We start from the raw sequence: 62,301 nt of genomic DNA, 5'->3' as shown, positions 1-62,301 counted from the left end.
GTCGCAGGCAAGCTGGAGCCTATCCCAGCTGACTACAGGTGAAAGGCGGGGTACACCCTGGACAAGTCGCCAGGTCATCACAGGGCTGACACATAGACACAGACAACCATTCACACTCACATTCACACCTACGGTCAATTTGAGTCACCAGTTAACCTAACCTGCATGTCTTTGGACTGTGGGGGAAACCGGAGCACCCGGAGGAAACCCACGCGGACACGGGGAGAACATGCAAACTCCACACAGAAAGGCCCCCGCCGGCCACGGGCCTCAAACCCTGACCTTCTTGCTGTGAGGCGACAGCGCTAACCACTACACCACCGTGCTGCCCTGAAGAGAGTGTATAATAATAATCTCATCTCATCTCATTATCTGTAGCCGCTTTATCCTGTTCTACAGGGTCGCAGGCAAGCTGGAGCCTATCCCAGCTGACTACGGGCGAAAGGCGGGTTACACCCTGGACAAGTCGCCAGGTCATCACAGGGCTTATATATTGTGTGTGTGTGTGCGTGCTGAAAATAACTTTCTTGATGAGGGATTTGTTTTTCACTGAATTAAATGTATTTCAACATCTGGGGACATTGTCTTTTTCTCATTTTTTATTTACAATACAAAAGATGTATTTTTCAAACCCTTTTTACAAATCTTTACAAAGGGTGCCAATAATCCCAATCATCACAGACGACATTGTGTGTGATTTATATATATATATATATATATATATATATATATATATATATATATATATATATATATATATGTATATATACGTATATATAATTTGAAAATAATCTTTTCTCCTCTATGGAAGTGTATTGCTGCTACACCAGAGAAAGGAAAATGGATCAGTATCATATTATAACAAGAAAGGTTTATTGTTACTTATGTCTTTGTGTGTAAAACAAGAATCTCACCATGTCTCAGCCCAAGCATGAAGCAAAACTAAATTAAATCGTGTAAATGAACCATATTTCTTGGTTTATCTGTTCTCCGCAGAGTTTCCTCATTTAAACACATGATTTTCACGTTATAGTCGAACAATATAAATGATCTTGTTATGAAAAATGGATCAATATTGTGCTATAATGTGAAACGCTTTATTTTATAACAATAGTTTATCACCTTATAACAAGATACAGTATATAGTATGTTACTATAACAAGAATAGATTGTACAGTATATCACAATCCTGCACAGAATAATCGGCTACAGATAATGGATGGATGGATGGATCACAATAATGTGAAAATATCTTCTTAAAATGTGGAAACCATCTGGATCTGTTTATAGTAATAATGATAATATTTTCTAATAAACTCTTATGTAGGCGGCACGGTGGTGTAGTGGTTAGCACTGTCACCTCAGAGCAAGAAGGTTCTGGGTTCGAGCCCCGTGGCCGGTGAGGGCCTTTCTGTGCGGAGTTTGCATGTTCTCCCCGTGTCTGCGTGGGTTTCCTCCGGGTGCTCCGGTTTCCCCCACAGTCCAAAGACATGCAGGTTAGGTTAACTGGTGACTCTAAATTGACCGTAGGTGTGAATGTGAGTGTGAATGGTTGTCTGTGTCTATGTGTCAGCCCTGTGATGACCCGGCGACTTGTCCAGGGTGTACCCCGCCTTTCGCCCGTAGTCAGCTGGGATAGGCTCCAGCTTGCCTGCGACCCTGTAGAACAGGATAATTATGTACCACTGGTGTGTGTGTGTGTGTGTTGGGGGGGGGGGGGGGTTCCTTTCTTTCTTTCTTTCTTTCTTTCTTTTTTTTTGTAGTTGTAGAGTACCTGACCCTCACAACAGGCATTATGCACATGACAAACACACTTGAAACTTGAAAGTGATAATATTGAGAAATTATCTTATTATTATATTACGTCATAATTATGACAAGCGTTCTCATGAATATGGCGTGGGAAAAAGCCCAGCCCAGTGTGCGCAGGAGGTTGGTTCTATGCCCTGAGTGAACACACCCTCATCTGACGTACTTTTCTCCACAGCAGAAGGAAGCTGTTGGGTTCTCTCCCCTCCCACTGAGCCTTCCTGCTTCTTCCTGATCCGAAAATTCTCCACAAGTGCTCTGTTTAAAGCTTTACCACCTCTACAGGCTGTGTAAGTAAAAACTTACTGGTCAGTATTAGCCAGCTGGTTTGTTTTGCTTTAGCTGTATTTCCAGTTCTTGTCAGTGTTTATGGTGAGAGCAGTAAACAGGCGGTCAGTGTTTACCCTCGGCTCTTTTACTGGCGGATTTTGAAGTGTTAATGTAAATGCACTGTAAACTGTGAGGGTCCATCTTTTAATTACCCCGAGTTGGACTGGGCTGTGTGACAGGAGTTACAGTGGGGGTCCAGTTCTGTTTACATGTTTATTTATCGCGTGTCCAGTTTGATTTAGGCCCGTGATTACGTCATGTCGAAGTGGGTGTGGCCGAAGCCTGGATGATCCACACTGCAGTGTTTAATATCACCGCCTTCAGCAGCTGCTTCACTCACTTCTGTCAGATTACAGCAGAGCTTCTGCTATCCATTTGACCATCTGGTATTCTTATGTTCATCTGAATTGAGCAAAGGACTAAGAAAGACAGAAGCACAACTTTTATTCTTCACACGGGACTCCCTAAAGTGAATGACGCATGAAATGGAATGACGAATGACAGCTAGTGATTTGAACAATAAATGGTCCCTTGTCATTCAGATTCTTATAAATGGAATAACGATTGAAATGTAGGTGGAATGACATGCTTTCAGCTCATGAAATGGAATGACATTGTTTCTAAGTGGAATGACATACTTTTAGGTTATGTTATCAGTGATGTCCCCTTTTACAAATGGAATGACAGTGTTTTTAGGTGGAATGACATACTTTGAGGCAATGTTATCAGTGATATCACCTATAACTTAACCCTAACCCTAGAAACAATGTCATTCCATTTGTTAATTTTGATAACATTGCCTCAAAGTATGTCATTCCACCTAGAAACCTTATCATTCCATTTGTAAAAGCTGATATCCCACCAAGCACCCACTTATCTTATCCTAGGGAGGTCTAAAACTAAAGATTTCAATCATTATTCCATTTGTAAGAATCTGAATGACAAGGGACCATTTCTCATCTCATCTCATTATCTCTAGCCGCTTTATCCTTCTACAGGGTCGCAGGCAAGCTGGAGCCTATCCCAGCTGACTACGGGCGAAAGGCGGGGTACACCCTGGACAAGTCGCCAGGTCATCACAGGGCTGACACATAGACACAGACAACCATTCACACTCACATTCACACCTACGGTCAATTTAGAGTCACCAGTTAACCTAACCTGCATGTCTTTGGACTGTGGGGGAAACCGGAGCACCCGGAGGAAACCCACGCGGACACGGGGAGAACATGCAAACTCCACACAGAAAGGCCCTCGCCGGCCCCGGGGCTCGAACCCAGGACCTTCTTGCTGTGAGGCGACAGCGCTAACCACTACACCACCGTGCCGCCCAAGGGACCATTTATTGTTCAAAATTGTTCATGCGTCATTCACTTTAGGGAGTCCTCATCACGGGGACTCCCTAAAGTGAATGACACATGAAATGGAATGACGAATGACAGCTAGTGATTTGAACAATAAATGGTCCCTTGTCATTCTTTAGGGAGTCCTCATCACACACTTGTGAAATTTCCTCTCTGCATTTAACCCATCTGAAGCAGTGAACACGCACACATACCCAGAGCAGTGGGCAGCCATCATGCTAACAGCGCCCGGGGAGCAGTTGGGAGTTAGGGGCCTCGCTCAAGGGCACCTCAGCCCAAGGCTGTCCCATATTAACCTATGGGTTGTTTTACAATCAGGGTACGCAAGCTAAAAATCACATTTAACACTTACTATCTTCAATATCAAAAGGCTTGAGAGCAATTCCAGCGTTATGGACGTGACACTTGAACTCAAAATGGCAACAAATGACCCAGTGCATGTTTTATTGTCTCCCAGTATTTAAACAGGTGTTGCATATTTTAAGGCTGTACCATACTGGAGAAGTGATAGAACAAGAACAGTTCCCATAGTACATCTAGGGCATGCCAGGAAATGCCAATAAAAGATGCGTTATGGATGTGACAGAAAAAGTATCACTTTTCTTGGGTGACTGTACATTTTTATTAAACTCTGTGAAATTGTAAACCTAATGTCGAAATGGAGATATCCATTTGATAGAGGGGTCCAAGGTGAATATTAAAAAATCTTTGTTTAAAATATTTTGTATTTCATGCAGAGTTTCGGAAGGAAAAGTCAGCGTTATGGATGTGACGAAATTCCGTTATGGATGTGACGCGTCTGAAATAGACATGGCATATGCTTAGAAAATCAGAAAATATAATTATTTTAATATATCAACTCAAAATGAATTAGTTTTGCGCAAAGTGTGTGTTCTGTGTTGCATTTCATACAGATGTATAATAAGAACTTTTTTAAAAAAAATGTTACGGACGTGACAGCACCTGTCCTGTAAATCGGTGTCGCATCAACACGGCTCCACGGTGACAATGAAATGCGAAATCATATACCTCATTTACAGTTTGCTTCAATAACCCTATTGCGTCCTGAAAGGATGCTGAACATTGTTGTGGGCGAATATATGTATCATATTTTGGTTGTTGAAAAAAGTACTCAATTGTGCATTGAAATCACCAAATTCTTGATTGTCATTAGCTAAACTAGTGAAGGTGAAGGGAACAATTCTTGTGACAAATTGGTTCAACTTATTCACATCTGTAAAATACAGGCCTAGGTGATATCTCTGGGAGTGGTTTTGATGTTGCTTTATTTTTGCATGGTGAGGTTGACATTTACATGGAATTGCCCTTGACTAAATAAACTTGGTTGTTTATTGTAGCCCTGTGATAGCTCTATTTACCATGCAAAAAAAATTTGGTGATAATGTTATTTTTGGTGAATGTATGGCAATATATGTCATATTTAGCAAAATTTACTCGTGTCATTTAGAAAAAGTGCTTTTTTTGGACCACAGGTAGCTCCAAAACGGATGCACTTAAATCATTCTTTATACCATAAAACAAATATCTGGTTCCATATCATTGGAAACATAGTTAAGTTTTAATGTTGAATGCCAGTAAGTTTTCAGACTATTTTGATCAAATTAGTATGTTGTTGTGTCAAAAAAATGTCCTCTCCGAGACAGCTAATTTTTCAATATAAGATAACATATCTAAAATGATTATTTTCATCCTAAAATGTGGTCAAGATATTGGGACATAAATATTAGAGACAACTAACGCACAGCTTACAGCCTTATATTTAAAAGCACTATGGAAGTAGTGGATTCTGAATTGTCCAAAAAAAATGTCCTCTCCGAGAATCACTTCATTTGTTTCTCCCATCTTATAGCAGATTACACAAAACTACCATACACACACGTCAAAAAATTACCTGAAATCTGTTCTTTAACTTGTCCTTCACTTAAAAACTGGTACAAGAACCAGTTTGAATCAATTTGAATTTTGGACTCCTGTGACACAAACTTTGTACCCTGATTGTAAAACAACCCCTAACCGCATGTCTTTGGACTGTGGGGGAAACCGGAGCACATGCAGACATGGGGAGAACACGCAAACTCCACACAGAAAGGCCCTCGTCAGCTGCTGGGCTCGAACCCAGAACCTTCTTGCTGTGAGGCGAACATGCTAACCACTTACACCACCGTGCTGCCCAAACTCATTTATTCTATCCACATTCACTGGATATGAGCAGTCGCATGCTCTGATTGGCTACTCTACTACTAGGCTATCAGCTCATATACCGTTAGTAGAGAAAAACAAAATGGCAGAGCATTTTGCTGAACCAACTGAGGACGAAATACAAACTACTTAAATTAAAAAAAAGCAACAAAATATGGAATGAAAGTATTTGACAGTAAGAACGTGTGCGTGTGTATAATATAAAAATTTACCAGCGGGGAGGTCCGTATCGTGAAATACCGTGACCGAGGTCTCTGGGACATTGAGGTCATAGGTCATCTTTTTTGTTGTATTTTCTGCCCTTTGCTCCTCAATAAACTGCTGGATTCTTTTATTTTGTCTTCATCAGGGTAGTAAAACTCGCTTTCGCTGTGAACACTGTCATTACCGCTATCCATGCTGTAAAATTAATGCTGTTATACTGAGAAATGCAAAAATAAATCTTGACAAAAAATTGCTACTATGTTTGTTGTTGCTGTGAACGAGCTAGTCACCAAAGGTCCGTAACCGGGGTCCAGATCGTAGGATTCCAGACCGCTCATGAGCCAGTCAGAGCGCACGATTTGATGGAAACCGGACCGCGAAAAAAATACCTTTTTTTATTTTTCAAGAATTATTATTAGCACATTTTTCACAAATTGCTACTCTCATTTTGCCGGTTTGTTTACATTTGAAGCGGAAATTATTTTGTCAGATGCTTTGTATAAAGTTTTTATTTATCGGATTTGCAAAAAAAATAATAAAAATGCTCTGTTTCTCAAAATCCAGTGAATGTGGATAGAATAAAACAGTTATTCCACTCAATATCGTCGTATATGGCTTATAGCCAGTTCGGCGCTACGTGCCTCGTTGGCTGTCAGCTCATGTACGACTCGATTTCATGGAATAACTGTTAAATATATAGGGCTAAATAAATGACTATTATATTTCTAAATTCTGGTTTTCTGTTGTGTTTCTGTTTGCAAAGTTGACCTATTCATCTGAATGTTTGCTCACCTTCAGCCTGATTCTACATGTTTATGACAGACTGAAAACCGTCTGTCAGTATACAATGGTTATTTTTGGTTGGTGAAAGGAAGACTGTTAATAACAGTACTGGGTGTATGAATACCATCAAAGGTTTCCATGGCTATAAAATGCAATGTAACCAGTTACATATGGAAATTTAAAATGCCACAGTCTTGATAACGCATATACAAATGGCCATAAATGACAGTCGAACACTGTACATGGATAATGTGATGTGTTCACAAAAGGTTGGGATTATTTGTTTTCATAATTATTTCAGAATGTTAAATTAACCTTACACGTGCTACAAAGTAGTGATGTTCCAGAACCTTATTGGTGGTTTTTGCTATTTGTGTTACACTTCAAGTGAAGTGATAAGTAATTAATAGGAACAAAACACACATACACACACCAAATCCCTGCATTGCTGTAGGTCCAAAGGCTCTTGTTTATGTCTAGTAACCTTCATGTCTGTTACAAATAGTCATCATTTTTAGCGTTTGTTTGTTTTAGAGCATTGCACTAGAACAGGGGTTGTTTGATTGTATATGAACTCTGGTAAGGACTTATGGTAGATTCAGTTCCCTTTCAGTGCATTAAATGATTAATGAACCATTGTGAAATCACCGGGGTTTGAGTTGAGTTATACAACCCCAAATCAGAAAAAGTTGGGAAAGTGTGTTGAAATTAAAACTGAAAACACTGATTTTCTAAATAATGTTTGACTTCTAGTGCACTCAAAACTACGGAAGCTGAGAGAGGCCCTTCATATAATCCTTTTTTTTATTCACCGAGATAACGACATAATTAATTCAGGATCTCGAGAAAACAACACAATTCGAGATCTCGAGAAAACAAAACCGTTATTTCGAGGTCTCGAGAAAACAAAACCGTTATTTCGAGATCTCAAGAAAACAGCTGAGAAATGGTTAATTCAGGTACATGTCCGCCAATTTCTAAGTCTTTGTTGTCTGACCCACAGGGGGGCGCAGCGCTGCTAGAAATCTCAGCTGTTTTCTCGAGATCATGAAATAATTTTGTTTTTCCGAGATCACGGAATAATTGTCTTGTTTTCTCGAGATCACGGAATAATTGTTTTGTTTTCTTGAGATCTCGAATTAATGTTGTTTTCTCGAGATCCTGAATTAATTATGTCGTTATCTCGGGATAACAAGGTGAATAAAAAAAGATTATATGAAGGGCCTCTTGCGGCTTCCGTACAAAACAATACAACTGCACATTATTTGATGTTTTACCTTATGACATTTTTGTTTTTTTTTCTTCTTAAACACTTGTTTCAATTTTGATTCTTGCAACACATTAAAAGTTTTGATGGGCTTGTCTTAAAGTGAGACGGCCTTTCGAGTTCATAAAATCGGTGAAATTTAGTTCCCTCTGAAATTTGGTCACTGTGATACATGTTTATTTCCGTAATATCTCACAAAATATCAGGCCGTTCTGTGGCTGGGAAGTTATTTAATTTGAGGGGATTCCCAAGCAAATAATGTGCATGAAATCACTTGCTTCATGCAGTTAAGCAAACAGAGGAAGTCTGTGTGTACATGAGCAGGTTAACCTTTGACTGTGCACTGACACAGTTACATAATTTTGTCGCTAAACGAACAGCTGATCACACGAGGTGCTCGCTGACCGTCAGTATTTATTAGTTTGGTCCTGCGTTTCTTTTCCTTCGCAACATGATGTCTTTTCTTCTCACGTTCTGTTACTGTAGTCAGTCTTTCACGTTTCATTCACACATTCGCGTCCTCAATTTTTCTCTCCTGTCTCAAATTTGTATCCCACAATGCCTTGCGTGAACGGGGAAAGCCCACCAGGTGATGCATGATGTAGTATCTTGAATTGGGTCATGGTGAAGCAGGAAAAAATAGCAGAGAATTTAGGGCCACATGGCCCTAAATTCATTACTTGTTCTATTAAAAAAGCCTAATAAAATTGAAAGTCTGTGATTCGAATTCAGTAGCTTTCAGTCCACTAAATAAAAATAACTGGGTGTCAGGGAAAAAAAAATTTTTATGACCTAAACTTGAAAATCTGAAAGGCAGTCTACCTTTAATTAAATATCCCTGGAAAAGATGTAGTCTTGAAGGCAGGATATGTTGCTCCAAAATATCAATATACTTTTCTGCATTAATTCTGCCATCACAGATGTGCAGTTTACCTTTTGCCAAGGGCTCTGACACAACCCCATACCATGACAGACCCTGGCTTTTGTTGCTGCTAACGGTCTGGATGGTCCTTTTCATATTTGGTCCGGAGCACACGGCATCCATTTCTTACAAAAAAGACCTGGAATACTGATTCATCTGAACACTATACACCTTTCTACTGTGTGATGGTCCATCCCAGATGCCTCAGAACCCAGAGAAGTCAATGGTACTTCTGGGCACAGTTAATATAAGACCTTCCTTTTTGCCTTAGTCCTCAACTGGTATTTGTGGATGTATCGCCATATTGTAGTGCTTGATAAAGGTTTGCCAAAGTAATCCTGAGCTCATGTGGTTATATCCGCTATAGACGAATGATGGTTCTTGATGCTGTCTGAGAGCTCGGAGATCACGGGTGTTCAGGCTTGCATCGTTGACCTTTACACGCTGAAATTCCTCCAGGTTCCTTGAATTGTTTAATGATATTGTGCCCTGTAGAGGGTTAAATATCCAAATCCCTTTGTATCTTTCTTTGAGGAACATTGTTTTTAAAGGGATCCTCCAGCGGATTTATTCTCAAACTTATTTTAAGTAAAAGTCGTTGCAGATTTGAAAAAAAATCAAACTTTCATTTCTGGAAACCAAATAGTGTTGGAGAAAGATGAGTTTTCTTTAAAATGCCATTTGGGCTTCCTGCAGTGGTGATGTGTCTGATGACGTCAGGTAGCGGTCGCTTGGAGCAACTCAGCTGTTTATATTCTCTGTTTACACTGTAGTTTTGCTAGTTTTACAAGTATTTTACTGGATTTATCAGTTTTTAAATAAGTATGCCTCATTGTGTAGTGTATATAAATTCCACAATGATGCTAAAAAGAAAGCACGAGCTGGAACTAGACTGCATTTCCGCAGAGAAAATGCAAAGTGTGTTCACTCAGCTGGAACAGGGTGTCGCCAACAGAAACTGGATCAGACATGAGACCTCGCACTGCAGAATCCTTTTTTTTTTTTAAACATGATCTACATGGTGCTGGTTCTGGGTAGATTAAGTGTGTGTGTAGTGTGTGTGTGTGCCTGCGTACTCTAAAATCTCAGTTTAAATTGGCTCAACTCGCAGTGTGACATGATACTTTGCGCTCTAAAATCTTTTTTTTTTTTTTTTACATGAGCTAGTTCTGGGTAAATTAAGAGATTGTGGCATGATTGAAAACAGGGATTTTAGAACACAAAGCGCAAAGGTGTGTTTTTTTTTTTTTTGGTCCCTCCCAAAACTCCATTCATTTGAATGGGGGGAAAAATGAATGGGGGGAGGTTTCAGTGAAAAGAAAGGAAAAGATGAGTGTGGGTTAGAACCGATTGCATGTACATGTCGGGGGAGTTGGCCTGAGGTATCATATGAAGTTGGTGGGTCTTTGATGAAACGTGTCTGAGCGGGAGGGTTTGATTCGTGAGCCCTATTCATTCTCTATGGGGGGGAAAAAGACAAGAAAATGACAAGAATGAGAGAATGGATGTGTCTATCTAAAAGCTGTATACAAGCACACTACACTGGTTCAGGCTGGACGTGTCAGAGTTGGAACAGTGTCTGTCATTTTTATTTTTTTAAGATAAAGACTTTTCATTGTTCAGGTCTCTGTGCCATGCAGCTAACAGACAATTCACGTAGTGGACTCATGGTTGCTTGGGGAAAACAATAAGGAGAGTTCTTAGTGTGCTTGCTAAGCACAAAGCAGCGTGACGCACACTATTGTTCTTCTTAAGTGTACTTTAGTATTTATTCACCCATTATTCATGCATTTGTGTACCAGCAACTCTACCATCAACAAACTTGCGTGAACATGTGGGATTGGGGGACAGAATCCAAACGTCCCAGTTTACCAAAACACTCTATGCCCATGAACCTTCCAGATCTGCACCTTTACCTAAGAACTTAGGTGGTGTCTACATTAAACCCTATCCGTATCGTTTTCGTTGCAGATGCACTGTCCATGCACATTAAAGGAACAGTCCTCCGTATTTCCATAATGAAATATGCTCTTACCTGAATTGAGACGAGCTGCTCCGTACCTCTCCGAGCTTTGCGCGACCTCCCAGTCAGTCAGACGCAGTCAGACGCGCTGTCACTCCTGTTAGCAATGTAGCTAGGCTCAGCATGGCCAATGGTATTTTTTGGGGCTGTAGTTAGATGCGACCAAACTCTTCCGCGTTTTTCCTGTTTACATAGGTTTATATGACCAGTGATATGAAACATGTTCAGTTAAAAAAATTGAAACGTAGCGATTTTCTATGCTATGGAAAGTCCGCACTATAATGACAGGCGTACTAACACCTTCTGCGCGCTTCGGCAGCGCATTGATATGGAGCTCAGATATCAATGCGCTGCCGAAGCGCGCAGAAGGTGTTAGTACGCCTGTCATTATAGTGCAGACTTTCCATAGCATAGAAAATCGCTACGTTTCAATTTGTGTAACTGAACTTGTTTCATGTCACTGGTCATATAAACCTATGTAAACAGGAAAAACGCGGAAGAGTTTGGTCACATCTAACTACAGCCCCAAAAAATACCGTTGGCCATACTGAGCCTAGCTACATTGCTAACAGGAGTGACAGCGCATCTGACTGCGTCTGACTGACTGGGAGGTCGCGCAAAGCTCGGATAGGTACGGAGCAGCTCGTCTCAATTCAGGTAAGAGCATATTTCATTATGGAAATACGGTGGACTGTTCCTTTAAAACGCCGGAAAATGACTCCACAGGCGGAACAGTTTGAATCCACCAGGGCCCACGTATTCAACCCAGTACGTATCTGATCCGGTGCTGTGTAAACATTGAGGAACGAGGATACGCAGTGCTGAGCTCTAGCTGACGTCGTCATTGGACAACGTCACTGTGACATCCACCTTCCTGATTCGCTGGCGTTGGTCATGCCACGTTGGTCATGTGAATGAGCAATACAGGAAGTGTGTTGAGGAAGTCATTAAGTGAATGAGCAATACAGGAAGTGTGTTGGTTACCGTAGCACTAAATAGTCTTGTTGTAATCGCAAAAAATGGCCGTTCTGCGAGGTGAAGAGTGTACCGAACACTGTTAGATCCTTCTAGCATAAACACGAAGGCCATACACGGTGTAAAAAAAAGCGTCATTGTAGTACTAGTACCGCCGATAACAGACTGGCATACTTCATTTTTTACAACGACATCCTTCCACTTGCAAGTGGTGAGTGACGTGCGCATGCCCGATATGCACTGGGATCATGTGATGTGCCGTCTAATTAGTCATGTGATTAGCGTATCCGTGTATTGGCGTTGCTGTGTGCACGGGGAACGGTTTTGTTGCGGGCACAGAAATTTTGTGTGTGTACGCGAATCGTTTTAAAAACGTTAATCTGATGATCCGCTGATTCGAAATAATGTAAACAGGGCCTTAAAGACTGAAACTGTGTCTGAGTCCCAAACACTAATTGGAAGGCTGTTCCATAATTGTGAGGCTTTGTAAGAGAAAGCTGTGCCCCCTGCTGTTGCCTTCATTACTATAGGTACCAACAAAAGGCCTGCACCTTTTGATCAAAGTCGGTGTGACGAGTTGTAAAAGGCTAAAAGTTTGCTCAGGTATTGTGATGTGAGACTATTCTGTGCATTATAGGACCGTAATAATAATTTATAATCAATGTAAAATTTAACTGGGGGCCAGTGCAGTGTGGATAAGGTAGTGGTGATGTGGTTATATCGTCTAAGAACGATACATTTTTCTTCTGCTGCTTTTCTTTCAACTTTAGTTCCTACCTACGTTGTTAGTTTTTAGAGCAACTCCAGCAACATATTTTGCTGTTGTCACGCCCATGTGTTTTAAACACCTTCTGCAACAGCAGCTGATGCGGAACGCCTACTTATCACTGGGGAGGTGAGATCACCGGTGTGAAAACACAATAGCGCATTGATCTGTCATTAAAAGTATTTATAGAGGTGTGTATTTCGGTCACTTTTAGAGTCCAACTCAACTTTTTTCTCACACCTTTGTTTTCTCACATCTTTGTTTTCTGCATGTGTTTAAATGTGAGGAGGGAAGTAGTACAGTAAGTTAAAAGCTCACTGAAGCATTCTAACTAGCATAATGTTAATAAGTGATCGATTTAATCCTCAATATTTGTACAAAATGTGCCAGAAATGTAACATTACTTTTGTTTAAATTCAGAAAACATAAAAATAAGACATAATACAGTATAATATATTTTTAATTTTTCAAGAAATTTGTTGGTTAGCTCTTTTCACCTACATGGTTATTTCTATTTACCAAATGCCAGGGCTTATATCATAGTAATAAGCGTGTAACATTTTATTCTGTCTTCATTTCAGAATAAAAGATGAGTTATCCTGGTTACCCTCCTCAGGCCGGTGGTTATCCTCCTCAGGCCGGTGGCTACCCTCCACAGGATGGTGGATATCCTTCCCAGCCAGGAATGTATCCTCCTCAAGCAGGAGGTTATCCTCCTCAAGCAGGAGGTTATCCTCCTCAAGCAGGAGGATACCCTCCTCAAGCAGGAGGATACCCGCCCCAGCCTGGTGCTTACCCAGGCCAACCAGGAGTTTTTCCTCCCCTCCCCTCAGGTACGTCATTCTCAGAGTAACATGGCATGTAATAAATAGCGCTAAACCAGTGGAAACCTCTGCTAGTAAGTGACGCACTCGCTGTGCTAGTTTCTAATTTAGCATGTGGCTGACTGCCAGATTTGTGTTTGTGTGGCCAGGCACCATATGGATTATATTAAGCAGTTGTGTATTGCAAAACATGCGTCTGCTGAGAAGAATGAACATTGTTGCTTATGGTGTGTCATAGATTCCTAATAGGTGCATCAACTTTTGAACTTGTGTGACAGGTTTATGTTCAGAGCTTTTCTGACAGAAATAAACGGTTGTATTCTTTATAAACCATACTCGTAAGATTTATGAGCCATTCCACCGAATCGGTGCCATTTCCGTCCCTAGAAAATTATATGTATAAATGCGCATAAAAATGTACTTTAAAATACATTTCTTTATTCCACAGAATGTCCTGCACATTGATCTGATTTCAAATTTAAGATATATAATTGTAAGGATTAATAAAAACTACCTAAAACACTGAAAAATAGCATGTGTTACCTGTCCCCGCACTCTATACTTAACTATGAAATATTATGATTAAAATCCTTCAGAAACAGTATTTCTTTTGCACTGTTGTGTGACTCCATATCCTATCCATAGTTTAAATATATTTTTTTCATAAGAAATCCACAATATCTTAGTTAAAATACACATTTTAGTCATGTCCCTGGGTTTTCACTCAGCCCTGTTACCCAAACATATTACCCCATCTGACAAATTTGGCACATTCCATAAATCACATGCTCAACAGGAAGTTACATCAGTTGTGTCTTCTGAAGGCCATGGGAAGACTAAAAGTTAGTTCTCTCATTTACTTTTCTGTATATTTGATGATTTTTTAACTTTGACTGATAAGGTCAATGTCAACATACTGTCCTGTTACTTAAATTATTTCTTAGATGATATTTGTTGATTTTAAAAATACAGATTTTTGGTAAATCACTAGAATGTGCTAAGTGTGGTCATGCTATTAGCAATGACGCCATGTGGCTTAATTCCGTGTATTAGCTAATCCTAGGCTAAAAACTCAGTCCTGTTACTTTCAGAGTTTTGGTAACAGGACTGAAAAAAATGCAGCCATCTTTGACTTCCAAACCTTGTAACGTAGCCTGAGGTTGACCAATACACATTTTGAATAGTTAAATATGTGTGTTATTATAATCAGTGTTGAAAAGATATAACAAATTAAGTTTAATTTGGGAATGGTACAAGAAGCAAATGGCACCCATTCGGTGGAATGTCCCTTATATATCACAATTAGTTTTATTCATGATTTTATTATAATATATTTCGTTTTTATTACATTTCTATTTGCTACTTTTTGATCTTACAATTTTTGATGTATGTGTTTTGTGTTAAAGTGCATATCACGGGTAAATTCAGGAGCAAGATCAATGTAATTCTCCTATTTTATATTAAACTTTGGTCAAATATCTGTCACATTTTGCATTTTGTGCAATTTTTTTACCTTGCGCAATACCAGAAACATTCAGTTGAAATCAAGCCACTTGAGATGAATTGGTCCACCTCTGAAAAAACTTGGCATTTGGATTTCCCCGGAAACGTTGATTTTTGTGACATCGCGTGCGGAACACCTCCTTCTGAATCCTACGTCAGCGCTGGTTTGTTTATGAGAAAACAACCTGGTGGTTTTCTACAAATTTCTTCAATGTTATCACGTAATTATTAAAATGGTTAACAGATGTATTGTAGGAGGGTGTAGCAACACCAATCTTGATGGGATTAGTACTCATCGTTTCCTAAAAGACCGGACAATGAGAGAGAAATGGGAGCGCTTGGTCTACACAGGCTGTGCACTGAAACCGTGCAAAGCTCTCGCAGCCTGCTGGCGCTTCCGCAGGTAACGTCACGAATCTGGCTCCAGACTCCCTTGGGATTTTTCCAGAAGTGTTTTGTTATTTTATTTTTTTCTGCTGTAGACAGATGGCCTTGTGCAAAATTACCCTTCTGGATGAGTGTGTAAAGGGACATACTTTCATATTAAAAAAAAAAAAAACACGAAATTGGTCCAGAATATGCCCTTTAAGTTTAAAATCTAGCTTAGCTGTAATGCTAAAGGTTTTTAATTTCTTTGGTATCTGGTTTTTGTTTTCATGAGGGGTTGATAATGACTTCCTGATGTCAGTGAAGCTGAAAACCTCTCGTAGTTCTGGTTTTGAGATGGAGGAGGTGAATAGCCATCTTTAGACATCAGACGGTTTCATCAGATGCAGTTTGTTTTCTGTCCTTGACTGCTCGATCTTATAAAAGACCAGTACAGGAACTGTTACTTGAACAGAGGCATCAAGTGGTAAACTGATAGTGATGGACAACAAAAACTCTATCTATCTATCTATCTATCTATCTATCTATCTATCTATCTATCTATCTATCTATCTATCTATCTATCTATCTATCTATCTATCTATCTATCTATCTATCTATCTATCTATCTATCTATCTATCTATCTATCTATCTATCTATCTATCACTTATTTAGCTTAACTATACCTATACTGATAGAGCTTTGCCTCCTTGCATGGAAGTTTTAAAACTTTAAAATTTTTGATATTTTGCTGTGTATTTGCAGGTGGATGGGGAGCTCCTGGTGCTCCAGGAATGCCTGGATTTAATCCAGGCAACCTGCCTGCAATGGTACGTTTCATCACTGTGATAAAATGTTCTGAAATCCAGTACAGATACTGCAATAGAAAATCATGCTCTCTATTTTTCTGCTCTGTCTCATTGTATTTTGTGTGGATTATGTAAGGAATAGCACACAACAAACTGTGCTGTTATATGGGGAAAAAAATCTGTCGGAGTAGTGTGATAGGCTCAGTGCAAAGCAGATTGTTTTTGTATAGCAGCATGGTATAGCCTAGTGTGTTATTCAACTTGTACTACAGCGTTTTGCTAAAGATTACTATTTGTAGTTCATTAATGAGTGACTTATTGCCCTTTTTAACTGTTTATATTTACATTTAATTGTATGGTATGTCCACAAGACAAAATAGTCCCTGTCATCGCTTACATAATAATAATAATAATAATAATAATATATCTTTATTCACGAGATAAAAAATACATACCAAGTGTAACAATATGACAATATAAATGACAGAAATGCATAAATGTAAACCTAATCAAAAACCTACAGTACATCAACTTGTACTTAAAAATTAATCTATTAAAAAAAAAACATTCCTAAAACGCTCTGTGTTTATTCTAGGCATAACGCTGGATCTGTTGCTTAGGTGCGCAGAAGATTCCTTTACCTTAGGCAACAAGCTGAATAGTGGATGATCTGTGACATTAAACTTAAACAGTCAGTGGTCACATTTTTCAGGAAGACTAAAAATATCAAAATGAGTTGAAGTGTAATGTCGTTTAAAACATCTAGTTAAAAATTGTTGTATAATAGTAAGATCAGACTGACTAGCAGCAATCACCGGTAAACCGTAAAGCAATTTAGAAAGAACAATGGAATTAAAAAGGTGATCTGTTTCCAATTGCGAGTATCCTTCCTTACGAAGGCTTCTAATCATAGACGTTTATTATTGAATATTATATATTACAGAAATTATGACTCTCTCACCAGCCTCTCCTCTATTCTGTCTTTTGAAGTTTAAAAAAAAATGCAGCTTGTCATTTTACCAAGAAATCAGAATGCATTATTGCTCTTAGTTTATGGAGAGCATCCACTGTACAAGTCCCTGTGTATGAGCTGTTATAATAGAAACAATAACATATTAGAACAAGCACATTTAATATAAATGTATTGTTCATGTTACACCTGGAACGACTATGCTGTTTTAAAAAATGAATCCACACCTTCTGATTTGAGAATTCAACTGCACTGTAGTATAATTGGAATTAATGCATTTTTTTTTCCCATAAATATGTTCCATACTGATGTAATGGTATAGACAAAATCTGTAATTTATGAAAAATTACAAATAGTACACTGGATCAATTGTTGTACCACTCATTACGAAGCATAGACTCCCTAATGCTTATTGAATTTCATATTTTACCTTTTTGTGATCTAGTTAATGTCCTTTAAAAAAAAAGAGAGAGAATTCTGGGAAGTTTAAAAAGAAGTCTGATCTGGAATTGTTTTTATGAGTAAAGCCAAGAGCTCAGTAGAAGGCAGTACATTGTGTGTTAATTTACTTCTAGAGCTTTTTTTTTTTTTTTTTGCATACTTGCATTTCCAAGTTAATTGCTTAATTTTGGATTAGGTTCATGTAAGACAGGAATTTTAAACATTTAATGAAATTACTAAAAAGGGCATTATTCACAGGTGTTGATTTAATATATACAAATGCTAAGTGGTATGATTTATTTAACAGCCAGTCTGAAAACCAGCTGTCAACCGCAGACCTTTTCACATTTCCCCTTCAAACCACGTCTTCATCCTTTCTTGATAACTGCAGGCTGACCTCTAATCTTTGCTTTGAATTTGAAAACACTACAGAGTGGTTATGATACAACTGCAGACCTTTCTGTCCAAGCATAATCTCTGTGCTCCCTCCTAAAAAGGTTACTGCATGCTTTTGCACCTTCATCAGACGATAGTCATCCGTCAACTTCCTGCTGATGCACTTACTATTTTCCATCTCCTTCACTGTGATGCTGCTTTTGAGATTATAAATCAGAACATATGTCTGTTTCTTCCTTCTTTAGTCGATATTGTATGTAGAACCCTTACTTAATTTCAAATATATTCATATATCTGATGGAATTTCACAATGTATAGAAAAGCATACTCCTCTGCACCTCTTAAATCCAGGGGTTGGATATGGGTGATGTAATATGTATATTCTGTACTTTGATTTTCTAGCCATTGTATACAGGGTGTTTCCAAAAAAAATTATTATTCGAGATGTAAATATCCCAGAAACTACATAGTCTAGGCAAATGAAACTGAACAGGCTTAATGTTGAGCAATATAAGATTTATTCCTCAAAATTTGAAAGAGAAATTCAGAGGTATGTGGATTCCATGAACGATTTCACAAATTTTCAATATGTGCGCTGCCTGAGACACAGACAGCGTTCCTCTTTGAGCTTTTTGTGCCGTGTCTTAATATGCATTGCAGTTGGTGCATTTTTAGAGAATTCTCTCATAAATGCACGCTGCACAGTCTTGTTCGAGTGTACTCTAACACACACAAGGCCTTTTCTTTTCCAGTGAATGGCATTTCTATACCTAAAGAGAGAAAACCATTAAACATAAAATTTTGACCTGTTTCCACACACGCTGTTAAAAATTTGAGGTCAATTGAACGAGAATTGGCAAAGTTATTAGATTGTGAAATATCAGATTTTTTTGGAAACACCCTGTACAAAACCAAAACAACAAATTGATATATACAGTCTGTATATTAATCTCTTAAACCTGAGGTTTAAATTCAAGTCCCACTGAAACCGAAAATTATGCGTAGATGTCAGTGTTTTGCTGGACGCAAAACACGAAACTATAGGAGTAGAATTGTTCCTCATCATGCTTCCACAATCTTTTCAAAATGCATGTCTCTCCATGTGATCATTTCAAAGCTGTGTGTATGTTTAATCATCCACTGCACATCCTCCTGTGAATTGTCCAGCTTGCACTTTGCTCTGTGCTTTTTTTTATTGCCTTTAAATCCTTTCATCCCAGGCAAATGCAATCTCTGCTGCTTTGAGCGGGTTTAATCCAAATCCATCCGTGTTCCCTCAAGTACCTACTGGGGGTCCTATGCCCTACCCTAACCAACAGCCCTTTGGCCTGTCCCCTCAGCCAGGAGGAGCCATGCCACAGGCACCAGGCATGGGCTATCCAGGAGGGCCAGCTCCAGGCCAGTCCATGCCAGGCTACCCACAAGCCCCATCACCTAATCCGTCCATGCCAGGCTACCCACAAGCCCCATCACCTAATCCATCCATGCCAGGCTACCCACAAGCCCCGTCAGCCAATCCGTCCATGCCTGGTTACCCACAAGGTCCATCACTGAATCCGTCCGTACCTAACTACCCAAATGTGCCTGGAACCAATCCATCCATGCCCGTATATGGAGGAGGAGCACCCGTGGTTCCTGGTTTGAATGTAAGAATATGCATTTGTAAAAAATTTTTTTTTGTATAATTTCCTATTGAACCAGTAATTTTGTATAATCTTGTCATTTTGTTTTGCTCTATTCCTTTTCGTTATTGTTTTTGTGTTTAGCGGGGATTCAGAGGAACCATCACAGATTTTCCTGGAGCAGACCCATTAAAAGATGTAGAGGTTCTCAGGAAGGCCATGAAGGGCTTTGGTGAATATCTTATATACACTTCTTTTTAACGTACATTCTTCTGCACAACCTGTTCTGTCATCACACACGCCACTGCATTAGCACTGGACATTTTGATTTTGGGGAATTTTACTACAAGAATTATACACTCTATAACTATCTATTAGTGATAAATAAAGAACTTGAACTTCATAAGAGGTCCAAGTAAGTGGTTTCTGTACATTTTGTACAGGTTGTTTTTTTGCTAATTTGTTCGTGCAGTTTCCACAGACAACAGAAGATCCCTGAATTCTGAATTTGACATGTTTCAACAGGCACTGATGAGCAGGCTATAATTAATCTTCTTGGAAGTCGTTCCAACAGGCAGCGTGTTCCTCTTCTGGTTACATACAAGACTGCCTATGGGAAGGTAATTCTCAAATTTCTTGTAAGAATCTTCTGAATGCTTATTGCATTTATTACTGCTCTTTAATTAATGCTTAAATACCCTTTCATTTCATACACTGAAAATTTTAATAGTTTAATCTGAAGACAGAGAACTGCAATGTGGCAGGTAGTGTTGAACCTCTATCCCCTTCTCCCCATAGTTTCCAGCATGCAGTCATTTAACTGCTCAAATGTACAGAAAGATTACAGCTGTAGTTGATCATCCGCATACTGCTTGTTTTTTCAGGACTTGGTGAAGGATTTGAAGTCCGAGCTTTCTGGGAACTTTGAGAAATTGGTTTTGGCCATGCTGAAGACTCCTGCTCAGTTTGCTGCACAGGAGCTCAAAGATGCCATCAAGGTTTGTATATGATTTCACAATTAAAATATTTTGGGGGAAAAAATTGACTTGTGCATAAAGTTCACTTTATACCACAGCGCTTCTTAATTCTGATTGGTCAGAATGTTGATTAATGTTGTATGACAGCAGCTCTGATGCTCATTTTATTACATTCTAGTTTCTATACTAACAGCTCCTACACAGGGACTTGTATAATCTAAACCAAATAATACAACCCCGATTCCAAAAAAGTTGGGACAAAGTACAAATTGTAAATAAAAACGGAATGCAATAATTTACAAATCTCAAAAACTGATATTGTATTCACAGTAGAACATAGACAACATATCAAATGCAGAAAGTGAGACATTTTGAAATTTCATGCCAAATATTGGCTCATTTGAAATTTCATGACCGCAACACATCTCAAAAAAGTTGGGACAGGGGCAATAAGAGGCTGGAAAAGTTAAAGGTACAAAAAAGAAACAGCTGGAGGACCAAATTGCAACTCATTAGGTCAATTGGCAATAGGTCATTAACATGACTGGGGTATAAAAACAGCATCTTGGAGTGGCAGCAGCTCTCAGAAGTAAAGATGGGAAGAGGATCACCAATCCCCCTAATTCTGCACTGACAAATAGTGGAGCAATATCAGAAAGGAGTTCAACAGTGTAAAATTGCAAAGAGTTTGAACATATCATCTACAGTGCATAATATCATCAAAAGATTCAGAGAATCTGGAAGAATCTCTGTGCGTAAGGGTCAAGGCCAGAAAACCATACTGGGTGCCCGTGATCTTCGGGCCCTTAGACGGCACTGCATCACATACAGGCATGCTTCTGTATTGGAAATCACAAAATGGGCTCAGGAATATTTCCAGAGAACATTATCTGTGAACACAATTCACCATGCCATCCGCCGTTGCCAGCTAAAACTCTATAGTTCAAAGAAGAAGCCGTATCTAAACATGATCCAGAAGCGCAGACGTCTTCTCTGGGCCAAGGCTCATTTAAAATGGACTGTGGCAAAGTGGAAAACTGTTCTGTGGTCAGACGAATCAAAATTTGAAGTTCTTTATGGAAATCAGGGACGCCGTGTCATTCGGACGAAAGAGGAGAAGGATGACCCAAGTTGTTATCAGTGCTCAGTTCAGAAGTCTGCATCTCTGATGGTATGGGGTTGCATTAGTGCGTGTGGCATGGGCAGCTTACACATCTGGAAAGACACCATCAATGCTGAAAGGTATATCCAGGTTCTAGAGCAACATATGCTCCCATCCAGATGACGTCTCTTTCAGGGAAGACCTTGCATTTTCCAACATGACAATGCCAAACCACATACTGCATCAATTACAGCATCATGGCTGCGTAGAAGAAGGGTCCGGGTACTGAACTGGCCAGCCTGCAGTCCAGATCTTTCACCTATAGAAAACATTTGGCGCATCATAAAATGGAAGATACGACAAAAAAGACCTAAGACAGTTGAGCAGCTAGAATCCTACGTTAGACAAGAATGGGTTAACATTCCTATCCCTAAACTTGAGCAACTTGTCTCCTCAGTCCCCAGACGTTTACAGACTGTTGTAAAGAGAAAAGGGGATGTCTCACAGGGATGTCCCAACTTTTTTGAGATGTGTTGTTGTCATGAAATTTAAAATCACCTAATTTTTCTCTTTAAATGATACATTTTCTCAGTTTAAACATTTGATATGTCATCTATGTTCTATTCTGAATAAAATACGGAATTTTGAAACTTCCACATCATTGCATTCCGTTTTTATTTACAATTTGTACTTTGTCCCAACTTTTTGGGAATCGGGGTTGTAAACAGTTTAAACATATTTGAAAAGAAAACCTTCTAATTGCTGATATGGTGACATTTTCTGTAAGGAGATTTTTAACGTTTTTGGAGAGGGCCTCCACTGTTTTGCGTCATGGGAAAGTCTTCAGGACTTTGTATTTTCCCTTTTATTTGTTAACATGACAAGTTTTGTTGTTAAAAAGAGAGATTAGTAAGGGACTGACTGTTTATAGCTGCTATAATGTATGTGATCGCAGGATCGACCCTATTTCACAGTTGCCTACATTATTAAATCTACCAATAAATGTTAATTCCTTAATAAATTTATGATTGTAATCATAGCTGTGGTATAAGTGGAATAAAACAGTTTCGGAATGTGCTGTTGTTGGATATTAAGCAGCTTCAGGGGGGCATTCCATCACCCTGGGCTTGATTATTTTCCTATCAGCACACCCTGTCATGTTTTATTTCTTATATATTTGTTTTACAATGAGGTTGTGTAGTCGTGTTCAGAGAAAGAGGGGGGAAAAAGTGCTGCACTGTGTACAAAGTTTCAATTTTTGAGGATCCTTACATTTGAAATCAAGGGTGTAGATGTATACATGTGGAAAATATTTCTACCACAAATTTTATGTTAATTTATATTCATTTTGAATGCCCTCATGAGGAGGCGATTTGTTATGGCAGCTGACATTCGGTTACAGCTACGTATATGTGCACTGTAGATGTGTTCTGTAACTAAGCATAGTACACAATAAAAGGTATGTGATGATGAATAATTATTTTTTTAAAATACTTTTTGTATGTCACGTAGTTCCATGTGTGTTCTGGATGTTGTTTCAAAGTTTTGGTGTCTTCAGTATTGTTCTGCAGTGTAGAAAATGGTAATACCAAAAAAAAAAACCCTGATACAAGTCACTGATACTGTATAAATCACTTAAGGATTTAATTTGCACTTTTGAAAATCTACCTCTTCCCTTGGTTCATTGCACATCTTGTGTTCATTGTTTTTGTGCACTACTGTATTTGTCTATTGTCTTTTGTGTTGGTATAATTTTAAAAAAATGAATAATTTTATCATTTAACCTTTGATTATGGGATTGGACAGGGAGCAGGGACTGATGAGGCCTGTCTGATTGAGATCCTGTCGTCTCGTACCAACGCAGAGATCAGAGAAATCAATCAAGTCTACAAAGCTGGTTTGTTCCTATGCAACATTACACCCAAAAAATGCTAGATGTGAACGTCTCCTCATGCCACTGACATGTCTGAAACTGAGCCAGTTAATGAACTTCTTCAAATGTGTTACAGAATACAAGAAATCACTGGAGGATGCAATTAGTGGAGATACATCAGGACATTTTCGCAGACTGCTCATCTCTCTTGCTCAGGTACGCTAGGGGCTGTTTTTCAGTGGCAACTCCAAAGGAAAGGAAATCTTTCTAACCCTTTAGCAGTTCCTTATAGAGGTTTTGTGTTGTAACATTAACATGATACAATTCATTCATAACATTTAAAATATTACTCGTATCATCTTTTAAAATGTCTCAGTATTTTTTTTTTTTTTAAACACACATCTCATAGGGCAATCGTGATGAGAGAGAGACTGTGGATATATCATTAGCCAAACAAGATGCTCAGGTAATGACTGACTTTTTTTTTTTTAACGATAATTTTTTTTTTTATTCTGAAGGATCACACCCTGTACACACTGTACTCTTCTTCTTTAGACTCTCTATCAGGCTGGGGAAAATAAACTGGGCACAGACGAGTCCAAGTTTAACGCCATACTGTGTGCCCGAAGCAAATCTCACCTTCGAGCAGGTAACTGAGTCATTTTTGTAACATCCTGACAGTAAGTGAGAATTATTCCATATTGTTATGAAAATAAATTCAAAGGTAATACAGGTTTTTGGATGGGGACTGAGCACAGTTGACTTTGAACAGTTTGACTTGTCACTATCATAAAATCAAGCTTTCTCCATGATGTGGTGAAAGTTCACAGCAGTTGAGTCTTTACTAGAGAAACCACAATCAGTTTCACACCTGTCCTGGTGAGTGTTCTGGGTAAAACCTCTGTACCAGTGGAAAATTTATGGTTTATTTGGTTTAAAGCATATCTAGTTGTTTGTGGCAATATACAAAATAACCTGCTTATTGTCACGCTAATTTCTGATGTCAAAGCAGTGATTTGCATCCCCAAATTCTCTAAAAGATTGTGGCCTTTGGGCACATTTAACTGTCTAAAAATTTGGCTAGATTTCTCCATACAAAAACACCAACAAAGTCAAAGAATAGTTGAATGTAATTTGTTTTTAAATATTACTAAGTAAAATGAGTAAAAATTTACTTAAATTCCTCACTTTTTAAGAGAAGAGTTACAAAGCCTTTATTGTCATTATAGCGATACACGTCACTGATGTTCATATCGTCATATCTCCTAGTTTGGAAGGAAGCTCAGGTTACCATGGTATGGTATTCCTATAGGGTTTTGGGTTGATGCCCAACTGTAGCACCTTAGCATTGCTGGGATTTCAGTAGCCTTAATGGCTGAACCACTGCCGCCCAAAACATGCAGCTTTGTTTCCATGTTTACAGAACTCACAGTTTACAGATTTATACATGAATGAAGATAAAGCTGTGCACTTTATTGGAATTTGCTGCCTTGCATCATTTATGATAATGAGTTTAGAAATTTTTTATTTTTTATATATGCTATCCAAAATCACTGGATACGCGTAATTGTGTGCTCTGATTGATTGGCTATACTACTGCTAGGATATCAGCTCATATACTGTGAGTAGAGAAAAACAAAATGGCAGAGCGTGTTGCTGAATCAGCTGAGGATGAAATAAAAACTCCACTCAAAAACAAAACCCCCCAAAATTATCGTCTTTAAAAGAAACAGAAATGGCTAAAGTCACTCCACAAAACTGAGCCGTACATGAGCCGATCGCCGACGAGGCACGTAGCACCGGGTTGGCTATAAGCCATGTAGGACGAGATTGAGTGGAATAATGGTTTTATTATATCCACATTCACTGGATTTTTAAGAAACCCAGCACGTTTTTGGTTTTTTTTTTGTTTGTTTTTGTTTTGTTTGTTTTTCCTCAATATCGCCTGTTCCACACTCCAGCCCAGTCGGTGGCGGTAATGCACCTTTAAAAAATCCTAAAGAAGAAGAACCCCCCCCCCCCCCCCCCCCCCAAAAAAAGCAACAAAATATGGAATAAAGGTATTTGTTGGTTAGAACATATATATTTCCCCCCCACCCAAGAATTATCTCATTTTTCACAAATTGCTACTGTCATTTCACCGGTTTCTTTACATTCTAAGTGGAAAGGATTTTGTCGGACGTTTTGTATAAAGTTTTTTTTTTTTTAAGTTTTTTTTTTTTTTAAGTTTTTTTTGGGGGCGGCACGGTGGTGTAGTGGTTAGCGCTGTCGCCTCACAGCAAGAAGGTCCTGGGTTCGAGCCCCGTGGCCGGCGAGGGCCTTTCTGTGTGGAGTTTGCATGTTCTCCCCGTGTCCGCGTGGGTTTCCTCCGGGTGCTCCGGTTTCCCCCACAGTCCAAAGACATGCAGGTTAGGTTAACTGGTGACTCTAAATTGACCGTAGGTGTGAATGGTTGTCTGTGTCTATGTGTCAGCCCTGTGATGACCTGGCGACTTGTCCAGGGTGTACCCCGCCTTTCGCCCGTAGTCAGCTGGGATAGGCTCCAGCTTGCCTGCGACCCTGTAGAAGGATAAAGCGGCTAGAGATAATGAGATGAGATGAGGGTTTTTTTGGGCTTTTTCCACCTTTATTGGATAGGACAGCGTAGAGACAGGAAATGAGCAGGAGAGAGACGGGGAGGGATTGGGAAATGACCTCAGGTCGGAATCGAACCCGGGTCCCCGGATTTATGGTATGGCGCCTTATCCACCTGAGCCACGACGCCCCGTATAAAGTTTTTTTGTTCATCAAGTTTGCAAAAAATAAAAGTGCTCTGTTTCTCAAAATCCAGTGACTGTGGATATAATAAAACCGTTATTCCACTCAATCTCGTCCTACATGGCTTATAGCCAACTCAGTGCTACACGCCTTGCCGGCTATCAGCTCATGTATGGCTCAGTTTTGTGGAATGACTGTTAAATAAATATATACCATCTAATTATTAGTGGCCATGGGACAAATTTAGGGTGGCACGGTGGTGCAGTGGTGAGCACCATCCCCTCACAGCAAGAAGGTTCTGAGTTTGAACCTCGTGGCCAACTGAGGCCTTTCTGTGTGGAGTTTGCATAGTTTCTTCCCACAGTGCAAAGACATGAGGATGTCCTAGCTATTCTAACTTGCCCATACGTGTGAGTGTGAATGGTGGTTTGTCTCTGTGTTAGCCCTGTGATTAGATGAGTGACCTGCCCAGGGTGTACTCCGCCTCTTGTCCGAAGTCGGCTGGGATCGGCTCCAGCTTCCCCCGCAACCCTGACAGGCAAGCGATAGAGATAATGGCTGGATGGAACAGATTTACTTCAAAAATGTATAGTTTTGAACAAAATTAGTCTTTGTTCTAATTACAAGTTATTTAGTAGATTAGTCATTTATTCATAAATTATATAAAGTAAGCAACAATAAAAATGCATTCATACATATCACTACTGATTTTGAGCTTTCTTTTATAAACGTTACCAATAACTACACACACATACATAACAGGTGGTACTTGCTGTGTTGACCATGTTTGCATGGTTTTATTGTTTCCATGCCTGGAAATCTAGTCCCAATCATAGCACTGTTGCCAAAACAGTTTATTAATTATCCAAGGACCAGCATAATGTCAGAGTTTCCAAACAAATAGATAAATTATGGGCTTGTTAGACGAGTTTGTTGGTATAAACAAGGACCTGAAGTTTTGCTCTTCTTTTGGTCATCAGCTGTTGTGTCTTTTGCTAATATAATAATTTCACCAAAAGATGCCACAGTATTAAAGTGTTTCAAAGTATTAATAGTATGAAGTCGCTGCCATTCTTGCTCAATGCCATAATTGAAGCAAAATCTTTTGTTTTTTATTTATATTGGGGCAGACATGCAGCATGAATGAGTGTTTTTCGACACGACTAAAGTTTTAAGAACTGCGTGTGTGTTTGCGCAGTGTTCCAGGAATACCAAAGCATGTGTGGCCGAGACATTGAGAAGAGTATCGAGAGGGAGATGTCTGGAGATCTGGAGAGTGGCATGCTGGCTGTTGGTAAGACGTTTTAACTTTGCTCACCCGGTTTCTCTCACCATGGCTGGATAATGAAACTATACAATATAATAAATATAAATTTGAAATGTAAATTTCATATACTTTTTGTATCTGCCTAACTTGCACACATTCACGAGTGTATTTTGTGTGTATACAGTTCAGGGCTTTCCCCAAAGCACGGACACGCGGCGCTCCGCCACACTGTGCAGCATCAATGCCACGCTGTCACTTGCACACCAAAAAAAATCGATACCATGAATTGAACAATGCCGAGTACTTTCCGCACCTAAATATCTCCTATTCCCCTCTGAAAATGAGTAATAACTATAGAAACAGGAACATATTGTAATCTATAGATCTAGACTATCCTGGTACTCAACCCAGAAGTGAAAATAAAGGGTTTCACTGCATGCACTGACTGCCATTCGCAACCATACATAAAAACGTTCTAGGCGCTGGCCACGAGAGGGCACAGTTGTGAATTTACCTCGATTCTGTTCCTGGCATCCTGGAACCGGACAATGAAGAGGCGTGCTACAAAGTGTTTTCATTTCAAATCTAATTTTGCCCCTTGCATATTTGACAAGGTAAAAAACAGTAAATTTAATAATGTTGAATTGTCCCTAAATCAGCCCTAGACGCCACCAGAATGCACCATTTGAAGTCTCTAATTTCAAAATTTTCCGGGGCAGCATGCCCCTGGACCCCCACTAGCAGCCTTCAGGGCCCTCTAGGCCGGGCCACATCAGTAGCACCGCTCTGAGATTTTTTTTTTTTTTCTGAGGAAAGCCCTGCAGTTACTGACAGTTTGTCAGATGCTAGCGTTTTTAAACACTTTGCGCTGACTGGCAACTTTCTTGGTCCACCCTGTAGTACAGAGCCGGCCCGTGGCATAGGCAATATAGGCAAATGCTAAGGGCGCTGCGTCCATCCAGGGGCGCAGAAACGGGGGGAGAAAAATGATGACTTCCACTATTCTGAAAACGAGTCAGCATTATAATGTCTTAGTCTAATTTAATTGTACAGCAAAGCATGTAGTCAGGGTGCGATTTGTCAAAAAAAGCGGGGTGGGGTGGGGTGGTGGTTGTTAATCATGAAACAATAAGCGCTCAACAGTGGTTCGCCCTGTCTATAGTGTGTCTTCGGGCGCGCAAGTGCGCGTCCGCGGCTATTCTCTGTTTTGGCCATGTAATAGCCTAAGTGTTGTTGGCTAAAGAGTGTTTTTGCATAACGTTGATAACTGACATAGATCTGTTGCTTGTTTTGAATATGGCTGCACTTGGAGCAGTCTGTCGGTGTCGTTGAGCAGTCTGGGCTGAAGTAAAGGTCTTTTATGCACCGAACACGTTTCGCAGCGAGATATTCCAATGGTGCCTGGCACGTTTTTTTTTTAAATAAAACAAAGTTGCTTTGTTGATCTGTGTTCTCATTAAAATGACAGTTTAGCAGCTCATTCAAGCAACCATGTTGCGAAGAGCTTCCTGGAGGAAAATATAATAAACGCGTTTAAAACAAGAAACAATCTCAGTGCGTCAAGACTGCAGGGAAACGAAACAAGCACTCAGATGTGTTCTCTTTACAAATAGCATAAATGGCACAGTTTCTCTCCTGTAAAGGAAGAAGACACAAAAGCAACTCACCGAGTGGGTGGTGAAGAATTCAGTAAATAATAATAATTATTATTATCATTAATAGACCTGTTACTTTCCCAAGGCGCCCCCTCTCGTCCGACCAGGCTTTACATATGCTAGACTACTACTTGGGGAGGATGGTCGTGCTTTAATGCAAGCTGAAAAAATGTCAAAATGCCTTATTTATATTGCATTTACGAATTACAATACTTGTTTACATTTTTTATTTTGGGAGTACTGTAAATGTAATACTTTATGTAAGCCATTTATATTATGTTTCATATATTCAGTTCATATTTTGCATTTGTTTCTTTTTTAATTCAGTATTAAATATTTTGAATGTGCAATTTCTTTATTTAATGCCTTTAATTAAGTATTTTGAACGTGCAATTTTTTTGTTTAAATAAAAGAATGTTTTAAGACAAAGCTATTCAATTTCTTGTTAGTATAGATACACTATCAGTGGCTTTAACTGGTGTTGGGGAGGGGGCGCCACCTAAAATCTTGCCTAGGGTGTCAAATTGGTAAGGGCCGGGCCTGCTGTAGTATAGTTAAAAAATACAGTGCCTGTTTTCCAAAGCAGAATTTGTTTTATTCAACTCTCTATCTGTGTCAATTTCTGACCACAGTGCCACTGTTGGCAAGATATTTTTGGTTAACGTCCTGTTCTCGAACTGTAGACAACATGTAAACTGTATACAAAGTGTACCTGTGGTTGGTTTATTGCTTAAATAGCCAGTGAGTGTAATTATCAGCTAGGTGTACCTAATAAACCGCCACATAAGAGTATGTCACGAAATAGATTATACAGCACATATGTCATGGTGAAGTGAAGTACTGTATAGTTATCATGACATCAGAATATTTTGATATGATCATACCTTCGTATGTAACCTTGTAGAACACAAAAATGAGTCCCTTTAGAGAAATAATCTCACATTATTATTTTTTTTTGTGATTAATGTATTTGCTTTAACTATTTTGTGTTTCTCAAATTGTCCTCTACCCTGCTGTCCACCCTCAGGCTAAGGGTAATTTGCTAAGCCACACACTGAGTTCATCACCGCTATGATTGATATTCTCCTTGTCACACGTTGCTGTGTTCTGCCTTTTTCCTGAGTGTGCAATGCATGGATTGTGTGTTTCTGTATGTTTCTCATTGAACCCCTCTCATATTTGAAGTGTATGCTTTTTTTGTGTGTTTCTGTACATCTCTCCTGGCTGAGTTTTGGTTAGTTTTAATGTTAACTGCTGTTTTATAAACCACTCCGATGTTTCTTTCTTCATCCAGTCAGTCGTCATTGTACAGTTTTAGTATTTCTGATTGACAGTGTACTGGAAATATTTGAAAGTGTCAAACCTAAAATGTCTTGTTTGCAGTGAAGTGCATTAAAGACACACCAGCCTACTTTGCTGAGAGACTCTACAAATCCATGAAGGTAAGACTCTTCATTCTAAGGCTGTGCAACTTGAGACAAAAGCTTCACTTTGAGTCCGAGCTGTGTAACTAAAGTTAAAGTGTTATCTGGTGTGTGCAGGGACTGGGAACCAAAGACCGCACCCTGGTCCGCATTATGGTGTCTCGCTCAGAGGTAGACATGTTGGACATCCGCCAGGCATATGTGAGGACGTATGGCAAGTCTCTCTACACGGACATTTCTGTAAGTAAACTCTTTCTCTAATGCTCCTGCACCCTCACTACTCTTTATAAGTTTAATGAAGAACAACAACTTTATTTATCACACGTACACTTAAGCACGGTGAAATTCCTCTCTGCATTTAACCCATCTGAAGCAGTGAACACACACACGCATGAGCAATGAGCACACACACATACCCAGAGCAGTGGGCAGCTACAGTGGTGTATGAAAGTTTGTGAACCCTTTAGAATTTTCTATATTTCTGCATAAATATGACCTAAAACATTATCAGATTTTCACACAAGTCCTAAAAGTAGATAAAGAGAACCCAGTTAAGCAAATGAGACAAAAATATAATACTTGGTCATTTATTTATTGAGGAAAATGATCCAATATTACATATCTGTGAGTGGCAAAAGTATGCGAACCTCTAGGATTAGCAATTAATTTGAAGGTGAAATTAGTGTCAGGTGTTTTCAATCAATGGGATGACAATCAGGTGTGAGTGGGCGCCCTGTTTTATTTAAAGAACAGGGATCTATCAAAGTCTGATCTTCACAACACGTTTGTGGAAGTGTATCATGGCACGAACAAAGGAGATTTCTGAGGACCTCAGAAAAAGCGTTGTTGATGCTCATCAGGCTGGAAAAGGTGAAAAAACCATCTCTAAAGAGTTTGGACTCCACCAATCCACAGTCAGACAGATTGTGTACAAATGGAGGAAATTCAAGACCATTGTTACCCTCCCCAGGAGTGGTCACGCAACAAAGATCACTCCAAGAGCAAGGCGTGTAATAGTCGGCGAGGTCACAAAGGACCCCAGGGTAACTTCTAAGCAACTGAAGGCCTCTCTCACATTGGCTAATGTTAATGTTCATGAATCCACCATCAGAAGAACACTGAACAACAATGGTGTGCATGGTAGGGTTGCAAGGAGAAAGCCACTGCTCTCCAAAAAGAACATTGCTGCTCATCTACAGTTTGCTAAAGATCACGTGGACAAGCCAGAAGGCTATTGGAAAATGTTTTGTGAATGGATGAGACCAAAATAGAACTTTTTGGTTTAAATGAGAAGCGTTATGTTTGGAGAAAGGAAAACACTGCATTCCAGCATAAGAACCTTATCCCATCTGTGAAACATGGTGGTGGTAGTATCATGGATTGGGCCTGTTTTGCTGTATCTGGGCCAGGACGGCTTGCCATCATTGATGGAACAACGAATTCTGAATTATACCAGCGAATTCTAAAGGAAAATGTCAGGACATCTGCCCATGAACCGAATCTCAAGAGAAGGTGGGTCATGCAGCAAGACAACAACCCGAAGTACACAAGTCGTTCTACCAAAGAATGGTTAAAGAAGAATAAAGTTTTTCGATTACATTCATTATGTCTTATATTGAATATTGTTAGTTTTTCTTTTTTATCAGACATCTAATTTTTTAGGTTTGTTTACTTGACATGTTTCGACGTACGACTGTCGTCTTCCTCAGAGTGTCACCGGATGTTATTGGTGACGCAACTTTTATCAGCTGATGTTTCCGAAGGCGTGGCCTTCCTGTCTGGATTGACAGGTCGGTCACGCCTTCTACTGTCAGGGGACTGACAGTAGAAGGCATGACCGACCTGTCAATCCAGACAGGAAGGCCACGCCTTCGGAAACATCAGCTGATAAAAGATGCGTCACCAATAATATCCGGTGACACTCTGAGGAAGACGACAGTCGTACGTCGAAACATGTCAGGTAAACAAACCTAAAAAATTAGATGTCTGATAAAACTAACAATAAGAATAAAGTTAATGTTTTGGAATGGCCAAGTCAAAGTCCAGACTTTAATCCAATTGAAATGTTGTGGAAGGACCTGAAGCGAGCAGTTCATGTGAGGAAACCCACCAACATCCCAGAGTTGAAGCTGTTCTGTACGGAGGAATGGGCTAAAATTCCTCCAAGCCGGTGTGCAGGACTGATCAACAGTTACCGGAAACGTTTAGTTGCAGTTATTGCTGCACAAGGGGGTCACACCAGATACTGAAAGCAGAGGTTCACATACTTTTGCCCCTCACAGATATGTAATATTGGATCATTTTCCTCAATAAATAAATGACCAAGTATAATATTTTTGTCTCGTTTGTTTAACTGGGTTCTCTTTATCTACTTTTAGGACCTGTGTGAAAATCTGATGTTTTAGGTCATATTTATGCAGAAATGTAGAGAATTCTAAAGGGTTCACAAACTTTCAAGACCACTGTATGCTACAGTGCCCGGGGAGCAGTTGAGGGTTAGGTCCCTCACTCAAGGGCACTTCAGCCCAAGGCTGCTCCATATTAACCTAACCTGCATGTCTTTGGACTGTGGGGGAAACCGGAGCACCTGGAGGAAACCCACACAGACACAGGGAAAACATGGAAACTCCGCACAGAAAGGCCCTCGCCAGCCCCGGGGCTCGAACCCAGAACCTTCTTGCTGTGAGGCAACAGCGCTAACCACTACACCACCGTGCTGCCCAGTGTGTGTGTGTGTGTTTTTGTTTTGTTTTTTTGTCCTTTCTGTTGCCGGACACACTAAATTTATTTACACCATTTTAAAAAGTCTAATATGTCGTAGAAGACACCAGGAATAATAATAATAATGTGGAATAGAAATTAATAATTATGTATACGTATGTGAATGTCCATGTTTAATTCTCAGACCATTATTAAATGTGTGCAATTTTGCTGTGATCCCCAAATCTAATTTACTGTCTCTTCTATCCATGGTCATTGTAAAGTTAATGATTTGACCAAGCTATAATAAGGTTGTATATACATTAGTGCAGTCTTTGATGTGTTTTAATAGTGTATGATTTCTGGGTTTGCAGGGAGACACTTCTGGCGATTACAAGAAATTGCTGTTGAAGCTTTGTGGTGGAAGTGATTAAGAAGCTGCAGCTTTTGTCACACTGAAGAAGATAAAAGTGTGTGCCATACGGTGTTCATACAAACAATGAGGCAGGTCACCACAATACGAGTCCACTTGGTCAAAAAAAGAGAAGTTGTTTGATTCAATATTCTAAATCTTGGGTAATAAAGTTGAATTATCTTCAAAATAAGTTGCATTTTGAAAAGAAGTTAAAAATAAGTTACGTTTGGTGCAGCCAATCCAGAGAAATTGGCAGACATGTTTTTAAGGTATCGTCATCTTAACAGAAAATCAAGTTTGGAGAAAAACAGTGATAAACATTGTGATGTATAAACTAAAATTAAAGCATGGCACACATTTATTTGGCCAACTAAGTCATATATTTTATAGGTAGCTTGACAGTAAAATATTATCTCATCTCATTATCTGTAGCCGCTTTATCCTGTTCTACAGGGTCGCAGGCAAGCTGGAGCCTATCCCAGCTGACTACGGGCGAAAGGCGGGGTACACCCTGGACAAGTCGCCACAGGTCATCACAGGGCTGACACATAGACACAGACAACCATTCACACTCACACCTACGGTCAATTTAGAGTCACCAGTTAACCTAACCTGCATGTCTTTGGACTGTGGGGGAAACCGGAGCACCCGGAGGAAACCCACGCGGACACGGGAAGAACATGCAAACTCCGCACAGAAAGGCCCTTGCCGGCCACGGGGCTCGAACCCAGGACCTTCTTGCTGTGAGGCGACAGCGCTAACCACTACACCACCGTGCCGCCCGTAAAATATTATGGTGAAAGATATTTTATAGGTTAAGGAATATATTTACAGCAAAAGATAAAAGATTTATGGGTCAGGGTTTTTTTTTTTTTTGGGACACACTCTCGTTTCAAATCACTTTGCCTCGGAAACTGGACTCGTTTTGTGGTGACGCCCCATGTATTGTCCTACTCTGAAAATGCTCTTATCTACATTTGCATGTTGTTGCCATAATTATGTAATTGCATATACTGCATAATGTCATGTACAAGATATCTGTGCTGTATTTTTATGTAAATCTTTATTTTATAAAAAAGCAGCCCATATTTTTTCCTTTAACTGGGCAATTATTTTGCATATATTACACAATAAGAAATAAGTGAAATAAGCACTTAGAAATAAGCACTGTTATTGATTGGTTGATTCTTTTTTTATTTTTTTTAATGAGATGGGAGGGATGCACTGATCCCATTTTTCCGTTTTTGATCCAATATCAAGATGCTGGTACCCAGTGCTGATCCAATACACCTGCTCTTTGTAAATGAGTGACTTTTTGCTGTCACTCATTCAGTCATCATTTACTTTAATGGCATAAAATGTCAGCGGACTGGATATGAAAACATCTGATCTAATGAAATCAGTTGAATAAAGTTGAATCTGATTCAGTGTCAGTGTTTCACACCAATATCAGCCGTGATACCGTACCAGCACTCCATATCAGATAGGTGCATCCCTATTAAATGGTTTTATTTTATAGAGATTTATACTATCAGCTAAATACCAAATAAAGATTTTTTTAAAATGTTGTTTACCATGTTCAGGAATTGTAGAAACGACACCAATAACAAGAAAGGGTCAGTAGAAACAGTCTCTGCTATGGCCTGTTGTAACACCAATTCTGAGTTATGCCATACTCTGGGATCTAAGTGTGCAGAGCAAAATGGAAGTTAGTGTATGCTTTATCATGGATTTAAAAAATAAAAAATGGAATGTGATTTACTGCTTTTTGTGCTTAACATTTTACTTGATTGGTTTATGTATTCGTTTTGTTGTATACTCAAAATAGACACTGCTGGAAAAAGAAATAAAAATCAAGCTTTATATGACTTGTGGTTGAGCTACTGATTTGTTTATGTAATGGAAAGCTGATCCCTGACGCACGATATCGTTTTAAACTCCAAGGACAAAATGGATTCACAAGAAATGGTTAGCATCATTTCGAACAGTGACCCTTCTACATTCACTATATTTACCTTGTGAGTGTAGCACGATGTCAACTCAAAACCAGAGGTGGACAGTAACGAAGTACATTTACTTGAGTATTGTACTTATAGTGGTGCTTGAAAGTTTGTGAACCCTTTAGAATTTTCTATATTTCTGCATAAATATGACCTAAAACAACATCAGATTTTCACACAAGTCCTAAAAGTAGATAAAGAGAACCCAGTTAAACAAATGAGACAAAAATATTATACTTGGCCACTTATTTATTGAGGAAAATGATCCAATATTACATATCTGTGAGTGGCAAAAGTATGTGAACCTCTAGGATTAGCAATTAATTTGAAGGTGAAATTAGAGACAGGTGTTTTCAATCAACGGGATGACAATCAGGTGTGAGTGGGCGCCCTGTTTTATTTAAAGAACAGGGATCTATCAAAGTCTGATCTTCACAACACATGTTTGTGGAAGTGTATCATGGCACGAACAAAGGAGATTTCTGAGGACCTCAGAAAAAGCGTTGTTGATGCTCATCAGGCTGGAAAAGGTGAAAAAAACATCTCTAAAGAGTTTGGACTCCACCAATCCACAGTCAGACAGATTGTGTACAAATGGAGGAAATTCAAGACCATTGTTACCCAGGAGTGGTCACCCAACAAAGATCACTCCAAGAGCAAGGCGTGTAATAGTTGGCGAGGTCACAAAGGACCCCAGGGTAACTTCTAAGCAACTGAAGGCCTCTCTCACATTGGCTAATGTTAATGTTCATGAGTCCACCATCAGGAGAACACTGAACAACAATGGTGTGCATGGCAGGGTTGCAAGGAGAAGCCACTGCTCTCCAAAAAGAATATTGCTGCTCGTCTGCAGTTTGCTAAAGATCACGTGAACAATCCAGAAGGCTATTGGAAAAATGTTTTGTGGATGGATGAGACAAAAATAGAATATTTGGTTTAAATGAGAAGTGTTATGTTTGGAGAAAGGAAAACACTGCATTCCAGCATAAGAACCTTATCCCATCTGTGAAACATGGTGGTGGTAGTATCACGGTTTGGACTTGTTTTGCTGCATCTGGTCCAGGATGGCTTGCCATCGTTGATGGAACAATGAATTCTGAATTATACCAGCGAATTCTAAAGGAAAATGTCAGGACATCTGTCCATGAACTGAATCTCAAAAGAAGGTGGTTCATGCAGCAAGACAACAACCCTAAGCACACAAGTCGTTCTACCAAAGAATGGTTAAAGAAGAATAAAGTTAATGTTTTGGAATGGCCAAGTCAAAGCCCTGATCTTAATCCATTCGAAATGTTGTGGAAGGACCTGAAGCAAGCAGTTCATGTGAGGAAACCCACCAACATCCCAGAGTTGAAGCTGTTCTGTACGGAGGAATGGGCTAAAATTCCTCCAAGCCAGTGTGCAGGACTGATCAACAGTTACCGCAAACGTTTAGTTGCAGTTATTGCTGCACAAGGGGGTCACACCAGATACTGAAAGCAAAGGTTCACATACTTTTGCCACTCACAGATATGTAATATTGGATCATTTTCTTCAATAAATAAATGACCAAGTACAATATTTTTTGTCTCATTTGTTTAACTGGGTTCTCTTTATCTACTTTTAGGACTCGTGTGAAAATCTGATGATGTTTTAGGTCATTTTTATGCAGAAATATAGAAAATTCTAAAGGGTTCACAAACTTTCAAGCACCACTGTAAGTACACTTTTTGAGTATCTGTCCTTTGAGTATTTTTTTGGGGGGAAATTTATGACTTTTAACTTCACTACATTTGAAAAGCAAATATCGTACTTTTCAGCCCACTACATTTCTATCAGGGTCCTCGTTACTATGAAGCAGCTTTGAAAGTGGATGTTTTTTTTTCTTTTCTAAAACGTGACCGTGTCACCTGCGAAAAAAACAGAGACCGACGATCAGTAATCACTAGGGTTACGTCATGTCTATAGACTATAAAATCAAGTTCAATGATTTCTCCGCAGCATTATTTAACACGATCAGTTGATGGCAGAATGGAAAGAGGCGGTTCTTCTAGGGAACGCACACACCCATGGCCATACCTGGAACCCATGTTTCGGTTTTCGGAAAGGAATAAAGAGTCGTTTGGTTTTAAATGTTTGCCTAAAACGAACCACATCACGGCCTACAAAAACTCGCCGTCCAACCTGCGGAAGCATATTGAGGTATATAAACGTTTTATTCCAAGAGAAAGCTTGCAATGAAGTTGTCTGTGCTTTTAGAGCTAGCGATAACATTGCAATAGCTGTGCAGTCTGGTTAGTCAAATGACTTTCTATGGATTTGCCCGCCAAGTTGCCATCGCCTTGTCCACGGCTAATGTTTACACATAGCTAGTTAACTTGGACACTGTTAGTTAGCATGTAAAAATGGAGTTACGCTAACGTGAATAACATTAACTTATCTGAAGTCCTTTCAGAAATATGTTTTAGCATAATCTTGCCAAATAAACAATGTAGAAATCTTTCTTTTCTAGTTGCGTTAGCTACCCAATATGATTTCGAGTTTGAAAAGAGTTTGCTAGCATGTCAGGTGGAGCTTCGCTGACTAGCTAGCTAGCTTAACGTTAAACCACCATGATGCACAGCATGCATTCATTTTGTGAGTTCACATTTCTGTCTTTGGTAACGGCATTAGGTTTTGTAAGCATTGTGGCAACAATGCGTTGATAGAAAATGTACTTTTAATACTTAAGTATTTTTAAAAGCAAGTACTTCAGTACTTTAACTTAAGTTGACTGTACAACTTTCACTTGTATCGGAGTAACATTTGACCAGTGGGATCTGTACTTTGACTTAAGTAATGAAGTTGGGTAGGTACTTTGTCTACCTCTGCTCAAAACACCCCTCAAAAACGGGCCCTCTCGGACTCATCCATGATACACGTTGTCCTCTTTGTCAGACCTTTAAAAAAAGATATACACAGGACATTGTATGATACTTAAAATAAGGCAATTTGCTGTCAACCTAGGAATTAAGAACAACGTGAGTGAATGGCAGTTAGTACTGTAGATACACCAGCATTGGAGTTGGCCTGTTTTGTAGAGCTACCACCAGAGTGCAGTGTCAGTGTCTTCTAATGGTGAAATGCTGATGCCAGATAAATGGGGACACCACAGTTATGCACTCCAGCAACAAATGCCCATAGATGGGGAGAAAATGGCAATGATGTGCCTCAGACAAAATTACATGGGGAAATCCAGCATTTTAGGTGATCACTAAGCAAGCTGTCTTTCATTTAAGTTACTGAAACAACCAAATATATATTTCATTAGTATTAAGTAATGTCCTTAATTTCAGTCTAAACAGCAAGAAGCTAGGATTAGTGCTGGCTGCTTTATAATCCACTGCAGAATAGAGAGGTGGGGAGGGCAGGGCTGTATTAATAGTTTTCCATGCAGTGAGTTCGTAAATGGAAATTACATATCTGTCCTGCAATAATCATTTCGGTGTAAACCTCTGATTTGCTTATTATGTCTTACGTTTCATTTGTATGTACTATTTACAAGATGTGTCTGCAAAATGTAGGTTAACTGGATGATAAAACATTTGAAAAACAAGAAAAAAACAATGCAGTGTGTTGCTTTTTGGTTATAATAGCATTCATTTTGAACATTTTTGTTGTATTTGTGTGTGTGTGTGTGTGTGTGTGTGTGTGTGTGTGTGTATGTCTATTGTCCATTACAGAAAATGCAAATCAAAGTGAGGGTTTAGCATTCTTCCTCCATGCACATAAAAAGCTTCGAGAATCCTCGTAAGGAGCATTGCACATCTTCCAGCTCATACTCTGCACCCACACAATAACTGTACCCTGATGTTCTGTGTACAGTCATGTGATCTGTAATTAGTGGCTGTTAATTATAGCCTGACATTAAACCAAGAGTGACTAGTCATTGACAATATTCTGTTTGTGCTTCTGCAGTTAGAACATCATCCTGCAAAATGAGTTATTTTCAGTCTCATTGTTTGTTTGTCCTTAGTTTGCAGTCTCATGAAGGTTTCTTTTTGGTTTGGAGGGGCGTGTGAATGGGTGATGGTGGGGAGGGGTGTGTGCGTTTGCCCTGATGACGTTCAGATTCTACTTTTGATTTGGATTTTATCTGAAGTAATTAGAGTTTAGCCTGCTGAATGACATAGTTTATCCATAACTAATTGGAAAACAAGAACATTTGCATTACCATAAGTGTATAGCAGCATGGTAGGAAATTTGTAGTATTTATACAAAATGGATATGTAATAATATCTTTGTATTTTCAGGGCAGCACAGTGGTGGAGTGGTTAGCGCTGTCGCCTCACAGCAAGAAGGTTCTGGGTTCAAGCCCAGTGGCTGACATGGACCTTTCTGTGCGGAGTTTGCATGTTCTCCCCGTGTCCGCGTGGGTTTCCTCCGGGTGCTCCGGTTTCCCCCACAGTCCAAAGACATGCAGGTTAGGTTAACTGGTGACTCTAAATTGACCGTAGGTGTGAGTGTGAATGGTTGTCTATGTGTCAGCCCTGTGATGACCTTGTCCAAGGTGTACCCCGCCTTTCGCCCGTAGTCAGCTGGGATAGGCTCCAGCTTGCCTGCGACCCTGTAGAACAGGATAAAGCGGCTAGAGATAATGAGATTAGATGGGATATGTAATAATATCTTTGTATTTTCAGGGCGGCACAGTGGTGGAGTGGTTAGCGCTGTCGCCTCACAGCAAGAAGGTTCTGGGTTCAAGCCCAGTGGCTGACAGGGACCTTTCTGTGTGGGGTTTGCATGTTCTCCCCGTGTCCGCGTTGGTTTCATCCAGATGCTCCAGTTTCCCCCACAGTCCAATGACATGCAGGTTAGGCTAATCGGTGGCTCTAAATTGACTGTAGGTGTGAGTGTGAATGGTTGTCTGTGTCTATGTGTCAGTCCTGCGATGATCTTGTGACTTGCCCAAGGTGTACTCCGCCTCTTGCCCACAGTCAGCTGGGATAGGCTCCAGCTTGCCCGCGACCCTGCACAGGATAAGCAGCTACAGATAATGGATGGATCTTTGTATTTTCAATACAATTTTCTAAAATGCAAACACAGAAATGGCAGAACTATGGAATGTTTACCGCTCCTGTAAATAACTAAGCAAGTGTATGGTTGTATATTAAAGAAGCAGTGTGTCTTATAGGTACAATTAATTGTGAGGTGATCATGTGCATAATATATTTCTTATTTATGACAAAGATGCCCAGTATTTTCCTTCTTATCACAACTTAAACTGAGCAGTGACTGGTCATGACAATGAATACTACTTAGCAGTCTAACCAAAAGGTTTGTGTGTGTGTGTGTGTGTGTGTGTGTGTGTGTGTGTGTGTGTGCGCCACAATGGGCACCCACCCCAACAGTGAACTTGCATCCAGGACTATAAACCTGCAGTAGTGCAGCAAGTAATGTTGTTCCTTTACAGCTATAGCATCCTTGGTTTAATCCTCAGGTTACTGTCCTGAGTTTTGCACCCCACGTCCATGTGCATGCCCCAGTTCTCCAATTTCTTTCCACCTCCCAAAGAACATACCTATAGGTGGATTGGCTATGCTAAATTGCCCATAAGTGTGTGTGTGTGTGTGTGTGTGTGTGTGTGTGTGTGTGTGTGTGTGTGTACATGGTGCTCTGTGATAGACTGGTATCCCATCCAGGGTGTATTGCTGTCTCGCCCCTAGTTTTCCCAGGATTCACCCTGACCATGACCAGGATAAAGTAACTACTGGAGATGAATGATTGAAGAAAAAAAAAGTCCATCTCGGGGCAATTAATATTGAATGAAGGAATAAAATGTTTGTCCTATAAGCACTCACTGTCCACTTTATTATGAACACCTGTACATCTGCACATTCATGCAGTTGTCTAATCAGCCAATCGTGTGGCAGCAGCGGAATGCAAAAAGATCATACAGCTACAGGTCAAAAACTTCAGTTTATGTTCACATCAAACATCAGAATGAAGAAAAAGTGTAATCTCTGTGACTTTGATTGTGTCATGGATGTTGAAACCAGATGGACTGGTTTGAGTATTTCAGAACCTACTGATCTCCTGGGGTTTTCACACAGAACAGTCTCCAGAGTTTACACAGAATGCTTCAATAAAACAAAACAAAAAACATTGAGTGGGCAACAGTTCTATGGGTGGAAACACCTTGTTGATAAGAGAGGTCAGAGGAAAATGGCCAGATTGGTTCAAGCTGGGCGGCATGGTGGTGTAGTGGTTAGCGCTGTCGCCTCACAGCAAGAAGGTCCGGGTTTGAGCCCCGTGGCCGGCGAGGGCCTTTCTGTGCGGAGTTTGCATGTTCTCCCCGTGTCCGCGTGGGTTTCCTCCGGGTGCTCCGGTTTCCCCCACAGTCCAAAGACATGCAGGTTAGGTTAACTGGTGACTCTAAATTGACCGTAGGTGTGAATGTGAGTGTGAATGGTTGTCTGTGTCTATGTGTCAGCCCTGTGATGACCTGGCGACTTGTCCAGGGTGTACCCCGCCTTTCGCCCGTAGTCAGCTGGGATAGGCTCCAGCTCGCCTGCGACCCTGTAAAACAGGATAAAGCGGCTAGAGATAATGAGATGAGATGGTTCAAGCTGCCAGGAAGGAACTCATATAATCACTCTTTACAACCATGGTACTCAGAAAAGCATCTTAGCATACACAAAACATCAACCTTGAGGTTTACGGTCTACAACAGCAGAAGACCACATTGGGTTCCACTCCTGTCAGCCAAGAATAAGAATCTGAGGCTCTCGTGGGCACAGGCTCACCTAAACTAGACAGTTGAAGATTAGGAAAAAAATAAATTACTTGGTCTTCTTCCAGTCTTCAACTATCCAGTTTCAGTGAGTCTGTGCTCATGATAGTCTCATTGATTGTGGTATTTTACTGTTATAGCCCATCCACCTCAAGGTTTGATGTGTTGTGCATTCTGATTTTCTGCTCACCACGGTTGTAAAGAGTGCTTATTTGAGTTACTATAGACCAGTGTTTCTCAACCAAATGAAAAAGAAGAGCCATCTCGTGGGCCACAATTTTTTTTTTAAGTTGAAGCTCATTTTTACTCGTAGAATTGCTGGGTTCCCTCCGACGTCACATCCGCCTCATTAAGCTACGGTCATACTACAGCTCGCGATGCTTTGCGATGGGTTATCGATGAAGCGTTTTGGTGGCGATGCATGGTGATATACGCATGAACTAAAAGTTGTGGTCACACAGCAGGTGAACACTCGACTGTCATGCCTTTGCGCACTTAAATCTGGCGCAGCTCAAGCAGCTGCATGCACTCACGGAGCACGTTGTCTGCACTCTTGGGACCCAGTCATTATGGGAAACACCTGATACTGATTTAAGCGCAATCAGCACGTGCAGATAAGGATCCTGTTTTCACAGAGGCTTTGCGAAGTATCATTATCACCGTCACGCTTGTTTCAAGCCATGTTTGTAATGCTGTTTAAATACTCTGCTTTATGCGTTTGCTTTCTGTTTTGCTTTCGTTTTTGGAAATATCATGCCTGTTAACAAACACTCTTCCTGCACTTAGATCTGTCTACCAACATCTATCTTGTAGTGTCCTGATCCCCAGATCTTTAACCCAGCTATATATAAAAAGTTGTACTCCTTCATGCTCTTCCAGGTTTTCATCTGTTTGTCCGTGTAGAACGATGTCTGCAGCACCAGGTAGTTTGAGACGTCGGGGAACTCAACGGATGGATAATTTTCCAATTCACAGGAAAAAAAACCTTCTTTGTTAGCGTGTAAGGATCTATCGCACTGAGTGGTTTCTATATCCACTTCTTCTGAGTGTACTTCTTGATTGTAATAACTTGCTTGTTTGCTGTACACAAACATGGCAATAAGTTCTCGTGTTAATGGACCAGACTCCACTTTTGGATCATTAATCCCTTTTGAGTGAGAATGCCCTGCATGCATGGTTTTATGTTGGCTTCTGGAACATCCATACAGTTTTAAATGCAATACCTACAATTAAATACAGTTTTTTTTTTATTGCACTTATTTAATTCCTGGGCTCCTGTCTGTAACAGGGCATGATGTTGCATCCCATTAATACACTTTACAGTAGATTATTAGATTCTAATACAATAGATGAGCCAAAATAATTGGGGATCTTTTTTAATGGGCCCCGACTTGGTACAAGTATGAATAGGTGGGCCTTAAAGCAGAAAAGGTTGAGAAGCCCTGCTATAGACGTCCTGTCAGCTCAGACATATCAGCTCATTCTCCTCTAAACTCTGTCATTAACAATTTGTTTCAGCCTGCAGACCGTCCACTCACAGGATATTTTTTTTTAAATTAATATTCTGTGTAAACTAGCCCTGTGATGACCTGGCGACTTGTCCAGGGTGTACCCCGCCTCTCGCCCATAGTTAGCTGGGATAGGCTCCAGCTTGCCTGCAACCCTGTAGGACAGGATAAGCGGCTACAGATAACAGATGGATGGATGGATTCTGTGTAAACTCTATAGACTGTTGTGTGTGAAATTCCCAGCAGATCAGCAATACTGCCCATCTGGTACCAACGTACATGCCACAATGAAAGTCACAGAGTTCACACTTTTTCCTTCATCCTGATGTTTGATGAAGCTCTTGAACTGTATCTGCATGATTTTTTTCAATGCACTTCTGTCACATGCTTGTCTCATTAGATAGCTGCATGAATGTGCAGGTGTACAGATCTTCTTCTTCTTTTGGCTGCTCCCGATTAGGGGTCGCCACAGCGGATCTTTCGTCTCCATTGCTCCCTGTCTTCCGCATCCTTCTCTACCACACCTGCCACTTTCATGTCCTTTCTCACCACATCCATGTATCTCCTCTTTGACCTTCCTCATTTTCGTGTGCCTGGCAGCTCCATCCTCAACATTCTCCTTCCAACATGCTCTGCATCTCTTCTCAGGATGTGCCCATACCATCTCAGCCTCATCTCTCTTAGCTTAATTCCCAAGCTCTCCACATGTGCCGTCCCTCTGATGTGCTCGTTCCTTATCCTGTCCAACCTTGTCACTCCCATCGCAAACCTTAACATCCTCAACTTCGCCACCTCCAACTTTGCCTCCTGTCTCTTTGTTAAGGGTACGGTCTCCAATCCATACATCACAGCTGGTCTCACTACTGTCTTATACATCTTACCTTTCACATTTACTGGGACTTTCCTATCACAAATGACTCCCGAAATCCTTCTCCAACTGCTCCACCCTGCCTGCACTCTCTCTCACCTCACTATCGCAGCCCCCCCCGGCACGGTGGCGTAAGTGGTTAGCATGGTCGCGTCACAGCAAGAAGGTTTTGGGCTTGTGGCCGGTGGGGGCCTTTCTATGTGGAGTTTGCATGTTCTCCCCGTGTCTGCGTGTGCTCCGGTTTCCCCCCACAGTCCAAAGACATGTGGTTAGGTTAATATGGGATGGCCTTGGGCTCAGGTGCCCTTGAGCGAGGCCCCTAACTCCTAACTGCTCCCCGGGTGCTGTTAGCATGGCTGCCCACTGCTCTGGGTATGTGTGTATGTGTTCACTGCTTCAGATGGGTTAAATGCAGAGAGGAATTTCACAAGTGTGTGACGAATAAAGTTTCTTTCTTTCCTGCACAGTTGACCCCAGGTACTTGAATTCACCAACTTTCTTTACATCTTCACTACACTCTCATCGCCATTCTCATTGATGCACATGTATTGGTGCAGGTGTACAGATGTCTCATCTCATTATCTGTAGCCGCTTTATCCTGTTCTACAGGGTCGCAGGCGAGCTGGAGCCTATCCCAGCTGACTACGGGCGAAAGGTGGGGTACACCCTGGACAAGTCGCCAGGTCATCACAGGGCTGACACATAGACACAGACAACCATTCACACTCACATTCACACCTACGGTCAATTTAGAGTCACCAGTTAACCTAACCTGCATGTCTCTGGACTCCAAAGCACCGGAGCACCCGGAGGAAACCCAGCATGCAAACTCTGCACAGAAAGGCCCTTGTCGGTCACGGGGCTCGAACCCGGACCTTCTTGCTGTGAGGCGACAGCGCTAACCACTACATGTTCTGAGTAAAAATGTATGTTTTGGTCGTGTGCTCTTGCTCCTGCCCCATGTCGAAAAGTCTGGTCATGCTAGTAGCATCTGCAGTACTCTTTCTCATCTCATTATCTCTAGCCGCTTTATCCTGTTCTACAGGGTCGCAGGCAAGCTGGTGTCTATCCCAGCTGACTACGGGCGAAAGGCGGGGTACACCCTGGACAAGTCGCCAGGTCATCACAGGACTGACACATAGACACAGACAACCATTCACACTCATATTCACACCTACGGTCAATTTAGAGTCACCAGTTAACCTAACCTGCATGTCTTTGGACTGTGGGGAAAACCGGAGCACCCGGAGGAAACCCACGCGGCTCGAACCCGGACCTTCTTGCTGTGAGGCGACAGCGCTAACCACTACATGTTCTGAGTAAAAATGTATGTTTTGGTTGTGTGCTCTTGCTCCTGCTTCATGTCGAAAAGTCTGGTCATGCTAGTAGCATCTGCAGTACTCTTTCTCATCTCATTATCTCTAGCCGCTTTATCCTGTTCTACAGGGTCGCAGGCAAGCTGGAGCCTATCCCAGCTGACTACTGGTGAAAGGCGGGGTACACCCTGGACAAGTCGCCAGGTCATCACAGGGCTGACACATAGACACAGACAACCATTCACACTCACACCTACGGTCAATTTAGAGTCACCAGTTAACCTAACCTGCATGTCTTTGGACTCCAAAGCACCGGAGCACCCGGAGGAAACCCACGCAGACAGCATGCAAACTCTGCATAGAAAGGCCCTCGTCGGTCACGGGGCTCGAACCCGGACCTTCTTGCTGTGAGGCGACAGCGCTAACCACTACATGTTCTGAGTAAAAATGTATGTTTTGGTCGTGTGCTCTTGCTCCTGCCCCATGTCGAAAAGTCTGGTCATGCTAGTAGCATCTGCAGTACTCTTTCTCATCTCATCTCGTTATCTCTAGCCGCTTTATCCTGTTCTACAGGGTCGCAGGCAAGCTGGAGCCTATCCCAGCTGACTACGGGCGAAAGGCGGGGTACACCCTGGACAAGTCGCCAGGTCATCACAGGGCTGACACATAGACACAGACAACCATTCACACTCACATTCACACCTACGGTCAATTTAGAGTCACCAGTTAACCTAACCTGCATGTCTTTGGACTGTGGGGGAAACCGGAGCACCCCGAGGAAACCCACGCGGACACGGGGAGAACATGCAAACTCCGCACAGAAAGGCCCTCGCCGGCCCCGGGGCTCGAACCCAGGACCTTCTTGCTGTGAAGCGACAGCGCTAACCACTACATGTTCTGAGTAAAAATGTCGAAAAGTCTGGTCATGCTAGTAGCATCTGCAGTGCTCTTTCTCTGTATGGAAACCGGCCACGTACTTGACTGTTGTTAAGTATTTCCTTTACCCCATGATTTAAATATTATTGTTGTTGGAAACTTAAATAACATTGTGTGCAAGAAAAGTGCCCGCCCATTGGGGGGAATCAGGTGTGTCTGTGTAAAGCCCCGCCCACTTTTACCTTACATGGGTATTGTGAGGCGAGTTGATTGACAGCAGCTACTGAGAGCCATGGCGGAGCTTACAGTTTGAGTCGGGAACGCTAACAGTTACGGTAGTTTCTCTGGCACTAAAGTCGACGCTTGAGCGAATAAATGGCGGAGAAGCAGCTGTAAAAGTGGCCGGAAATGCTGGCGCTGGGAGCTCTGCGGCGGGAGAGGGACGAAGTGGCGAGAAAGTAGTGAGCGAGCTGGGGAAATGTGTCTCGCGCTCGGTGTTTAGTGCAGTCAACAGCCTGAGGCAACAAATATGGCTTCGTGCGCCTTTTTGCTCTGTGTAACCAGAAACTGCGGGATTAAGCCATCGCATATCATGGCACAGTCGCTCAAATCGTACAAGTGACCATAAGGAAAGGAGTTGCTGCTTCGGGTATCGGGGGGGGGGGTTCTGTTGGGTTTGAGTCGAGGTCACTGTCTCCGCCGACATAACAAGAAGCTAGCTTAGCCAGTTAGCTCGGGAGCTGCGCGAAGTGCAATGGAGCCCAAGCACAAAGAGTTGTTAGAGCAGTGCCACCAGAACTTGGTGCAGTCCATCCCGGACGCGCAGCGCCTCATCGAGCTGCTCGCCAAATCCGGCAGCCTGAGCGAGCGGGACACACACGAGCTGGACCAGAACTGCTCCTCCAGCTCCGAGAAAGTGGACCAGCTGCTGAAGATGCTCATGAACAAGGAGAGCGACCATTTCCTGGCCCTGTGTGTGGCACTGGAGAAGACCTACCCTCACCTGTATTCTGCCCTGTTCAGTAACGGTGGAGGACCAGCAGATCACTCCGGTAAGAGCTCCAGGATCACTGGGATCAGGATCAGCATGGAGGTCGCCATGTCTGATTAAGCTGGGCTGAGATTTCTTCTTTCCCCAAGTCGTTGCACCACAGAAGCACTAGTGAAATGTGTTACTTGGCTTCACACCGCCTCCACTGCAGCACTTTTTCATACTTTTTAGAATAACTGCAGTTATAATACATAGGGCCAAATTACTCAATTCTGATTGGTCAATCAAGGAGGGCTTTTTTTTTCCCCCTTGTATTTCTGAAATGCTATTGGCTAGTTCGTTGCTTGGTTACGGTTACAAAAATGATCAAATTTTGTCAGCAAAATGGCCGACTCTGCTGACTCGGTAATGCTGCATTTCGCTATATTTGACGAAGTTTGATAAACTCCAAGTGAAAATGAAAAGTAAGAATTTTTGGCTTCCCGTGTTTTAAAGGGCATATTCTGGACCAATTTCGGTTTTCTCATTCTCATCTCATTATCTGTAGCCGCTTTATCCTGTTCTACAGGGTCGCAGGCAAGCTGGAGCCTATCCCAGCTGACTACGGGCGAAAGGCGGGGTACACCCTGGACAAGTCGCCAGGTCATCACAGGGCTGACACATATGCCGCTTTTCCACTACAAACGCGGCTGAGCCGTGCCGTGCCGAGTCGAGCTGAGTCGAGCTGAGCGGGGCTGTTGAAGTTGCATTTCGACTACAACCGCGCTGAACCGTGCTGGCTGGAAGTGGGTGGACACATTGGGTGGAGTTAGCGAAAGTGGGTGGACGTCACGTGATGTCGTTAAGCAGCGCAAACAGTGACATCAGTGACAGTGGCGGAACAAGTCAGAGCCGGGCCGGGGGCGGGGCAAATGACCGGGCCCTTTATTAAAGCTTATCATAACATCATTTTAGGCTACAAAATGTCCGCAACTGCGGTGTTTACCAATTTCAACACTACCGGGTGCAACTATGTTATTTAGTACATCAAGTCCTTCAAACGAACATGTAACTCAGAAACAAAAAACATTAGGATACTGTACATGGCTCATAATAAAACATCAATAGCCTATACTGCGCACATTATTTGAAGGGCATACGAATGAGCGCTCAGAGGTTGCAACGGTGACAGGAAGAGTCAGAAATAAAAGGAGGGCGGTGCAAACCTCACTGAATGCACTGTGTTTACCAATTTCAACACTACGGGGTGCAACTATGTTATTTTGTACATTAAGTCCTTCAAACGAACATGTAACTCAAACAAAAAAACATTCGGCAACATACTGTACATGGCTCATAATAAAACATCAATAGCCTACTGCGCGCATTATTTGAAGGGCATACGACGAGCCTTGCGCTCCGTGAACTCGTCCACGATGCTCTGTATGTCACTGATTCAGTGATCTTTTAATCGGTAGTCTCACGACCCGGATAGTAAGCAATAAACATGGAGGACATGGAGTCGTTAGTGTTGCTGGTCTTGGTGCTGTGGCTTGTTGTCACCGACAACGCCAACAGATACTGGCAAGAGCGTATAGATGAGGCGAGGCGCATAAGGCTTCAGAAATTCTCGTAATTCATAATTATTATTCTTCCGGGTTTGCGGTGTTTACAGATCCCAGCGCGCTCGCGGGGCGTGTGTGGGCGTGTGAGGACACTCCTCCTCACCAATCAGTGCACAGGGGAGTGTCTCCTCACGCCCCTAGCCTCACTCGGCACGGTTTGGCTCGCTTCAGCCCCACTCCAAAACCGTGCGAGTTTTAGGGGCTAAGCAGGGCTGAAACGAGCTGAGTCGTGCTGGTTTTTGGTAGTCGAAACGCGAGCCGTGTCGGGCTGAAGTGAGCTGAAAAAGGGTAGTGGAAAAGGGCCAATAGACACAGACAACCATTCACACTCACATTCACACCTATGGTCAATTTAGTGTCACCGGTTAACCTAACCTGCATGTCTTTGGACTGTGGGGGAAACCGGAGCACCCGGAGGAAACCCACACGGACACGGCGAGAACATGCAAACTCCACACAGAAAGGCCCTCGCCGGCCCCGAGGCTCGAACCCAGGACCCTCTTGCTGTGAGGCGACAGCGCTAACCACTACACCACCGTGCCGCCCCCAATTTCGGGGGTTTTTTTTAATATGAAAGTATGTCCCTTTTAGCCTGGGAAATCCCATGCTGCTTTGCACAATCGTTCCGATCTGAAAAGACAGCATGGAAACTATGGTCTAAAGGCTCGCCTGAGTTAGGGAGCCAATCAGAGAGTGGGGAGGGGTGGAAAGACGGTGACGCGTACTACTTGACAAACGGAAGCTTGTAGTTTATTTGGGACTGTTTACGGATCACATTTAACATGGCGGCGAGTGATACGAACCAAACTTTCGATCAAGCTTTAGACACTGTTCTGAATAGTTTAGAGCGAAAGTTTGTTTTAAAAAAAGAACAGCGTTTGGCGTTTCAGTCTTTCTTCACTTCTTCGTCGCTCTTAACTACGTCACCGGGTACAACTGCCATGATTGGCCATGGGCTACGTATACGCCAAATGATAGACATTCGCAACGTTCAGTAAACGGCCGTTGACAATCGTAAACCACACCTCCCCTACGAGAAATTCAATAGGCGGATTCCAGACCATATTTCACTTGTGATATGGTCTGGTGTTAACCAGACTATGTCCCTTTACTTATCCGCCCAACATGGGGCTCAAACCCACAACCCTGAGATTAAGAGTCTCATGCTCTACCGACTGAGCTAGCTGGGCTGTTAAGGATGGCACGGTGGTGTCACCTCACAGCGAGAAGGTTCTGGGTTCGAGCCCCGTGGCCGGCGAGGGCCTTTCTGTGCGGAGTTTGCATGTTCTCCGCGTGTCCACGTGGGTTTCCTCCGGGTGCTCCAGTTTCCTCCACAGTCCAAAGACATGCAGGTTAGGTTAACTGGTGACTCTAAATTGACCGTAGGTGTGAGTGTGAATGGTTGTCTGTGTCTATGTGTCAGCCCTGTGATGACCTGGCGACTTGTCCAAGGTGTACCCCGCCTTTCGCCCGTAGTCAGCTGGGATAGGCTCCAGCTTGCCTGCGACCCTGTAGGACAGGATAAAGCGGCTACAGATAATGAGATGTCCCTTTACACACTCATCCAGAAGGGTAATTTTGCACAAGGCCATCTGACTACAGCAGAAAAAAATAAAACGCGTCTGGAAAAATCCCAAGGGAGTCTGGAGCCAGATTTGTGATGTCACCTGCAGAATCGCGAGCAGGCTGTGAGAGCTTTGCACGGTTTCAGTGCACAGCCTGTGTAGACCAAGCGCTCCCATTTCTCTCTCATTGTCCGGTCTTTTGGAAAACGTTGAGTACTAATCCCATCAAGATTGGTGTTGCTACACCCTCCTACGATACATCTGTTAACTATTTTAATAATTACGTGATAACGTTGAAGAAATTTGCAGAAAACCACCTGATCGTTTTCTCATAAACAAACCAGCGCTGACGTAGGATTCAGAGGGAGGCGTCCCGCAGATGACGTCATGAAAATCAATGTTTGCCGGGAAATCCAAATGCCAAGTTTTTTCAGAGGCGGACCAACTCGCCTCAAATGGCTTGATTTCAACTGAATTTTTCTGGTATTGCGCAAGGTAAAAAAATTGCGCAGAATGTTACAAATATTTGACCAAAGTTTAATATAAAATAGGAGAATTACGTTGATCTTGCTCCTGAATTTACCCGTGATATGCACTTTAAGAAATGGGCTGCAGAAAGACAAATAAACGACTCTAGTGGCATATGAATGCTGAGTTAGACAAGGTGCTATCGTAGTTTTATGCAGGAGTGAGGAAAGGAAATGGGGAAAACTATGAACCAGACTCTTAAAGTAATGCAGGCAGCATTGGATCGGCATCTGAGACAAGAGAAATATCCGGGATCAATCCTGAAAGATGTTACTTTTCAAGAATCACGAAAAGTCCTCGAGGGAAAAGCGGGAGGTTTGCGAAAACAAGGAATGCTTTAGAAACTGATTCAAACGTGCAAGATAGTCTTGCACCCTGATTGGTTCAGAAAACGTGAATGACAAATGTTGTGAACTTGAATGGCTTCCGAAGTATGAATTTGGCCCGATATATTATAAACAAGTAATCGTATGGTTCCTCGTAAAATTAAGGATCAATTTCACTCGTAATTTCAAAGGTTCGCGACTCGGGCAATTTTGAAAACTTCGAAATCACTCATGAAATGAATCCTTAATTTTACTCGGCCCCATACGATTACCTATACTAATTAGTCATGATAACCGGCTGAAATTATATTCCCAGAATTTGATCAGAGATGGTTATCGGATTAGATTTTTTATTTTTTTTTAAACAATTATTCACACTTCCCCAAGTAGAATTAAAGCTCACCTAATCTTGAGCACAAAAAGTGAATTTAATTTTTCAAAAAAGAAAAAAATATATTTTTTGGAAAGTTGATTAGGTTATTTAAATATTCCTCCGCATTATTCTTATACTCGGTGACGTTAAGCGTAGCATCTGTAATGTAATTTTCACCTCGTGTTCCTGATGTGCATCCATGGAAGTGGTGGTTTCTATGGGAACGCCATAGTGCCATGACATGTTGATATAGGCATATGTGTACCTTATTTGCAGTCCTTAAAAGGGCTTAACTTGTATTCCACAATTGCTGCTTTTGTTTACTTTTCGTCTTGCTATCTGATGAATGAGCTAAGCGTGAGGATGAGTGTGACTTCCTGTTTAATCCCTCATGTTTTATCATCTGACGCCGTTGCACTGATTTGTCCTGATTTTCGACTTGGTGCCTGGAGTTGTGATGGCAAGAAACGGATATTAAGAAATGAAACATGGAGGAAGAGTTTTTCTTTTCGAGTGTGTATTGAATATTCATGTTGTTAAAAGCAAAAAAAAAGTGTGTGCTGTCAGTGCGGCACTGAGTACTGCTTCTGCAGGCTTAGAAGATCCTCTTAAAGAGGAGAACTGTCAGCTCGTGCACATCAATGGTTGTGATTTCAAACACATTTCAATCCATCGCACACACTTTACACTGTGTGTGTGGGGGGGAAAGGACTTAAGGTCCATGTTTCTGCATCTTCCTCATTTCTTTTTTTTCATGCGTCTTAATTAAGCTCAGTGATTCGTAAATCTCCACAATGAGTCTATGGTCAGAAGGTGTTGATTAATTTGTGGGTAACAGGATGATTGACAGTAGTTCCCACTGTAAATCAAATCACATGTTTATATTAATGCTCTACTTCTAATACATTACCGTTTGTATAGTAACGGTTAACTCACAGAGACTTGTGTGGCGGGCAGTCTGCGTAATCTAAAGGCCTCTGCATGCTCTTGCGACAAGGCTTTCGCAGATAGCTTTTCGCAGACAGTTGCAATTTATCGTTGAGCGGGGAGTAATAGGCGTGCGCGATGTTATTCACCGCTACAACGCAAGGGGGCGCGAAGTCGCGAAATCGCTAGGAGTAGTTGGTGGGTGTGGTTAGTGGAGTGTTTATCCTCCGGTTACTTATAATGACTAGAACTGGAGTCGTATAGATGTACGTACTTCCTCGATCAACCGCTCTTCGTGCTGCTCCATCTTCGCTCGTGTTTTTAAAAATGGCGGTCGTGAAAACAAAACAAACCGGGAAAGTAGGGAAGCGGAAGTGCGTGTACAGCGGATGTAGAGTGGACCAATCAGAGCCCTCTTGTCTGCGACGCTGTCTGCGAGGCTTCTGCGGTGGTCACAATTTTTGGGAGGTGCGCGCAGAGCGCCTGCGAAGGTGGGGGGGGCTACGCAGACGCTATCTGCGACACCGTCTGTGAGGACTGCGTTGTCAGCATAAATTGGCCTTAAGGCTAGTGATGAACAAATTAAAAACATATTTGCTGATATGGTGAAGCTTTCTGTAAAAAGATTTCTTTTACATTTATGGAAGGGGTCTCCTTCATCAGGGCTTTCTAACAGTGAGTTTTGTGCCACAGGAAAGTCTTCATGATGGAGGAATTAGCATTTTTTTCTTTCTTTTTTTTAATTTCCCGGTAACATGGGCAGCTGCATTTATTGTCTTGATGTTATAGCCATTTATACCTGCTGTAAAGGAAGTGATAACACACTAACTTACAAATGTAACTATAATTTCCCTTCCCAGTATAGTCATGTGCAAATAACCAACCCACCAGCCATCTCTCCCCTAATCATACAACAGCTGCCGACTGGTGAAAGCGAAGGCTATCTCATACTTCTTTCTGAGACACACAAATCCAGGCACTTGCGTCTTTTTAAACTGTTGCTCATGAGTGCCGCGTTACTCAGTCCTGTCTATCTTCTTCTGCGTACATGAGCTCACAGCCACCGGAGATTGTCTAGTGTCCCTGTGATTGGCAGGATATCCCAAAAGCTTTTCTGTTGCGCCACTTGGGATCATAACTACAAATGTTAATGAGCTACAATTCCTGCTTTTTATCAAATAAAAAATTGTAATCATTGACCGAATGCTCTGTTATAAACAGAATAAATCTCATTGATGTGTGTTAGAACTATAATCCATATTGGGGTTGTAAGAGTGACTGTGCTTTTTTCCGGGCTGCATCACCTTGTCATGGATTATTTTCCTCTAACAGCGCACAGTTTTGTTTGATTGCTTATACAGTGCTGGTTTTTAGCCCCTTTTACAGAGCCTGTTCAAGGCGAGAATTTTATACAGAACAGGGGGTCGACGTTGTTCCGCCTCTGAGCCAGAATGATTGGTAGTGATAGAGCTGGAATCAACATTTGTGTAAAACTGACAGCCGGCATGGCGGGACAGGGATGTAACGTTTTTGACGTTGACATTCTTCCTTCCAAGACCAGCGCAAATTCTTCACTTTATCCTCCAACATATTTCTTGCTACTTGCATGAGTCTCTCCACTCCTCTCTTCCTCGTTACCTTTCCCTCTGATTCTCTCTCTCTCGTTTACTTCTCTCAGATGTGAATTATTTAACAGAAGTGATGTTCAGCAACATTGCTTGTGCTTGGAGAGTGGTATAAACGTACACGGGTAACAAAAGCCCCTCAACACTCAGTTCACCTGCCACCGTTTTGAAAGCAACGCCAGTATGCTCGGAGTATGCATATTTCTGACACATATCTGTCACTCTAGATGTTGATGCTTCATTGTGACATGTCCTACCTCTGGCATACAGTGCCTTGCAAAAGTATTCATCCCCCTTTGTGTTTGTCCTGTTTTGTCACATTCCAAGCTGGAATTAAAATGGATTTTTTGGGGGTTAGCACCATTTGATTTACACCACATGCCTACCACTTTAAAGGTGCACATTGTTGTTTTATTGTGAGACATACAGTAAGATGAAAAAATAGAAATCTGGAGTGTGCATAGGTATTCAACCCCCCTCCCGAAAAAAAGGCAATACTTTGTAGAGCCACATTTTGCTGCAATTACAGCTGCAAGTCTCTTGGGGTATGTCTCTATTAGCTTAGCACATCTAGCCACTGGGATTTTTGCCCATTCCTCAAGGCAAAACTGCTCCAACTCCTTCAAGTTAGATGGGTTGCGTTGGTGTACAGCGATCTTCAAGTTATGCCACAGATTCTCAATTGGATTGAGGTCTGGGCTTTGATTAGGTCATTCCAAGACATTTTAAATGTTTCCCTTTAAACCACTCCAGTACAGCTTTAGCAGTATGTTTAGGGTCATTGTCCTGCTGGAACATGAACCTTCGTCCCAGTCTCAAACCTCTGGCTGACTCAAACAGGTTTTCCTCCAGAATCGCCCTGTATTTAGTGCCATCCATCTTAACTTCAGTTCTGACCAGCTTTCCTGTCCCTGCAGATGAAAAACATCCCCACAGCATGATGCTGCCACCACCATGCTTCACTGTAGGAATGGTGTTCTCAGGGTGTTGGGTTTGTGCCACACATGGCATTTCCCATGATGGTGATGGCCAAAAAGAGCAGTTTTTGTCTCATTTGACCAGAGAACCTTCTTCCATATGTTTGAGGAATCTGACACATGCTGTTGGGCAAACTCCAAATGTGTTTTCGAAAGCAATGGCTTTTTTCTGGCCACTCTTCCATAAAGCCCCACTCTGTGAGGTGTACAGCTTAAAGTAGTCCTATGGACAGATACTCCTATCTCCGCTGTGGATCTTTGCAGCTCCTTCAGTGTTATCTTTGGTGCCTTTGTTGCGTCTCTGATTAATGCCCTCTTTGCCCGGTCTGAGTTTTGGCGAACGATCTTCTCATCAGGTTTGTAGCGATGCCGTATTCTTTCCATTTTGCTATAATGGATTTAACGATGCTCCGTGGGATATTCAAGGTTTGGGATATTTTTTTATAACCCAACCCTGATCGATACTTCTTCACAACTTTGACCTGTTTGGAGGCTCCTTGGTTCTCATGTTGCAGTGACTTAGCAGTGTAGCAGAGTCAGGGTCCTTCCAGAACAGGCTGATTCATACAGACATCATGTGACACTTTCATTGCACACAGGTGGATCTTAATCAACTAATTGTGACTTATGAAGTGAATTGGTCGGACCGGCTCTTATTTAGGGGTTTCATACAAAAGGGGGTGAATACTTATGCACACTCTAGATTTCTGTTTTTTTTTTTTTTTCCATCTTATTGTTCGTGTCCCAATAAAACAACAATGTGCACCTTTAAAGTGGTAGGCATGCTGTGTAAATCAAATGGTGCTAACCCTCCAAAAATCCATTTTAATTCCAGCTTGTAATGCAACAAAACGGGACAAACACCAAGGAGGATGAATACAGTGTCTTGCAAAAGTAGTTTCCTGCCAACTTTTTTTGGTTCAGTGTAAATCACTAAAGCCGGAATATTGAGGTGCTAAGAATATGGAATATCTGTGTAAAAATGACTTCTGATTGGGATTCTGTATTTCCTTACTATGGGCTCTTTTTCCCCCCTCTGAATAAATGCTTTATCCTACAACAGCAGGCATTATATGTATGTGTTCAAGTTCCTGTGTTTCGTCTTGCAGTTATTCAGGGTGAAACACTTTAAACTACTTCTTTCATTACGTTTACTGTGGCATGTGAGTGACACATCATCATTTAGGAGCATTAGCCCAAGATGAACCACGTCCCCCAGCCAGCTCTGAACAGATAGATGAATGCTTAAAGTGCCATTCCACCATTGGATGTATTTTTTTTGGCATAAAATACAATATATTTTATGACAACATGACTAGACAGAGAAATCTTTTAGCTTCAAAATGATATATCAAAATTTTTTGACAATGACAAGTATATTAATTTTGTGACCAAAGTCACCTACCCTTTTAATTTCCGCGCGGTAGTGAAACGTGATGTCATCGGCAGGTTCCCCTTCTTGTGTACCACGTCACGTGTGACGTGGCACGGATTATCAGCAATGGCGGATAGAACGCGATTGTCAGCTTCGGAAAAGAAGCGAAGGAAAATAGCAAGTGATGCTCAAAGGAGACGGTCGATGGTGAATATCGGCACAGCAATCGACAAGTGGAAATCGCGTTCTATCCGCCATTGCTGATAATCTGTGCCACGTCACACGTGATGTGGTACACAAGAAGGGGAACCTGCCGATGACATCACGTTTCACTACCGCGCGGAAATTAAAAGGGTAGGTGACTTTGGTCGCAAAATTAATATACTTGTCGTTGTCAAAAAATTATGTTTGATATATCATTTTGAAGCTAAAAGATTTCTCTGTCTAGTCATGTTGTCATAAAATATATTGTATTTTATGCCAAAGAATACATCCAATGGTGGAATGGCACTTTAAGCTCTTCCTCTCGCTTGCTGGCTGATGCACTCGTGTGTATGAGGAGTTACAGTGATCGCAACCTGCTCTAAAGTCATTCTCTCAATCTGCCACTGCTGAGCCTCAGCTCTTTTCACTGCCAAGCCTCTCCAAACATATATGAGTGATTCCACGCTTATGGGTACTGAAATGGGGCATGAACTTATTCACCTAAAACCATTTCTTTTTTTACCATCAGGTCACAAAACATGTAATCTTTAATGAGTGATATGTTAAAAGATAACTTTAATTTTCTGAGATGTAATAAAAACATATTTATATGCCAAAGTCAAGCCTACGAGTTCCAAAATGATGTCTGTTACATTACTTCTGTTACGATTGTCCATCTCGCGTCTGTTACAAATTAATTACAATCTAGCTCTATACCATGTTAATCTTATTGAAAGAATGTGCATGTTTATTCTACTACACATGTTTATTAATTATATTTGCTAAAACATCACCTTCCTATGTTTCAAAAAGTAATTCTACATTGTTAAAATTGAGAATATATATGTCCACAACACTTCTGTTACGTTCTGACTTTGGCATATAAATGTTTTTATTACATCTCAGAAAATTAAAGTTATCTTTTAACATATCATTCATTAAAGATTACATGTTTTGTGACCTGATGGTAAAAAAAGAAATGGTTTTAGGTGAATTTTTAAAAATAAGTTCATGTCCCCATTTCAGTACCCATAAGCGTAGAATCACACTCTCTCTCTCTCTCTCTCTCTCTCTCTCTCTCTCTCATTCATATATATATATATATATATATATATATATATATATATATATATATATAATAAAAAAAAATAAAACACACACAAGCTGGGAGTGAGAGCTGTGGAGGAGGGGCCGGTTTAGTTAGTGTAGGGCAGTATGGTGGCAGCTCCAACTGCTTCCTCATGCTGGCTGGATGAGCTGCACACTGCATGTGGTGCTGTATATTGAACACACCATTGTAAATCAGTGTGAATAGGGAGGCAAAGGATCAGCATCGCAAGTCATTGAGATTTATGTGCGATATGATAATTAAATGGGTGTGCAGGAAACATTTCTGAAAATGGATTATTTTCCGTGACCTCGAAATGGATTTGGCGTAGACTTTTGACTAGTTTACAGCTCTTGCATCGTTGTTACTGTTGGTGTGATGTTTATTTTGCGCTGTACACTAGACAGTCACATTGATTTAGGTCTGAGGTGTCAGACTCCAGTCCCAGAGGGGAGAAGCACTGCGGAGTCCCGCCTCACTTACCCCACCCATTTCAACTCCTCAGCTAATTAGCAAGGCTTTCTTGAGCTGCATGCGATGCGGTGAAAGAGGGGGGCAAAACAAACCTCTGCAGGGCCGTGACCACAACCTGATTTTAACACTTCTCCCTTGAACATGTTAAAGATAAGGTTGTCCTGGCATTTCTGACCAACTGCATCCCCGGTCCTCCAGACTAAATTACTTACTGATGTGTTCTATAGACTAGCTTGCTACCACTGGCTGGACTGTAGGAGTTGGCTCTGTAAGTGCAGCAGAGACAAACCCTCCATTTCTGTTTTAAAATCAAGTGGTTGTTTAATTTGAAATGGCTTGTCCACAGCAGGCCAAAGGGTGACTCCTTCATGCAGTCAAACAGAGGGCTGAGCAGAGACAACAGGCCTTTTGTTTTAAGCTGAACTACCCCAAAGTGCACAGTCAGCAGCTTGCTCTGTTTATGGACCATGGGGGCTGTCAGCTCGGATCCCGATAGATCCGACTTGTGGATAGAGGGAGCTGAACAGTGCGTCACTCCGGAAAGCTTTTGTCGTTTTCTTATTCTCTGCGAGATGGCACTTTTCTGCAATCCTTATATTATTTTAATGGTTGAATCAAAGATTCTGTGCAGATTTGCAAGGCTTAATATCTGCTTTTGTAGCTTTGCCAAAATGTTCAGTTATTCTACACATTTGAGACAGAAAACACACAACGCTTTTACAGGGACTGACACCATAAATTTATTACCTAGACCAGTGAAAGTGCCAGTGTGATGCCCAGACCCATATGTTTTTGCATATTTGCTCAAACCTCATCTCATCTCATTATTTGTAGCCGCTTTATCCTGTTCTACAGGGTCGCAGGCAAGCTGGAGCCTATCCCAGCTGACTACGGGCGAAAGGCGGGGTACACCCTGGACAAATCGCCAGGTCATCACAGGGCTGACACATAGACACAGACAACCATTCACACTCACATTCACACCTACGGTCAATTTAGAGTCACCAGTTAACCTAACCTGCATGTCTTTGGACTGTGGGGGAAACCGGAGCACCCAGAGGAAACCCACGCGGACACGGGGTGAACATGCGAACTCCACACAGAAAGGCCCTCGCCGGCCACGGGGCTCGAACCCGGACCTTCTTGCTGTGAGGCGACAGCGCTAACCACTACACCACCGTGCCGCCCTTGCTCAAACCTATTTGAATCAATTAGTGGTACGGATAGCTAGTTAGGTGCATTAATACTGACTAAGGAAAACAAACAAGTATATGCTTTATTCTGTTCTAACAATTTCTACACATCAAACACGCCATGTTTGTATTATAAGTCAGCAAGTCATTTGGCAGCAGTGAGAAGATATGTGGGTCTGACAGGCTTATTTTCTCTTGCTTTTGTTTTAACTGCGAAGCGACTGTTACTTATAGCCGGAGAGTTGTATGACGGCAGTGGCCTGGTGGCATTGCCTCGTCACAGGTCCTGGTTCGAGCCTAAGCTGAGGTTACTGTCTTTGTGGAGTTTCTGTGCATATAGGTTTCCTCCAGCTCCTCTGGTTTCTTCCTGCTTGTGAATGTATGGACTGACCCATTGTGTTCCTGTAATAGGCTCCTGATCCACTGCAGGCCTGACCAGAATAAATGTTACTGGAAAGTGAGTGCGTGTTATACGACCGCTTTGCACTGAGCTTTATTTGCACAGTTTCTGAAAAACCTGTCTATCATCTGTGCATGTTAATTAACCTGTGTAATAAAAAAAAAAGTTCGGTCATTCTCCAGTGAACAGGCTTGCACCTTTGGCTGATTTGGAAGCATGTGCTCTAGTCAGTGTCGAGGTGTGCTACAGAATCAGTGTACCTGCTTCCAAGGATGGGAAAGCTTGTATTTTCATGCGGCCTGCTATGCACACTCACTGTCCTGGTTGGCCTAATGCAGTTGATGTTGCTCTACTTTTAGCTGCTGTCACGCATCTGCAGCTCAGCAAGACAGCCTTTTGTATAACCGGACCTGACCGATATAACCTTGAGCACCACACTGCTGAAATGAATATGCTGCTAATGTTGGTTGGGGATTTTCTTTTTTTTTTTTTTAATGAATTGCTGAGTGTTGATTGACAACTCAAACATTTGGTTTGAGTTGATATTGAAATTTATATCATTTAATGATGTATCATTTAATCCTAACTCAAATAGCACTTATTATTCTGGATAGGATTTGTGTGTGCGCGTGTGCATACACCAAATTAAATTAGCATGAATAGGCTCTTGTTGTGTTTGCTAAGGTGTTGAGTCTGATGGCATTGTCTGCCATGAGTCAGTGCCATCAAAAAAAAAAAAAAAGACTTAATTACCATTTGCAAGCCATCCCAAGATGCTTAATTACTGAGTAATGCACAGGAAATGCCAAAGTGTAAATACTGGTTGTGCAGCAATAGAAATGAACAATGCAGCTCCAAGTTCCATCAGCACTGTAGTCGAGTCCTGATGCCCGACACTGGACTGATAGCTGGCTATAATCAGACCCTGTAATAAAGGCTTTCTGAAAACAGGCCCACTAATCTGCCCACAGCTGACTGACCTGACACATGTAGCTTTTAATAGGTTAAGAGCAGTTATTAAGTGTTGAACAGGCAGTAATGCACAGCTGGGTGTACTGAGCTGAGCTGAACAAAGGGAAATGTGGTGGCGAATCTTATCTAACCTTCACTACAGTGGACAGATTGAGACAGTATTACCTGGTGCACCATGGATTTAGGCCCACTTTACACGGGGACGGTCTGAAACAAAAACGCAAAAGTCCGTTTTCGTTCTCACTTTTTTCCGCGTCTACACGACCGTTTTCAAGGAGGAAATCTGCGTCTATACGGTGACGCATAAATGTGTGGAATTCAATTGGATGTGCATGCCAGGTGGCTTAGTGGTGCTGTGAAAGACCTCCGCTATGTCTGCACGCATGCGCAGCGTCTTCTGTCTTGTCTGATCTGCACATCTGCGCCGCGAAAACTTTGACTGCTCTGGCTATGGCTACTCGTGAGGTTGCCAGAGCAGCTTGAAGGTCCGTTGGATCGATGTAATCAGACATGCTGTAGCCGTTCTATATGAGTGGGTGGAGCACAGAGGACGGCAGGACAGAGATCAGGTTTACAAA

At 41.5% G+C, this 62,301-nt stretch overlaps 2 protein-coding genes and 1 non-coding gene across 5 annotated transcripts in view; 2 read left to right on the top strand and 1 right to left on the bottom strand.

Moving 5' to 3' along the window:
- Positions 1-1,959: 1,959 nt before the first annotated feature.
- Positions 1,960-35,633, top strand: anxa11a (annexin A11a). 2 transcript variants are annotated; one of them, XM_060925811.1, is made up of 15 exons: positions 1,960-2,099; positions 13,245-13,496; positions 16,123-16,187; positions 19,314-19,619; positions 19,740-19,827; positions 20,121-20,215; positions 20,480-20,593; positions 23,481-23,571; positions 23,684-23,763; positions 23,957-24,013; positions 24,103-24,196; positions 27,503-27,598; positions 30,610-30,668; positions 30,768-30,890; positions 33,725-35,633. In XM_060925811.1, exons 2-15 carry the CDS (start codon positions 13,253-13,255, stop codon positions 33,782-33,784), a joined length of 1,572 nt encoding a protein of 523 aa, XP_060781794.1. In that variant the 5' UTR covers positions 1,960-2,099; positions 13,245-13,252; the 3' UTR covers positions 33,785-35,633. The 2 variants fall into 2 exon arrangements, with proteins under 2 accessions (XP_060781794.1, XP_060781792.1); XM_060925809.1 differs by having other exon boundaries at positions 19,194-19,619.
- Positions 35,634-47,352: 11,719 nt separating this feature from the next.
- The window catches only part of dlg5a (discs, large homolog 5a (Drosophila)), a 101,577-nt gene continuing 86,628 nt past the window's right edge, over positions 47,353-62,301 (top strand). For both annotated transcript variants that reach the window (XM_060925808.1, XM_060925807.1), the window contains exon 1: positions 47,353-48,133. In XM_060925808.1, coding sequence (XP_060781791.1) covers positions 47,836-48,133 — 298 coding nt within the window. In that variant the 5' untranslated portion in view covers positions 47,353-47,835. The remainder of the gene's footprint in view (positions 48,134-62,301) is intronic.
- On the bottom strand, positions 50,794-50,866 carry trnak-cuu (transfer RNA lysine (anticodon CUU)). The gene has a single exon. It is a non-coding gene; the product is annotated as a tRNA-Lys (tRNA).

Source organism: Neoarius graeffei, chromosome 7 (assembly GCF_027579695.1).
Source record: "Neoarius graeffei isolate fNeoGra1 chromosome 7, fNeoGra1.pri, whole genome shotgun sequence".
Classification (NCBI taxonomy): domain Eukaryota; kingdom Metazoa; phylum Chordata; class Actinopteri; order Siluriformes; family Ariidae; genus Neoarius; species Neoarius graeffei.
The sequence above is the reverse complement of the archived record's forward strand: the minus strand, read 5'-3'. Positions and strand labels throughout refer to the sequence as shown.

Excerpts from the sequence above, each read along its gene's own strand:
- anxa11a (XM_060925809.1), top strand. The coding sequence starts at position 13,253 with ATGAGTTATCCTGGTTACCCTCCTCAGGCCGGTGGTTATCCTCCTCAG. Across the intron at positions 19,620-19,739 it reads CCGTGGTTCCTGGTTTGAAT|CGGGGATTCAGAGGAACCAT; the intron begins GTAAGAATATGC and ends TTTTGTGTTTAG. Across the intron at positions 30,891-33,724 it reads CTCTCTACACGGACATTTCT|GGAGACACTTCTGGCGATTA; the intron begins GTAAGTAAACTC and ends CTGGGTTTGCAG.